Source organism: Zootoca vivipara, chromosome 2 (genome assembly GCF_963506605.1).
Source record: "Zootoca vivipara chromosome 2, rZooViv1.1, whole genome shotgun sequence".
Taxonomy (NCBI): Eukaryota; Metazoa; Chordata; class Lepidosauria; order Squamata; family Lacertidae; genus Zootoca; species Zootoca vivipara.
In genome coordinates, this window is record NC_083277.1 from 11,767,028 (window position 1) to 11,838,284 (window position 71,257).

Here is a 71,257-nt window from a genome sequence, read left to right on the forward strand (position 1 = left end):
CATAAATGAAATGAATGGATGGATAAAACGTATGTTGTTTTCTTTAAATCATTAATTGCTTCAGGATATTTCATGGGAAGCCACTCGTAACTGAAATAAATGCGTGTGTGCCTAGCATGGGCTTTGCCACTGAGCTGAAAGAGAACGAGAGGGCTAACGCCTGACAGACAGGCATTCCATTTGAGCACATAGCACAGAAGATAGATTTGCACTGCCAGGGATCTGGTTTGGCTTCAGTCACATGGTGGGAAGCGGAAAAGCAGGCACATAGGTCAAGACAGGCAGGCAGGAGAAGGAAAAGCGGTGCAACATCAAAAGGGGCACTTCCAAAACATCAGCCCGCATAATTTATATATATAAATTATATATATATATTAAAAAAAACCCTCCTGGGAGGCATAAAGCCGAGAAGGGCAGGAACTGCAGATGTAGGAAGGAGGAAGAAAGAGATCCAACAAGAAAAGGGGAGGGAGGGGAAAACGGAAAAGGGGGATCGGCTGGTCAGGGATGCAGCTGAGCAGGGAGTGTGATCCGCTGGTGAGAGAGGGGAAAAGGGGCGAAGTGTGTGGTGGACGGGAGGGGGAGGGGGAGAGGGAGAGATCTACATATCTAGACACCCCCAATATTGTAAATCTGTGCATTGGAAAAATAATTTCCTGAGGCTTCTGCCTCAAAGCTGATCTCAAAGGGGGAGAGGGTTTTTAATGTTGTCCTCTGCATTTATATTTTTTTCCACTTTGGACTAGACTAGAGGCACATGGTAAATGTGTGGTGTGGTGTGGTGTGTTTTGTGTGTGTGTGTGTGTGTGTGTGTGTGTGTGTGTGTGTGTGTGTGTGTGTGTATTATCCCTGAGCCCATGCTCTAAGGCAGGGGTTGCCAACCCTGAAGAAACCTTGACTGGTGTTCAGTTTTTTAAGTTGGTGCTAGACTGCTGAGCAACTAAAGAAAGAAAAGCGCTTTGCACATGCATAGAGGCCTATGTTTAGCTGCTCACAACGTATAGCCTTGGCCTGGAAACCCCCCACCCCCCAAATGTGGGAACGAAAGGCCTGTGAGCCCAGGCTCCAGGGAAGCCCTGCACTCTGCCTCCTTAACTGCTCGCAACTGCCATGGTTCAAAAACCCCAACATCCTTGGAATGGAACCCCTGACCTTAAGACCCTTGTTGTTTTTTATCCTTCCTCACGGACTCAAGCTTGACTCATCATCCGTTGCAAGATCCCTGTTACAATATAACCACCTCGCTTTTCTCACGATACATTTGGGTTGATACTTTTATATCTACGTAGGGCACAGCCCCATGTAACCTTGTCGCTTTCCCACGTCTCGCAGGAGCATCATCCCCACCTGGCCGCCCTCTGAGGGAAGCGGAAGCTGCGATGGACACAGAGATGCCTCAGGTGTGTGTGTGTCGGGGGGGGACTGGGCTGGGGGGGTGTACCTGGGAGAGGGGCAAGTCCAAGAGGAATCTGGACCCTGAGAAACAGAGCTCAGGGCCCAGATTCCTCTGTTCTGGCTGAGTTGAGCGGGGGTGCTGTCATTCAGTTTCAGCATCCAGAAAGCAAAATCCCTTGGCATCTTGTACAGTCAAAGGGATGCAGAAGTAGGACTGGCCCCAGGTGTGCCTAGGATGGGACAGCAATTGGTACCCGCTTCCTGCAACAATAAATAAATAAATAAAACTTCGAGCTGAAAATAAAATCTCAGGATAGGGCTGAGCTAAATGTGATTTGGGCAGTTCATAGACAGATTCCTGTACTGGATTTTTGGGTGGGGTGGGGGAATAGCAGCCAAAGCATATACCCCCCCCATGCCAAATAAAGGACTGTGGTGCAGAGGGAGGGGATTTCACTATGTTTGGTACGTTTCCGCCCTGAGGGTAACTTTGGGAGACAGGGTGATATTAGGACAATTGCATTAAGGCGTTAATCCCACCTTCCCCCAGCACTGCTACCCTGATCCAAATTGGCAGGTGCAGGCAATAACACTATTTTTTTTTAAAGTTGTAGGAGACCCGGTTGTAGGTCTGCCATGCTGATATCTACTTGAATGCTCAGTGGCCTCAAAAGCAACCCGTGGTCTGTCTTCTTCTTAAGCTTAGTTTACAGGGTTGTAAGGATTGCAGAGGAAATGGGTGAACCCCAGCTAAGTCAATTTTGAGGGTAAAAGTCAGTGAATTCATCCATCTATTCCTCCGAGTGTGACTAACAATGGATATCGGCCATTGGACATAGATTGCCTGGCTGTTTTTATTTAGGCAATTTATTTGCTGCCCTTCTGCAAAAGGACTTTCAGTGCGGTGTACAATTTAAAGCATAAGTGACAGAAGTCACAAAAACCAAACAAACCTTGTTGCTTCTAGACAACATATTTAGCAAGCATGTCTCCTGATTTGTTTGTGAGATTAGAGGACATGGGCTATTTAATGAGCAGTCGCACATTTATGGGGAGGTTCGATGACACTGCATCAAAGGAAGTGTTGTCCCACACTTTCCCGTATTTTCCCCATCCTTATTACAAAACATGATCTTTTTTTGGGGGGGGGGAGCCAGGTCTCTGTGCAGGACCTGCCAATCAACCATAATTGTGCAATCTGAATTTACCAGTACAGTCCTACCTTGGAAGTTGAACGGAATTCGTTCCGGAAGTCCGTTCGACTTCCAAAACGTTTGGAAACCAAAGTGTGGCTTCTGATAGGCTGCAGGAAGCTCCTGCAGCCAATTGGAAGCAGCTGAAGCTGGCAGGGCATTCGGCTTCTGAAAATCGTTTGAATACTGGAACACTCACTTCTGGGTTTCGATCGTTCAGGAGCCAAGGCATTCGAGATCCAGGGTATGACTTTATGTTATTGGATCCCATGCATAAATAGCAGCCGCCCAGAATAAGGTTACCAGATGTCCCCGTTTCCCGGCCTGGATTTACAAATCAGTTTTGAAATATACTCGGAGTCGAGAGTGAATTTCATGCTCTTTGGAGAAGAAGAGAAGAATGGCTCTTTCCCCAAAACCATCTGCTTATATACATTATTTACACAATGGGCCTAGCGTGATTGGCTACTTCAGGACTACACCTGTGGGCCAATCAGGTTGTGGATTGACTTCTGCCAGCAGCCTGATTGGCTGTTCCTGCAGTCCAATCAGGTTGCTGATTCACTTCCACCTGGAGTTGGATTGGGTGGCTCCTGCGGACTAATCAGACTGCTGATTCTGGATCCTATTGTTCTAGGATTCAGCTCAGTACATAACAAGTTTCCTGACAAAATCCATCTGTTTAGTAGGAAGTTGAAAAGTTTCCCCGGATTCATTGAAAAAAATCTGGTTACCTTAGCCTAGAAGCATCCCAAGTCATAGTTATCTGTAGCAACAGGCAACTTAGTATTTGCCTCACACTTTTCCTAAATGTTGCTACGGTATTTCCTTTCTTTCCAGGGCCGTGTGGCTTTTGAGGATGTGGCTGTGTATTTCACAGAAAGCGAGTGGACTTTATTAGATACACAAGAAAAGGCTTTGTACCGGAACGTCATGCAAGAAAATTATGGGCATGTGGCCTCTTTATGTAAGTGCCCTTTTTCTCAACTTTTGATAGGAAATGTAATACTCTTCCCTCCCCTCCACCCCTTTCATTCAGAAATTCGTTTCAACACACACTTCTGATGGTGTGGGACTTGTTCTAGGAGCGAGGTACTCGTATCTTGTAGCACAGAAAGCAAAGTATTATAATGTGCTATTAGTATACTGTTAGTTCCTAACATTGAAAAGATATCTTTTGGGGGTGGATGAGCTCTTAGTTGTTGTTTTTTACTTTTACTTTTCTTATTTGTATTTGTTAATGTTTTGAAATCCAATCAAAACAATTTGGGGGGAAAACACATAAAAGATAATCATTAAAATAATAAACTGTAATAGAAAAAAATCTATTAAGATACGGTTCATAAAAAACAATAGAAACTTTAAATACAGGCTCATTGAGTGAACTTGCCCTGTGCTTACTTCAAATCCTTAATTCCCCACAATTTCTTCTTCTTTATTTTTTTGTGTCAATTTTTATATGGAAGCATTTGGTAGCCAGTGCAGTCCTGCCAAAATTGGTATTACATGCTCTGACTATCATGCTCTGGGCAGAACCATCTTCGAAGGCAGCCCCACATATTACTTGAGTTTCTTCTGTTCCCTGGGCAGGTTTTCGAGTTGTCAAACCCAACTTGATCTCCCAGCTTGAGCAAGAGGAAGACCCATGGATCCCAGACCAACCAATTGTGGAGGAAAAGGAGATCATTTTGGAGCCTGACACAGGTGGGGAAGCTGAGACACCATTCCAATACATAGTGAATCCAGTACAGTGGTACCTCTGGTTATGAACTTAATTCGTTCCGGAGGTCCATTCTTAACCTGAAACCATTTTTAACCTGAGGTACCACTTTAGCTAATGGGGCCTCCTGCTGCCGCCGCGCCGCTAGCGAGCAATTTCTGTTCTCATCCTGAGGTAAAGATCTTAACCCGAGGTACTACTTCTGGGTTAGCGGAGTCTGTAACCTGAAGTGCTTGTAACCCGAGGTGTTTGTAACCCAAGTGTCAGAGAGAGGACTGGCAGGAAGCAGACCTCTCTCCCAACACGCACAAACTGGCAAGACGGGACAGAGTGCAGCAAGGCAGGAAGGAGGTTCCAGGGCTCTAGCAGCATCCTGGAGCCTCTGGAGATAGAGGAAAGGGGAAGGAGGTTCCAAGGCTCTAGCAGGATCCTGGGAAGCAGAGAAGAAGGGGCGGAGCCAGCTTCAACAGAGGGTGGAAAGGAGGGGGAAGAACCAACGGCACCTGAGGAGAAAGGTTTGACACAATGGGGATCCGTAGCGCCGGTAGGAGGGGTGTTTTGGGGGCCAGTCTTAAAGGCTGGGTCAGAGCCTGCCAGACGCCATTGCGGGCTTCTGCCCCACGCTGAGCAGACATGATTTGAGACATCTCGGCACTGTATATAGAAGGCACAATAAAACTCTGAAAATCCAGAAGGTGTGTGGAGTGCTTACTCGGGAGTAGCCAGCACCCATCCGTGACACCAAGGTACCACTGTAAACATTGGGCTAAACTCTGGAACACAATTTTGGGTTCTGCCCCTGTCTAGAGTGATGAAATGCCCCTCTTAACCATACTCTTTCTCACATATTTCCTGTCAACCAGAGATTCCTGATGTGATAATAAAGCAAGAAGAAGAAGAAGAAGAAGAAGAAGAAGAAGAAGAAGAAGAGGAAGAAGAAGAGCAGCTTTGGGTTCTGGACCACCAGTGGCAAAAGACCTTCCCAGGTACTGCCAGATCAGGTGAGGGGTGGAAATTAGGACCAAGAGGATGGCCGGACGGCATGTTGCTTTGACATGATACAAATAATAAAGAGGATGCAAGATGAACAAACACCAATGAAAGCCAGCAATAATAATAATAATAATAATAATAATAATAATAATAATAATAATAATGCTGCAACCACAATAAGAAACATCCTAAAAAATAAAAAATAGTGAGCGTTAAAAAACAAAACAAAATCCAGGAGGAGGAGGAGGACCACAAATAGTTACGGTAAGATAGCAATTGCATCCATCCTCCAAAGGCCAAATTGGAAAGTTTTGATGACCTTCTGCTACAGCGTTGAGAAGGGGGAAGATGAACTTCCCTAGGCAGGTTACAACCAGATTACAAATCAGGGGAGAGATCTGATAAGTCAAATGATAAGTAACTCTAGAACAAAACCCTTGCGTTGCAGGGGGCTAGAATAGATGACCCTCAGGGTCCCTTCCAACTTTACAGTTCTATTCTGATTCTCTAGTTGTGCTCTACATCTAAGGTAGGCTGTTGGAATATTGCACCTGAACACTTCGTTTTTACCTCTCCTTTCCCCTACCCCCTTTGATTCAGGATACCCCGACCTCGTAATAAAGCAAGAACGGGAAGAGGAGCCATGCGTCCCAGAACACCCAGGAGCTGACGAAAATGCAAATGCTGTCGCGGATCAGTCAGGTGTGGTTACAGTTCATCTGATTTGGGGTTCACCACCGAATCCTTAATTTTAAAGGGTTTACGTGGGCATTTCTCCCCAGGGCCCTCGCTCTTGTTCCAGGTGCACAAGGCGATCATGGGAACATAGCAAGTTTCTCCCTGATCCGATCCCAGACCATTCCCACGCTCCCTTTGCCCAGCTCAGTATTTTCTCCTCCGATCACCAGTAGTTCTCCAGGGGCACAGCCTGGGTTCTTTTTCAGACCTATTGGGAATGACTGGGACTTTTCTGCATAAAGACTGGGATGGTACAGTCCCTTTCAAACCAGGCCTCCTGGGTCCTTGCAACCCGGAACTGTCCAGATGTTTCAGCCCCTGCCAGCACAACTGTCCTGGCTGAAGCTTGGCCTGGGATCCAAACCTGATCTAAAAGTCTTATCAATCACGGCTGCCAGACTTTTATATGCACGAAAATGGAAGGGCACATCATTACTAACAGTGGAAGAATGGCTGTTAAAACTGACGGACTTAGCTGAGATGGTGAAGCTGATGTGTTTGATCAGAGAAAAGGCACTTTTGTTAAAGATTGGAAACTTCTCTTAGACTTTTTGTGTGAAAAAGAAAATGAGGATTGAAGATAATGTTTGTTTATAGAAAGTGGCTTTGTTGGGTGTTATATTGGATTGGACAAAGTGAATCTTGTTTTTACATAGCAGACAGAGGAAGAATAAGAAGTTCTTTGTTTTCTATCTTATCCTTCTATCTTTCTCTTTTAACCTCTTTTCTACTTTTAACATTTTCTTTCTTTTTCTTTCTCTATTTCTTTCTCCCATCCCACCCCTTTTGTGATTTTATTGTATCTAGAAGATAAAAGACTTGGTGGTTTTTTTAAGGGAGAAGATATTAGGTTTTGTATTTTCTCTGTAAGCCTTAATAAAATTTATTTTTTTTTAAAAATAGAAGTCTTAAAAATTTATAAAACCTTCTCTAATCTCCTTCCTCCTAAACAGGATTTCCTGGTATAATAATAAAGCTGGAACTGAAAGGAGAGACCTGGACCCAAGATTTCCAAGAAACTGAGGAAAGGGCAACTGTTTCAGGTGAGGCAAACCACAGTGCCACCAGCAGGATCGGGAAGAACCGTGACAGGAAGCTAGTCTCCCCTTGCCAAATAAAAAGCGGGTGCCTGGGAGACTAAGAAAAGGCTAAAGTGACATAGACATACCATCACCGTGCCTTTTCCCTTTTGGGTGCCAGGGCCCTGAGGCAGAGAGGGGAGAAGATCTGCTATGCCCTTTTATTGTTATTATTTCTTTGTTTATTAAATTTGCATGCCACCCTTCATCTGTAGATCTCAGGGCGATTCACAGCATAAAATTACAATATTAAAAACCACAGAATACATAAGAAAAATAAGAAAAACCAACCAATAATAATAAGGATAATAATTTTTATTTGTATCCTGCCCTCCCCAGCCAAAGCTGGGCTCAGAGCGGCTAACATCATATAAATAAGACAATATGCACAATACAATATGCAAATAAAATAACATTCAATGTTCATTAAAATAATATAGAATAATATTAAATATCAGCATTTCAAATTAAACAGAAATCCACCCTTAACAGTTACAATAAGTAATTTCTAAACTCCAATCAGTAAAACGCAGCAAACCAAGAGTGCACAATGTAATACAATACAAAATAATAATAATAATAATAATAATAATAATAATAATAATAAAATTTATTATTTATACCCCGCCCATCTGGCTGGGTTTCCCCAGCCACTCTGGGCGGCTTCCAACCGAATATTAAAACAGTACAGCATTAAACATTAAAAACTTCCCTAAACAGGGCCGCCTTCAGTTGTCTTCTAAAAGTAAAATAGTTACTTATTGCCTTGACATCTGCTGGGAGGGCGTTCCACAGGACGGGTGCCACTACCGAGAAGGCCCTCTGTCTGGTTCCCTGTAACCTCACTTCTCGCAATGAGGGAACCACCAGAAGGCCCTCGGTGCTGGACCTCAGTGTCCAGGCTGAATGGTGGGGGTGGAGACGCTCCTTCAGGTATACAGGACCGAGGCCGTTTAGGGCTTTAAAGGTCAGTACCAACACTTTGAATTGTGCTCGGAAACGTACTGCGAGCCAGTGTAGATTTCTCAGGACCGGTGGTGTTACGTGGTCCCGGCGGCCACTCCCAGTCACTAATCTAGCTGCCGCATTCTGGATTAATTGCAGTTTCCGGGTCACCTTCAAAGGTAGCCCCACGTAGAGCACATTGCAGTAGTCCAAGCGGGAGATAACCAGAGCATGCACCACTCTGGCGAGACAGTCTGCGGGCAGGTAGGGTCTCAGCCTGCGTACCAGATGGAGCTGGTAGACAGCCGCCCTGGACACAGAATTGACCTGCGCCTCCATGGACAGCTGTGAGTCCAAAATGACTCCCAGGCTGCACACCTGGTCCTTCAGGGGCACAGTTACCCCATTCAAGACCAGGGAGTCCTCCACACCTGCCCGCCTCCTGTCCCCCCAAAATAGTACTTCTGTCTTGTCAGGATTCAACCTCAATCTGTTAGCCGCCATCCATTCTCCAACCGCCTCCAGGCACTCACACAGGACCTTCAGAGTGCAGAGACTGGAGGGTGGGGCAAGGCAGGTGGAAGAAGGCCTTGCCTGATGGGAGTCTCTCCCCTCACTGTCTCCCCCCTCTTCCCACATTTAAAAGGGCTTTGGGCGCCAATCAGCCAAAGGCCTGGTTGAAGAGGAACATGTTTGCCTGGCACCCAAAGGTGTATAATGAAGGCGCCATGTGAGCTTCCCTGGGGAGAGAATTCCACCTCCTTTTTGTCCTGGAAGTTCCAGTCAAACGGCACTGGCAGCATCGATCCAAGTGAGGATCCCTTCTGGTTCTCTCTAAAGATCTGCACAGAAGGTGTAGAAAAGCTGTACAGAAAGGATATCCATAACCATCACTGCTTGGTCAGGTTCGGGGCTTTTTTCGAGCTGGAACTCGCCAGAACTCGGTTGCGGCTCCTCTCAGTTGGGCGCCATTGCCATTATAAGCAAACAAGAGAGGTGTTTGTGGTGAGTCTCGGTAGACCTCTTTTTCTATAAAAATAGCACTGGTCTGGTTGTCCCTTATGGAAGGCAAATTACATATCTTTATCAAGTAAACTAAACAGTGAATTGCCACACATTTCGGTTGATGACTTCTTTCCTCAGGAGACAAACTAAGGCAATACAGTGTTACCTCAGTTTACAAACACAATTGGTTCCGGAAGTGCGTACTTAACCTGAAGCAAACTTTCCCATTGAAAGTAATGGAAAGTGGATTAATCTGTTCCAGACGGGTCCGCGGAGTACCTAACCTGAAGCGTACTTAACCTGAAGCGAACTTTCCCATTGAAAGTAATGGAAAGTGGATTAATCCATTCCAGATGGGTCCGTGGAGTACTTAAACTGAAAATACTCAAACCGAGGTGTACTTAAACCGAAGTAAGACTGTATATCTCTTACTGCTATCACAATTCTCTGTTTATCCAAACAGGCAATAGGTACATGAAAGAGGAAGGCTACTTCCCACCGGAAAGTGCTCATCAAGTGGAAACGGATAAGACACTCTTGGGAACTGCCAAGGAGAGAATCTTCCAGTATCCAAAGAAGGCCGAGGTCTCTGTGAACGAAGGCCAAGTAGAGAGGCGCCAAGGAAATGCCTCTGGAAAGAGAACGGGAAAGACTTTATCTCGTGGGGGAAGTGGCATCAATGAAACCAAACTCCAGAAGAGAATCCATAAGTCTGGGAGAATGCTTAAAAAAGGAGAGGAACCATATAAATACCTAGATGACGAAAAGAGATCTGGTTGGAGATATTACCTGATGACCCATGGGAAAAGCCACGCAGGAGAGAAACTATATACATGCTTAGTCTGTGGGAAAAGATTCTTTCGGAGATCACACCTTATTAGACACAAGCTGAATCATACAGGGGAGAAACCATATACATGTTCAGTCTGTGGAAAAAGCTTCAATCAAAGATCCCATCTTATTAGCCATGAAAGGACCCATACAGGGGAAAAACCGTACCCATGCTCTGTCTGTGGTAAAAACCTGAGTCGTAAGGCACTCCTTATTAGACACGAGAGAATTCATACAGGAGAGAAGCCTTACAAGTGCTCTGAATGTGGTAAAAGCTTCTGTCAGAGCTCTGGCCTTGTTGCGCACAAGATCACCCACACAGGAGAGAAACCATATGTGTGTTCAGTCTGTGGGAAAAGCTTTAGTCGCAAAGCAAGCCTTATCAGACATGAGAGAATTCATATGGGTGAGAAACCATATACATGTCCAGTCTGTGGTAAAAACTTCAGCCAGTGCTCCGGCCTCCTTCAGCATGAAAGAATTCATACAGGAGAGATCCCGTATAAGTGTTCTATCTGCGGGAAAAGTTTCAGTCGTAAAGACTGCCTTCTGGGGCACAAGGGAACCCATACGGGAGAAAAACCATATTCATGCTCTATCTGTGGGAAAAGCTTCAATTGGAAAAGTTACCTGGCTGTCCATGAGAGAAGCCATAATGAAGAAAAGTCGTATATATGTGCAATCTGTGGGAAAAGCTTCAACCAAAGATCCAATCTTCTTAGCCATGAAAAAACTCATACACAAGAAAAAACGTACACGTGTTCTATCTGTGGTAAAAGCTTCATTCACAAAGTAAGCCTTATTAGACATGAACGAGTCCATACTGGGGAGACACCCTATAAATGTTCGGTATGTGGAAAAGGTTGCAGTGGGAGAACTAATCTTATTTCACACGAAAGAACTCACACGGAAGAAAGGCCTTATGCCTGCTCGTTCTGTGGGAAAAGTTTCAAGCAAAGATCCAACCTCACGAGCCACGAAAGAATTCACACTGGAGAAACTCCCTTTATGTGCTCAGTCTGTGGTAAAAGCTTCAGCTGTAAAGCAAATCTTCTTGGACACATGAGAACCCATACAGGGGAGAAACCGTATTCGTGCTCAGTTTGCGGGAAAAGCTTCGGTAATAAATCACAAGTGGCCATACACGAGAGGATTCATACAGGGGAAAAACCATACACCTGCTCAGTCTGTGGGAAAAGATTCAAACACAGAACGAGCTATACCGAACACCAAAAGATCCACACGCAGGAAAAACCATACACATGCTCAGTCTGTGGCAGAAGCTTCAGTCGTAAGGAGCACCTGATTATTCATGGGAGAATCCACACCGGAGAGAAGCCATATTCATGCTCAGTCTGTGAGAAGAGTTTCAAGCAAAAGTCAAGCCTTACTTCACATGAGAGAAGCCACACAGGAGAGAAACCACATACATGCTCAGTCTGCGGGAAAAGTTTCAATCGACGATCAAACCTTATTCACCATGAGAGAATTCACACAGGAGAAAAACCACACCAATGCACCATCTGTGACAAAAGTTTCCGGAGTAAAGCATATCTGAGGAGACATGAGAAAATCCATGTCAGATAAGGCAATCCATATGGGAGGTGGGGCAGCGATATGGGGAGAGAAAATTGAAGTTGGTAAAAGATGATTAAATAGAAAGAAATTATATATATATGTAACTCTAAACCACAGTATAGCACTATAGGAGTGAGTCTGTGTGGCCGGCAGAAAGGGTTTGGAAAATTACACTTCTAGTTTTGTTTGTTTTTTACTGTCCACAGTTACTTGATTTGTTCAAGGCAAGGCAAGAACTGTTAGCTCTTAACTATGTTCTTAGCATAATATTAACTATGGTTTTTAGGGAGATATGCCAAGATTGTAAACCACAGTTTGGTCAGCTTATTTCCCTGAACCAGTTAAGATTAACCACAGTTTACTTAGGTTCAAATTTAACCTCGGCTGAAAATGGAAGGAAAGCTTCCCAGATGCTCCTTGTGGCTGCTCCGGAGGAGAGGAGTGGGGGCCCCAAAGTTTGTGCACGTAACACTAAACTATAGTTTGGCATTATGTGTGACCCAGGCCAGTGAATATAAGAGCTCCAGCTGTGGCAAAAATATCAGTCGTATACTGCCTCTTTGGCAACACTTGGAGCATTAGTTCTAGAGCAAATTACAAAAAAATGTAAAGGTTTGCAACCAATCTCTACAAATCTCATAACCGTCTCTCATGTTCCATAAATAAGAAACAAATATTAGGGCAAAGTATTAAGAGGAAAAATCAGGATGCAGAAAAAGGCATATGCTGAAATGATATATACCATATTAAATAATGAAATTTCCCCCAAAGAGATCTGAAGTACTGTGCCTATAGTATAATTGTACATACATTTCAGGACTGATAATATTTGTGGTCCATGAACTGTTTCAGTTCCGTAACAGCAAAATTTCTATTTGATGTATGCACCCTTCTAATAACAAATCCTGCTTCTTGCCCTGTTTATTTACACTGAATTCTAGAAGCTTTTTCTTTTAGCTATAAAGTATTCTGATGTAGGGTTTATAAAACAACATTGTTTTGTTTCACTTTGACTAAATCTATCTTTGAGTCTCTTATGTAACTTATTAAATAAAGTGTTTGACAATTATGTATTTTGTGATCTAGCCACTGTGGAACCTGCATAGATTCACAGAATTGTAGAGTTGGAAGGGACCTCAAGGGTCATCTAGTCCAACCCCCTGCAATGCAAGAATCTTGGCTGAACAATCTATGACAGAGGGTCATCCAACCTCTGCTTAAAAACCTCCAAGGAAGGAGAGCCCACCACCTTCTGAGGGAGACAGTTCCACTGTTGAACAGCACTTACTGTCAGAAAGTTCTTCCTGGCGTTTAGTTGGAATCTCCTTTCTTGCACCTCGAATCCATTTGGTATGCAGGAGAAAATAAGCTGGGTCCATCTTCCACGTGACAGCCCGTTTAATCTTTAGGTCCTATCTCCTCTCAGTCTCCTCTTATCCAGGCTAAGCAGTCCCAACTCCCTTAACCGTTCCTCTTGACCTGATTATTTGTGGATCGCATACCCTCCAACATTTCTCTGATGAAAATAGGGACGTCCCATTCCATAATGATAATTCTACTTTTTATACCATACACATTTGACTGGGTTGCCCCAGCCATTTTGTGTGGCTTCCAATATATATAAAAACATAATAAAACATTTTTAAAAGCCTTCCCTAAACAGGACGGCTTGGGGGTAAGATAACTCCATACCCTCCAACATTTCTCCAATGAAAATAGGGACGTCCTAAGGAAAAGTGGAACATTCCAGGATCAAATCAGAAACCAGGCAGCTTCTCTAAATCTGGGACGTCCCTGGAAAATAGGGGCACTTGGAGGGTCTAGGATTCTCTCTCCCCTTCATCTATGATAATGAAAACACAGAACTAGATGGTATTTTTGGTTCAGCTACTAAGGGACCCAGGTGGCGCTGTGGGTTAAACCACAGATCCTAGGGCTTGCTGATCAGAAGATCAGCAGTTCGAATCCCCGACAGGGTGAGCTCCCGTTGTTTGGTCCCAGCTCCTGCCCACCTAGCAGTTCGAAAGCATGTCAAAGTGCAAGTAGATAAATAGGTACCGCTCTGGCGGGAAGGTAAACGGGAGCCAGTGTAGTGTAGTGGTTAAGAGCGGTAGACTCGTAATCTGGGGAACCGGGTTTGCGTCTCCGCTCCTCCACATGCAGCTGCTGGGTGACCTTGGGGTAGTCACACTTCTCTGAAGTCTCTCAGCCCTACTCACCTCACAGAGTGTTTGTTGTGGGGGAGGAAGGGAAAGGAGAATGTTAGCCGCTTTGAGACTCCTTAGGGTAGTGATAAAGCAGGATATCAAATCCAAACTCTTCTTCTTCTTCTTCTTCTTCTTCTTCTTCTTCTTCTTCTTCTTCTTCTTCTTCTTCTTCTTCTTCTTCTTCTTCTTCTTCTTCTTCCGTGCACTGCTCTGGTTCACCAAAAGCGGCTTAGTCATGCTGGCCACATGACCTGGAAGCTGTACGCTGGCTCCCTTGGCCAGTAAAGCAAGATGAGCGCCGCAACCCCAGAGTCATCCATGACTGGACCTAACGGTCAGGAGTCCCTTTACCTTACTAAGATAAAAAGGTGAATGAGCTCTGGATGGTTAAGTCCAGTCAAAGGCAACTATGGGGTATGACAATCCCACTAACCAAACAAATCGGAAGCCACCTAGAGTTGCTGGGGCAACCCAGCCAGATGGGCAGCATATCAGCAAATATTATTATTATTATTATTATTGGCCAACTTCCTTCTAAGGTGGAATATCCAAGTGTGCTCAATCTCAGGGGATGAGTTACAGGTAGGTAGCCGTGCTGGTCTGACGTAGTCGAAACAAACTAAGTATGTCATTGGTATGAGCTTTCGTGTGCATGCACACTTCTTCAGATACCGGTACTTCAGGGGATGAGATTGCTTCATTCTGGAAAGCAAGAAACGCAGAGGGAAGGAGAGGGAGGAAGATTGCAGACCCCTCCTCCACCCCTCCTCATCCATCCTCTCCCCTCCCTTCTTCCATGAGCTCAGGCAGGCAGCAAGACTGAGTACGGTGCCTCGTTTTGCCAGGAGTCTGGTCCCGACTTCAGTCACATGGCGCGGAAGTGGGGAAACAAGCCTCCACAGGGGGCTTCCAACACACACAAACCCCACCGTAAGAGAATAGCAGCTGTGCGGTGGGTGCAACGTCGACCCGGGTCTGTTGGCGAAGAAAACGAACCCCAAATCAAAAACGCCACTCGCGGGGGAGCCGGGGAGGCAAATGAGAATGGTTGGTGCAGGATCGAGCTGGAGAAGAAAGATCCAGGAACGAGAGGAAGGGTAGGGGGAGAAAGTGGAGTGAGCCCTGGGCAGGGAAGCAAGCGGGCTGGTTGAGAAGAGGAAGGGGAAGGGGAAGGAAGAAAGAAAGAAAGAAATAAAGAAAGAAAGAAAGGGGGACGACGGTGGCTGAGACTGGCTGGAGACAAACATCTGGGGCTCAGAAGTGGTTGGAGGGGGGTTTATTTCTTAGGTGACGCGTATTTGTTTTGTCCCACTGGCCGCTTCTAGGTAAACAGGCTTTGCAGGGATTTATTTATACAAAAGCCTGCAGGATCTAGCATTTGTAGAACCTGAGATGTTTCTCCCTCTTTCTTGGAAAATGCTTCTCTCTCTCTCCCCTCCCCCTAAATTCTGCAGACTACCATGTTATCAGAGGTGAAAAATATGGGAAGAATTGGGACGTCTTTACACACCAGGGACAGACCTTCTCTTACCTTTGTCTGTCATACCCCCCTAAAGGGCCAGACAATAAGGATTTTGGCACAGATGACATAGGTGTAATCTGAGCTAGCTTTGAAGGAAAGGGCTTGAGGCTCCCCTTTTCGTTTTTTTGTTTGTTTTTTGCGTTCTGCTCTCAGCTCCCTTGAAAAACAACAATTCCTCTCCATCTCTTCCGTTCTCACAATAGAGGGATTCTTCTCCCAGCGTTGGCAGTTTGCAAAATATAAATGGTAAGAGCAGAAGAGGATGAGAAACGGGATCAAAGTCTGTTTAGGGTCTCACTCAGGCCCTGGGGACGCCGCCAGGTTAGTAGAATAACAGTAAATGAAGAAGAAAAGAGAAGAATATAAAAATATCTTGGTGAATAATAACTATGCTCACCAAGATGGCCTGATTGAATTTCTAACAGCTGTAACTCAAATATGTATCTGGGGAAACATTTGTTCATTTCCTGACATACATACAGTATTTGCATGCTGCTGCTGTAACCCACTTTTGAATGAAGCTGCAACTCAACCCAGTAGTTGAAGATTAATGACTTGAAGTACAGAAAGGAACCCTTCTAAAGAGCTCCAGTTGCTTTGATGCTTAAAGGGGGAAAATTTATTAAGATCAAATAAAAAACTCTGATCCCAATAAATCTGTGACGAACACAAAGCAATAAATCATTAAAATCAGAGAGTTTCTATGGTTCACAGGTTATAAACTTGAGGCACACCTGGAATAACTTTATAAAGCTGTGCCCGTGATTTTACCAAAGGTGCATTGCTGCTTGTCTTAATTTATATTAAATATTATATTAAAGCAAGAGCTGTTTGATGGGAAAGCAGGACATAAAACTTTTTAATAAATATTTCCTAGGCCTCAGAGCTGATATTGATTTTTTAAAAAAGATGGTGAGCCTCAGATCCCAGAAAGTCCAGCGCCAAATTAAACCTCACATTCTTACTCAGCCGGCTGCATCGTTTAAGCGGTTGGATTCTGAACTGCTAGGCAATTTTGACATCTGAAGGGAGCCCTGTTCAGGGAAAGTTTAGTGTGTGATGTTGTATTGTGCTTTTACTATTTTGTGTTGCGAGCTGCCCAGAGTGGCTGGGCAACCCAGTCAGATGGGCGGCATATAAATACATAAATTCTTATTATATTTTAAAATGGTAGCTGTCTTGGAATAGAACTTCTAAAGTGGCTTGCATAGTTTCTCTTGCTTTCTCCTCGCAAGATTTTGTTGTCCCATAGGAGGACAAACCATATAATATTACCCGCAACCCTTCGTCTTGCTTTCTCATTGTTGCTCTCTGATTGCAAACGCCTCTCTCTCTCTCTCTCTCTCTCTCTCTCCCTTCTTTGCAAAGGACATAATCCTGACTTGAAGCCCTGAGTACTTTTGCCCCATACACTTTTCCCGTTTTCAGTGCAGCACAACATTCAAGATCCTTGCTAGATGTACAGATCCTTGGAAAATGGAAATGGCTGCAACAGGGTGGCCTCAGGTATGTTACCCAAGAAGACATTCTGCTGCCTTGAGGCAGAACTGTGAATGTGCAGCAATAAAACTGCTAGCGCATGTGCAAAGCTAAGCAGGGTCTGGTCTGGTTTCAAACTGGATGGGGAACCACGTTTTGGGATTCCTACATTGAAGACTAGATGACCCTCGAAGGTCCTATCTAACTCTACAGATCTATGATTCTGTGACAAATATCCACAGATAAACATGCTGAATTTCATCACTCTCTAGAGCAGGCATCCCCAAACTTCGGCCCTCCAGATGTTTTGGACTACAATTCCTATCTTCCCTGACTACTGGTCCTGTTAGCTAGGGATCAAGGGAGTTGTAGGCCAGAACATCTGGAGGGCCGCAGTTTGGGGATGCCTGCTCTAGAGCATCAGAATATCTTCCAATAGATACTATGCACAGTTCTTTGAGCTGCTGGAATTTCTTAGACTGCCAACGTTTTCTAGTACCTTGAATTTCCCTCCACCCTTAAAGAATATGAGGGAAGTACTTGACTAGGGAGTCAAGGCCAAGGAAGATAGGAGATGAAATTCAGCAAGATCTGGGGAGGCAGGCCAAATTTCCCCACACCTGTGCCATTGTCCTTAAATTTTAAATAAGTTTCCCAGCTGTCAGAGTGCAGCCCGCTTGACCCACTAATGGCACCACCGATAGAAGGAAGAAATAGATGCCTTTCACTCTTTCTTGCGCTACCTTCATCTCAAAAGTCGTCCTCCATCGTTGTCGGAAGCTGTCATGAAAGAGCAGCAAGTGGTTAATTATCTGATTTATTATTTTCTCTTCCAGGGGAAGGGAGACTTGTTCAAGGGAGTTTAGGAACAATTGGAAGTTGCATTATATCGAGTCAGACCATTGGTTTATCTAGCCATTATGTCTACACTGACTGGCAGAGGCTCTCCAGGGTTTTAGCCAGGGGACGTTCCCAGCCCTACCTTGAGATAACCAGGGATTGAACCTGACACCTTCTGCATACAAGGCACTTCCACTGAACTGCAGCCCTTCCTCAATCTTCAGCCTCAGGTGCCAAAACACCTTGACTGGTCTTTAAGTCCAGTATTGGCTACTCTGACTGGCAGCTCAAAAAGAAGACCTATCCGTTCCAACATCCAGTTTCACACAGTGGCCAACCAGGTTTCTGAGCACAATTCAAAATACATTAAAATATCACACGACTAAAAACTTCCCTAAGCAGGGCTGTCTTTAGGTATTTTCTAAATGTCAGATAGTTGTTTATCTCTCTGACCTCTGATGGGAGGGCGTTCCACAGGGCGGGCGCCACTACCGAGAAGGCCCTCTGCCTGGTTCCCTGTAGCTTTGCTTCTTGCAGTGAGTGAACCGCCAGAACGCCCTCGGCGCTGGATCTCAGTGTCCGGGCAGAACGATGGGGGTGGAGACGCTCCTTCAGGTATACAGGACCGAGGCTGTTTAGGGCTTTAAAGGTCAGCTCCAACACTTTGAATTGTGCTCGGAAACGTACTGGGAACCAATGTAGATCTCTCAGGACCGGTGTTATGTGGTCCCAGTGGCCATTCCCAGTCACCAGTCTGGCTGCCGCATTCTGGATTAATTGCAGTTTTCGGGTCACCTTCAAAGGTAACCCCACGTAGAGCGCATTGCGGTAGTCCAAGCGGGAGATAACCAGAGCATGCAGTACTCTGGTGAGACAGTCTGCTTACCTTCAAAGGGATGGTGTAAACATTGCAGACATGATGTGTGTGAAGCATCTGAGGCGCTTGGACACGGTTTGCTTATGTTTCCCCAGGAGCTGGTGACTTTTGAAGACGTGGCCTTGTATTTCACGCAAGGGCAGTGGGCTCTGCTGGATCTGAATCAAAGAGCTATGTACAGGGAAGTCATGCAAGAGAATTACAGTCATGTCGCTTCCTTAGGTAAGGACCCCTTTGTTAGGGATATCTGAACTTAGATTGCATCCATTAATCTTCTTCTTTGGCGATCACTCGTAGCCGAGTAAGATTGTCTTCCATAAATACAGTTTTAACAATAAGTCCGTACGTGACTGTGGAGGCCAATTCTGGATCCACACGTCCTTCCACAGTGGGGACATGGGTTTCCGGGCGGGAGTTGATTATGGAGAGGGTTTGCCAAGAGTGCCTTCCTTTTAGCATGTTTCTCCCTTGCATCCTGAGTTCATCTTCAAAGCCCATGACACCTTTGGTAAAGGCTGTTCTCCAACTGGAGCGCTCGCAGGCCAGTGTTTCCCAGTTTTTGGTGTTTATATTACATTTTTTTAGATTTGCCTTGAGAGAGTCTTTAAACCACTTTTGTTGACCACCGGCATTACGCTTTCCATTTTTAAGTTGGAACAGAGTAGTTGCTTTGGAAGACGATAATTAGGCATCCGCACAATATGACCAGTCCAATGAAGTTGATGTTGAAGAATCAATAGTGCAACATGAATCTATACTTAAAGCCTGAAATTCTACTCAATAACATCTTTTTTAAAACTCTGGGCAGGCTTTCCACTTGTCAAGCCTGGTTTGATCTCCTGGCTTGAGCAAGAGCCATGGTCTGCAGAACGGCTGGGTTTGGAGGAGATGGAGGCTCCCTCAGAACAAAGCTCAGGTGAGGGAATGAAAAACAGAACTCATAAAAAGTATATATTCCTGCGAAAACTCCAGAGATTTGTACCAAATCTAGTTCTTCTCTTACTGGGTCAGAAAGCCAACCTTTGCATGACCTTTACCTCTGAATCCCAATTTTCTTACACTTTTCTCTTGATCAGGGTTTCCTGATGTGATAATAAAGCTGGAGGAAGGAGGGGGTCTATGGAATCTGCATCAGCAGGAATCCAACACCCTTGCAGGTACCAATATCTACATTTCCTTACCTGTCTGGATTTTTTCCATGTTAAATGAACAGCTGTAAGTAATTTTGCCTCATTCTGCACATTTTGCCAACTCTCTTTGTTTTTTTGCAATATTGTTTCTGTTGAGACTAACTTTTCTGAAGCCTGTGCAATGTTGTTTGTTTGTTTGTTTGTTGTTGTTGTTGTTGCTATCAACATTATTCCAGTAACAGGACGTTTGTGTTGTCACACTACTTTGTAGCCATTTCTTAAACATTTTTATTTAATTTTATTTTGGAAAAAGTATCCACAGGTTGCCCTTCCATGGAAAAAAATCAGTGTACAACAAAATATACAATTTGAATAACATACAAAATTCAATAAGAACAGGACAAAATAGTCATAAAGATGATCGGCTCACCTTGAAAAGGTTTAAACCACTGAATAGGCCTGTTGGCATAAAAAGACTGAGTGTGCCTGCTGCATCTCTGCGGGAAAAGTTTTCCACAGTATGGGGCCAGCGATGCTAAATGTCCAAATTCTAGCTGAAGCCACTCAGGCTTCCGAAACATGGGGGACAATTAATAGTGCTCCATTGGATGGTGTCTGTGATTATAGGGGGAATCTATAGTTGTTGTTGTTGTTGTTGTTGTTGTTGTTTAGTCATTTAGTTGTGTCTGACTCTTCATGACCCCATGGATCAGAGCACGCCAGGCACTCCTGTCTTCCACTGCCTCCCGCAGTTTGGTCAAACTCATGTTGGTAGCTTCGAGAACACTGTCCAACCATCTCGTCCTCTGTCGTCCCCTTCTCCTAGTGCCCTCAATCTTTCCCAACACCAGGGTCTTTTCCAAGGATTCTTCTCTTCTCATGAGGTGGCCAAAGTATTGGAGCCTCAGCTTCATGATCTGTCCTTCCAGTGAGCACGGGGCTGATTTCCTTTGGAATGGATAGGTTTGATCTTCTTGCAGTCCATGGGACTCTCAAGAGTCTCCTCCAGCACCATAATTCAAAAGCATCAATTCTTCGGCGATCAGCCTTCTTTATGGTCCAGCTCTCACTTCCATACATCACTACTGGGAAAACCATAGCTTTAACTATACGGACCTTTGTCGGCAAGGTGATGTCTCTGCTTTTTAAGATGCTGTCTAGGTTTGTCATTGCTTTTCTCCCAAGAAGCAGGCGTCTTCTAATTTCGTGACTGCTGTCACCATCTGCAGTGATCATGGAACCCAAGAAAGTAAAATCTCTCACTGCCTCCATTTCTTCCCCTTCTATTTGCCAGGAGGTGATGGGACCAGTGGCCATGATCTTGTTTTTTTTTTTTGATGTTGAGCTTCAGACCATATTTTGCACTCTCCTCTTTCACCCTCATTAAAAGGTTATTTAATTCCTCCTCACTTTCTGCCATCAAGGTTGTGTCATCTGCATATCTGAGGTTGTTGATATTTCTTCCAGCAATCTTAATTCCTGTTTGGGATTCATCTAGTCCAGCCTTTCGCATGATGAATTCTGCATATAAGTTAAATAAGCAGGGAGACAATATACAGGCTTGTCGTACTCCTTTCCCAATTTTGAACCAATCTGTTATTCCATATCCAGTTCTACCTGTAGCTTCTTGTCCCATATAGAAATATTTACATATTTTTAATTTGGAATGCAATGATCACGGCTTGTTGTTTTTGCACCTCGTTTTCCTTTAACCTCACTGCCTGCATTTTTACTTCTTCTACACCCTTCCAACGTTCAGGTTCACAGGATGCATTGCCACGAGTTCTTGTGTTAAAAGAGAGGGAGGAAAACTCTTTACCTACTTCCTCTGTTCTACATGATGTCATCACCTGTTTGTCTCACCTCTTTTTTTCCTGACTCAGGACTTCCTGGCGTTCTAATAAAGCAAGAGCAAGAAGAGGAACCAGGGGTCTTGGATGATCAGAGAACTGAGGAACGGCCCAGTGCTGCTGGCGGCCAATCGGGTGAGGGAGCCATTCGTCTACAATTCCTGGAGTGGTTTAACAGTCAATCCCTCTTCCCAGGGAATTCTGGGAATTGCAGCTCTGTGAGGGGAACAGGGGCTTCCTAACAACTCTCAGCACCCTTAACCAACTACAGTTCCCAGGATTCCTTGGGAAAAGCCACGACTTTATAAATGATATGAGAAAAGAAAAGTTGGTGTCTTTTTATTTTTTAAAAAAAGCTAGATGGTCACACCTCACATTTTCCTCTTTCCTCTAACTCAGGGTTTCCTGGTGTGATAATAAAGGTGGAACCGAAAGAGGAATCCTGCGTCCCTGTGCTCCAAACACCTGTGGGAAGCACATCTGTTTTGGGTGTCCACCCAGGTAAGAGATGGGTTCAAGTAGCTCATGATCCACAGTCAATATGTTTTGAACTTAGTTTGGTTGTAATTTTCCAGGCCAATGATGTTGACACCAATTGTAATAAAAAAAGGAGACCCTCTTCTCTTTAAGCAACATAGGAAGTTGCCTTATAGCACCACAGACCATTAGTCTATCTTTTTTTTCCAAATAATTTTTATTCATTTTCCAATATTCACAAAAATAAAATCACAAGAAACATAAAACAAAAATAAAGCATGAAAAAGAAAAACTTAACAGTTCTTACATTTTTTTACTTAACATTGTTGACGTCCTCAATTCCCCCCACACTGGGTCCATTTTAAAATCTCAATTAAGCAATTTTCATTTTGCATCTTAAATCATTCTAACACATTTTATCATTATCTCTCAACTATTCTATTCTGAAAAACGTCCACTATCCTCCATCAATAATTAATCAGTTAATCCAAACCAGAAATTATTTTTGCATCCTCTATCTTTTATTTCTCCCCTTAGCCTAAAATTTATTACCAAAAACTTTCCATAATTTCGAATATTAATTTTTCTAACATAATAACATTTAATCACTTAAAACTAAATCAGTCCCCCTTCCCCCGGATTCAGGGTCTCCCAGATGATTCAGCGAGTTCCATAAGTCACTCCAGTTTCGGACGACCATTGGTCTATCTTGATCAGTATTCACTACACTGGCTGGCAGCAGCTCTTCATATTTTCAAGCAGGGATTCTCCCCCTCCTGCTGCAACCAGCTCCCCTGCCTCCTGGTCTCCTGGAACTGACAGAGAAATGAAATGAGCAGAGGCTGGTTGTGCGCAGACGCAGCCTGAAATTGCATGGGAGAGAGACCCAGGACAAAAGTACCAGGATTCATAAAATGTTTAGAGGTGTGCATACCCCTGCAACCCCCCCCCAGAAAAAGCATTGATGTTGATAATGATGGTGATGATTACTAGTACTGCTATCTTTCTCTTAATAGGCAGCAGGTGTGAGGGAAAAGGAGAAGAGGATCTTCCAGGAAGCGCTCACCTGGTGGGAGCAAACAAGATATCCTTAGGAATTACCGAAGGGAGCATTTTGCAGTACCAAGATATCGCCAAGAACCGAGGCAGAGAAGAGAGGCATCAGAGAAATGACCTGGGAGAGAGGTCAGGAAGGGCTTTACCTTGTCGGGGCGGTGAAAAAAGTGAAACGAAAATGCAAAAGAAAATTCACAAGTATGGGAGAACTCTTCAAAAAGGAGAGAAACAATATAAGCAATTAGGTTGTGAGAAGAGAATGAATGGGAGCTGCTGCCTGATTTCTCAGAGCAAAGGCCGCAAAGGAGAAAAAATTCATGCTTGTTCAGTCTGTGGCAAAAGCTTCAAGTGGAAAAGTAACCTGATTGTCCACGAAAGAATCCATACAGGAGAGAGGCCGTATGCATGCTCAATCTGTGGTAAAAGCTTCAGCAAAAGATCGTACCGCGCTGTTCATGAGCGAATGCACACGCAAGAAAAAACATACACTTGTTCAGTGTGTAATAAGAGCTTCATCCATAAAGTCAGCCTTAGGAGGCATGAACAAGTCCACACAGGAGAGACCCCGTATAAATGCTCAGACTGTGGGAAGGGCTTTAGTCAGAAATGTAACCTCCTTTCACATGAAAGAATCCACACAGAAGAAAGGCCTTACCTGTGTTCATTCTGCGGCAAAAGTTTTAAACGAATATCAAACCTCAACAGCCACAAACTCAGCCATACGGGAATAAAAACAAATATGTGCTCGATCTGTGGTAAAAGCTTCAGTCATAGATCAAACCTTGTTAGTCATGAAAGAACTCACACTGGAGAGAAACCGTTTTCGTGCACAATCTGTGGTAAAAGTTTCGCTGACAGAAGACACCTTATTAAACACGAAAGAACCCATACAGGTGAGAAACCATATATGTGCTCAATCTGTGGCAATAGCTTTAGCCACAAATCAAATCTGGTTTGCCACGAAAGAACCCACACAGGGGAAAAACCATACCCGTGCTCAGTTTGCGGCAAAAGTTTCACAGATAGAGCATATCTTCTTAAACACCAGAGAACTCATACAGGAGATAAACCATTCAAATGCTCTGTCTGTGGGAAGAGCTTCAGTCGTAAGGATTACCTTATTAGACACAAGATAATCCATACTGGAGAGAAACCATACATGTGCTCAGTTTGTGGGAAGAGTTTCATGTGGAAAAGTTACCTATCTATCCATGAAAGAATCCACACAGGAGAGAAACCGTATACATGCTCTTTCTGTGGTAAAAGCTTCAGTGAAAAATCATACTACATTGTACATCAACAAATGCATACAGCAGAAAAAATACATGCTTGTTCCGTCTGTAGTAAAAGCTTTGTTCATAAAGTAAGCCTTATCAGACATCAGCAAGTCCACTCGGGCGAGACACCACATAAATGTTTGGTTTGTGGGAAAGGCTTCAGTCAAAAATGTAGCCTTATTTCACACACAAAAATCCACACAGAGGAAAGACCTTTCACATGCTCCTTCTGCGGCAAGAGCTTCAAGCGAAGGTCAAATCTCACCAGTCACGAAAGAATCCATACAGGAGAGGCCCCCTATGTGTGCTTGGCCTGTGGCAAAAGCTTTAATTGTAAAGCACATCTTCTCGGACATGAGAGAACTCATACAGGGGAGAAACCATATTCATGCTCGGTTTGTGGGAAGAACTTCGGTAACAAGTCACAGGTGGTTATACACGGGAGAATACATACAGGGGAAAAACCATATACTTGTTCACACTGTGGGAAAAAGTTCAAGCACAGGACAAGCTATACCGAGCATCAAAAAATCCACACGGAAGAGAAACCGTTCGTATGCTCAGCCTGCGGCAGGAGCTTCAGTCGCAAGGAGCACCTGATTATCCACCAGAGAAGCCACACGGGAGAGAAGCCATATTCATGCTCGGCCTGTGGGAAAAACTTCAAGCAGAAGTCAAGCCTTACTTCACATGAGAGAAGCCACTCGGCCGAAAGGCCACACTCATGTTCCACCTGTGGCAAAACTTTCAAGAATCAAGTATACCTGAGGAGACATGAAAAGATTCATATGAGATAAAGGTCGAAATATGTTTGAAAAGCCTCAAAAGGAGCTTCTCAACCTCGTCAGACTTTATTTAAGCATCAGAAAGGTGAGGGGTGTGTGTGTCACAAGATACAGAAGACGTTAAGGCAGAGACGTGACCCAGAAACCCATACCAGAGACAGAAATAATACATGCAATATTTAATAAAGAAGCAGTAACGTGTTTTTTCTCTCTCCCAATCATCTATAGTATTGGAATCACAGTGCTGTTCTGAATACATTTCAATATTTCAAACTTTTCCTGGGCTTGAATTTCCTAGCTCCGCCTCATAGTCTTAACAACTAATTTCCACCCGCTTCAACTTCCAGATCTGCTTTTTCAAACATTTCCATCAATTCCAGAGCACGTTTGTTCTTGTAGCTGTGTGAAAGAACTCTTGGTTTAGCTGCAGATGTGTCATCATATATAATGTATTAAAGTATTAAAGAATTTTAGAAACTTGGCTTTTGTTTACCCATGGATGCAGAAGCTGCATGGTGTAGTTCAAATGTTCTGTCATCTGTGAACGATGAAAGTATGGGGCTAAGTTATATTTTCAGCCTGCTCTCTATAGCACAGTCAAACACAGAATGGGGCAGTGCCCCACAAAAGCCAGTTTCCCCTCAGCCAGCCCCCACCTGCCTGGCACAGACTGCCAGCTGCCTCTTCCTTAGTCTCAGTGTTGCCCTCGGAGAAAGCAGGGAAGACGATGGGGGCAAAAGCTAGAATTACTTGGCTCGGCTTTTGTCATTGGCTCTCTGGTTCCACCTACTGTTAGCCTCCGGCTTTTCACTCTACCAGTTCCAACAGGCACCAGCCCACCACTGGGTATCCATAACTAAGCTCTGTCTGTCTGTGCCTTGCATTTAAAACTGAACCATACAGTCATGGCTTTCCCCAAAATGTTGCCTTATCAGCTACTAAGGGTCCTTTAAGTTGCGCCCAGGCAGGGACAGAGACGGCCAATAATGACACTGGGGGTTGAATCCAGAGAAAGAGTTTAATTCTTAATTAATTAAGAGACTCTTGGTGGTCAAGCTTCACGACAAGAGCAAAGAAACACAAATTTGCAAAGCTTCTTATACACTTCTTGGGCTCCTTTCCCCCTCCTCTGTAAATGTGCGCACGCAAGGGGGTCACAGGTTACAAATCCATATTAGGAAAATCCGTATCCTGTCCTTCTCATAAACACAAAGGGGGTCACAAGTACATATAAGGAAGATCCTCTTGTTGTGTATTAAAGTAAATCTAGTTTGTGGCTTAGATCATCATCAGATGAATTTTGAACGCTGCTATGCAAAACCTGGCAACATTGTATGTTGCAGCAGGGTTGGTATCTGAAAGCAGCAGCAGAGGTATAGAATTGTCCTGTGCACCCTGGGTACTTTTGGAGTATAGAATCATAGAGTTGGAAGAGACCCCAAGGGTCATCCAGTCCAACCCTGCCGAGCAGGAAACACCATCAAAGCATTCTTGACATATGCCTGTCAAGCCTCTGCTTAAAGACCTCCAAAGAAGGAGACTCCACCACACTTCTTGGAAGCAAATTCCACTGCTGAACAGCTCTTACTGTCAGGAAGATTTTCCTAATGTTTAGGTGGAATCTTCTTTCTTGTAGTTTGAATCCATTGCTCCGTGTCTGCTTCCCTGGAGCAGCAGAAAACAACCTTTCTCCCTCCTCTATATGACATCCTTTTATATATTTGAACATGGCCATCATATCACCCCTTAACCTTTTCTTCTCCAGGCTAAACATACCCAGCTCCCTAAGCCGTTCCTCATAAGGCATCGTTTCCAGGCCTTTGACCATTTTGGTTGCCCTCCTCTGGACACGTTCCAGCTTGTCAGTATCTTTCTTAAACTGTGGTGCCCAGAACTGGACACAGTACTCCAGTTGAGGTCTGACCAGAGCGGAATACAGTGGTACTATTACTTCCCTTGATCTAGATGCTAGTGAGAGGAATATTTAGCCCTCCTGATGCTGAGAGCCAGTGTGGTGTCCTAGTTAGAGTATCGGAGAAGGAGACCAGGGTTCAAAATTGCACTGAGCCTTGAAGCTCACGGGGTGACCTTAGGCCACTCACTGCCTCTCAGCCTAATCTACCTCGCAGGGTTTTTGTTGGAGAAAAGGGTGGGATAATGAATGAATTAATGAATGCATAGGACTACGATTCCCATAATTCCCAGCAAGCATTGGCTATGGGAGTTTGGTTCATTGGCCCCTGAAGGGAGTGAACTGCCCTTTTGTTGAAGGGTGGTATATAAATCTAATTAATAAATAAGGGTCGATGGTTCCCCAGACCTGCTCTATATGACTGTTGTGGTGAATTTGAAACTGTTATGTTATGTTTTTGTTTCGCAACCAACCTATCGAAGGGTTAACCCAGACTCCTGGTTAACTGGCAGCAACATTCCATGGGAGGCGTGGCCTGCATGGGGTTTAAATGGAAAGGGGAACCCTTATGTCAGTTGGCGGTTGAGGGTTTTTTGTGTGGGAGCTTGGGTGGTTGTGGAGAAGGTAGACTTAAGAGTAGATGAAGTAGTTGATAGGTATTCTGTTATTTGATTACCAAGAACGTTACCTGTGAAATTAAGTTTGTACCAATGTTACCAGAAAGCAACCATTAAGATTCAAGCCAATAAATATCCATCTGTAAAGTGTCATACCAGTAATCGTCTATTTCATTTTCCAGCTAAGGTACCCAGGAACCCAGGTGGTGGGGAACTCTTTTAAACTGTCAAAACTGCCTCTTAGAGGAGAAAGGTTAGTTTGTGGCTGAGAGTGCACCAAGAAAAGGAGGGGGGCTAAAGGAGGAGACAGGTTCTGAATGATAAGAAAGTTACCTCAGGAAGGAGGCTAGCTTTACAGTGAGGGAGTTTCTAGTGAAGTGAAACCCTTATCTGAGTACACATAGGAACAGTCTTACTTATAGCCCTGAGTCTATATAGGTACCTGGCCACATTTAGGCTGGAAGAGGACTCTCTTTTATTTTTGAAAACCCACAAGTGCTAGAGGGTTTAAAGAAAGGCTAGAGGGATAAGGGGGAGGTTTGATTTACCTCAGAAATCCCTGTTAGTGCTTTTAATAATTGAGAGGTCAAAGTTATAAGATGGAAAGTAAAGGACTTTCGTTGCAACTGTTTTGATGGACAGATCAGCAGATGATTGGAGATTTTGAAGGAGAGGGAAACACTTCGGGTCTATAAAGCAGAATTAGAAATTGAAAGGACCTGGGAAATGAATGAGTCCTAGAAGCATGGGTGTAGCCAAGGGGGCAAAGCTCTTCATCCACCCCTACTTTAATCTATTTTAATGAATGGGATTTAGGGGGGGGCTTTCTGTATTTTGAGAGGGGGTGGCCAGGGTCTTTTTTTGGGGGGGGGTCTCTTTAAAAATAAGAACATTCTAGGCATTTCCCCTCTTGCTGAGGGTTTGTGCGATCATCTCGTTTGCAGTGTTCGAAATCCCCCAGGCACGTTTTGCGATGGGTGTGGGTCCAATTGCGACCACATGACTTCTGGGTGGCCTCTCTAGCTAGCTTTCTTCTTTTTAAAAAGTGTTTTTATTTGATTTTACAAGTTAAAGGGGGGAAAAGATTATCACATTACTAAATGGAGAGATTTCTCTGAATCCCACGACTTCCCACCTTCCCCTCCATGGGTCCTATTGTCAACATGTTTGACTACATACAGGTAATCTTATTAAAATCCTGCTAGTGTTTTCATCTGCTTACAGTGCCCCCCTAAATCAATTATAAACTTTCCCCATTCTTTCTTGAAATTATTGTCTTCTTGGTCCCTGAGCTTTCCAGTCAGTTTATCCATTTCGGCATATTATAACAGCTTGATTTGCCATTCCTCTCTGGCCACTCTAGCTTTCTTAAGGAGGTATGAAAATAGTATCTCAGGTTAAGAACTTTGCTTCAGGATGAGAACAGAAATCGTGCTCCAGTGATGCGGCGGCAGCAGGAGGCCCCATTAGCTAAAGTGGTGCTTCAGGTTAAGAACAGTTTCAGGTTAAGAATGGACCTCCGGAACAAATTAAGTTCTTAACCAGAGGTACCACTCACTGTAATAATAAATGGCATTGCCTTTCCCAAAATAGGCCCATACATTCCATTGTGGTGATTGTGACATAGGTTACATTTGGCGATTCGCTTATATATCTAAACTGCATGTTTCTGTTTTGTGAAATTGGTAATTTGTGCTCCCTGCCACGATTTCCTGGATTGCCAAAGGTGCCCCTAGACCAAAGGTCGTGGGGGATGCCTGATTTAGCCACTGTGGTGTAGTGGCTAAGAGCGGTGGACTTGTAATCTGGTGAACCGGGTTCGCATCCCCGCTCCTCCACATGCAGCTGCTGGATGACCTTGGGCTACTCACACTTCTCTGCAGTCTCTCAGCCTCACTCACCTCACAGAGTGTTTGTTGTGGGGGAGGAAGGGAAAAGAGAATGTTAGCTGCTTTGAGACTCCTTAGGGTAGGGATAAAGTAGGATATCAAATCCAAACTCTTCAAGCACCCAGATCATGAGGCAAGCCAAGCCAAGCAGATATACAACGGAAAAAGAAAAATCTGACACATTCTAGTGCTTGTTGTCATATCCTTAATATCTTTAATGGCATCTATACAAAGAAACGCACACAATCCGTTGATTTAAAAAAATCAAGAAATGATCTGGAAGTTACTTTTCCACACATTTCTCTTCTTTTTCGGGAGGGGTGCCCAGGCTAGTGTGTTACCGGATGGAGCTCAAGGCAGGTTTTTGGCCCCACACAGAAGATGGGCAGAAGGGGCTCCCCAGAGAATTCAGCCTTTGCAAAGGAGATGAGTAAATCTCCTGTATCAGCCTCAAAAAACAGAATTTGGCGCCCGGCATAGTTAACAGTCACCCGGATCCTCTTCAGCTTCGCAGCAGGAAGCGGCAGGAAGCGGCGGGAAGACCTGGGCTTGCTCTCCAGCTGACCAATTCCCCAGATGCCTTCCTCAGGGCTAAAGCAGACCAAGCCCTTTCTGCTCACAGACTTCCTGGCAACCCCCACAGCCCAGATGTCCTCAGTTCCCATGGTGACTTCCCAGCAGTGCCTCCCTGCTGTAAACTCCTGATGCCCCAGCACGAAGGCATGTCTGTCAAATCTCTCGGGACCGTTGGGCAGCTCTTGATGTGCCTCTCCCCACCTCGCGCTTCGACGATCCTCGGACAGGGTCAGGTGGGGAGGAGTGGAGTCTGGGTCCAGAGTTACACTTGCTATTGGCAACGCGAGGAGAGAAAGGAAGAGAAAAGAAAAGAGGAATCAACTGGGAGGATAGACATGGTGAGCTTAGATCCACTCCAGGGACCAGTGAGGAAGGGGGTTCCTTTCCTGCCTGGACTGTGGGCCTCCCAGGGGCATCACTGCTGGGGTAGCCCAGCTTTGGCCCTCTGTCCAATTTCAAAAGCTCTTTGAAGCCACCATTCTCTCTCCCAATAGCCAACTGGCCAAGGATGAAGAAAGGGAGCAATAAAAAGGCTCGGATCTCAGAAAAAGGAGTGACTTTGGACTCTGGTTGTGTCCACTGTGGCCCCACCAGCTATCGGCACATGGGCCCCAACAGCTCCCCTTGATGAGAGGGGGATTGATTGATTGATTGATTGATTGAGGCACCTCAGCTTACCTTTCTTCAGAGAGAGTCCTGATGTTAGAGTGCCTGTGAAAGGGAACGCAAGAGAGATTAAGCATCACACCATCATGGTGTTAATGAATGTTATAGCACAGAAAAAGAGTCAGTCGATATCATTGTTTAGTCATAATGCCCTTTCTTATAAATTGAAGCCATTGGTTCGAGTCCTACCCTCCAGAGCAGCAGAGGACAAGCTTACTCCATCTTACATGCCTTTTAGATATTTGAAGATATCATATTGTCCTCTCAGTCTGCTTTTTTCCAGGCTAAACATACCTAACTCCCTCAACCATTCCTCAGTTTCAGAACCTCGATTGTCTTTTCACTTGTTTCACTTGTCTCTCTCAGCATCCGCAAGGATAACTACTGTCTGCTTCTGAAAATCTTAGCAAGCTGCCTCTTAAGGTTATTGCCTTAAGGCAGGCATCCCCAAACTTTGGCCCTCCAGATGTTTTCGACTACAATTCCCATCCTCCCTGACCAACCACTGGTCCTGTTAGCTAGGGATCATGGGAGTTGTAGGCCACAACATCTGGAGGGCCGCAGTTTGGGGGTGCCTGCCTTAAGGTGTTGGAGCCTAAGGCCTGGCTAAACTTGAGTTAGGACATAGCGTCACTGAAACCACCAAATTGATCATTTAGCTCTTGAAATCCAAAACGTGGGAAGTCCCATTGAAATTAATTAATTTAGACTCGATAATTGGCTGTATTATTATAATTATTTATTTAGAATGTGGTAAGATTTGGCTTGATTTGTTATTAATATGAATTCCCCCCCTTTATTGGAAAAGGAATAAAAATTATTTACAAAAAATAGAAACTACCAAAATGATCATTATTTTCACCACAGTATTTTTGCACACACACACCCTGTTTTAGTGGGCCTTAAGTCATTCAAAGCTTCAGCCAAAGAAGTGTGTGGGTTTTTTCTAGTGTCCTTGCATAAATCTGCATGTGGGTGAGACACCATTGCTGAAGAAATAAACATGTTTCCTTCATTTGTAGGCCAGAGAGGAGGAGGTTGTGGTCTTCACAATGCTGTTGGACTCCGATTATCAGCTGGTCTGATGGGAGTTGGAGTCCAAAACAAATGGAAAGCACCAGGCTGAGAGAGGCAGTCTTAGCGAATGACGTTTTGAGCTGTGATGGCAGGACCTCCTTCCCCCCCTCAGTGAAATTTAAAGTAAATTCCCCACTGACCCTCAAGTTCATTTTTTTTTCTGGCTCTCCTAGCATTACAAAAGACACATTGAGCTTTTCCTCAACCTCCATTCAATATCCAGCATGAAATTCTTGCAGCCATTACCTTTGAACTTTTTTATGATAGCTTCCAGAAATGGATTCATATCACGGAAGTCCCAAACTTTCCACAGAAATTCAGGAGGGAAAAGGTTTGGAGCCTCAAATGTCTGTCTCCCTTCATGCCTGTGGAGAAATAAAAGGTTTTAAAATGCCAGCTTGCTCTCCCTCCAAACTAGAATTCCCAAAGGAACCAAGAGGAGGAGAAGGGAGAGGTCTCAAGAAACTGGTTGGTCAGATTCAAGGTGAAAAATAAGAGGAAAGGAATATTGAAAATAAGCAGTGCAGGGAATAAAAGTGTGAACAATGGTTTGTTGCTTTCTTAGATACATCCCTGTTTCAGAAGAGAGTTGAGACTACCAGGTGGAAACAGAAAGGAAAGAGAATCAGAATTAAACAAAAGATAGAAACTGAGAGAGAAGATAAGACTCCCTGGAAAAGACCCTGATGTTGGGAAAGATGGAGGGCACAAGGAGAAGGGGACAACAGAGGATGAGATGGCTGGACAGTGTTCTTGAAGCTACGAACATGAGTTTGACCAAACTCAGGGAGGCAGTGGAAGACAGGAGTGCCTGGCGTGCTCTGGTCCATGGGGTCACGAAGAGTCGGACACGACTAAACAACAACAACCAGGAAAAGCTATCAGATAAGGCATTATCTCCATTCTGAAGGAAATCAGCCCTGAGTGCTCACTGGAAGGACAGATTGTGAAGCTGAGGCTCCAATACTTTGGCCAACTCATGAGAAGAGAAGACTCCCTGGAAAAGACCCTGATGTTGGGAAAGATTGAGGGCACTAGGAGAAGGGGATGACAGAGGACGAGATGGTTGGACAGTGTTCTTGAAGCTACGAACATGAGTTTGACCAAACTGTAGGAGGCAGTGGAAGACAGGAGTGCATGGCGTGCTCTGGTCCATGGGGTCACAAGGAGTCGGGCACAACTAAACGACTAAACAACAACAGAAGCTGAGAGAAGGAAGTTTTGAAGTGAAAACAGGAACTTTAGAAAAAGTGGGCCCCTATTGATTTGTTAAAAGTTGGAGGTCACAAAGACCTTCACTCTCCCCTTGGAAACAACCAGTGTATTTCCTGCTGTCGTTACAGGTAGGTAGCCATGTTGGTCTGAGTCGAAGCAAAATAAGAAAATTCCTTCAGTAGCACCTTAAAGACCAACTAAGTTAGCACCTTAAAGACCAACTTTCCTGCTGTCGACATCCTTGACAGAACCACAAAGCGCAAAGGAAAAGAAGAGGGATCCACATACCTCTGCAAAGTGCGTCTAATATCCTGCAGGGGAAAGGGAAAAAGAAGAGAACTCAGCATCCATAAATGGCCATACATCGAAGCCCACGCCCCATGCCTTAGTCCAACCAGGGTAATGACATAAAATCAGAGCACAGCCTCTTAAATGAAGCCCTGAGCAGGTAATATAACCACAGAAGAGAAAACTTCTTAAAGAAGCCCTGAAATGACAAACTGTCCCACACCTTAAAAGGCCCACAAAATAGGACCCTGTTCATTGCAGGGATCAGGCCAAGGGATCCACCCAGTCCTGTCCCCTCTTGGCAATAACGGCTTCTGGAAAGCGTACAAGCAGCCCAGAAGGCAACATCACTCAATTGGGAGCCAGCAGCAGACCCACCACCAGCCAAGAGCAGAAAACATCTGATTCCATCATCGTTAAGTAACAAATTAAGGTGAGCATTCTCTGCTTGTTCTCTTAGGTGCTCCTGCCCCTAACACAGGCATCCCCAAACTCTGGCCCTCCAGATGTTTTGGACTACAATTCCCATCTTCCACGACAACTGGTCCTGTTAGCTAGGGATCATGGGAGTTGTAGGCCAAAACATCTGGAGGGCCGCAGTTTGGGGATACCTGACCTAACATAAGAGAACCGGCTACCAGCTCCACAAAACCAATCAACGTCATTTTTGTACAATGACAGAGGCAGAGACTAGTCTGGTAGTGGCCTTGACCTTGAGAAAAGCTTGGTCTGCTTATGCCACTGTCCTACCTGCAGGAGTTCACTGGGGGGCTGCTGAAGCTTTTCCTCCAGCTCCCGGATGATATTTGGAAGAGGGTCGAGTTCCCTGGAGAGCTTGGCCAGCTGCTCATCCCTTTTCCTCACAATCTCAGTCTCCACCTCTTCCATCTGCTTCAGCAGCTCTTTTTCCCATTTTTCAAGAAACAAACGTAGTTGCTTAAACTCACCCTTCATCTTCTGCCTATCTGATGTAATTTTTCTCTGCAAGAAACATGTGAGAAGAAAAACAGGCTGTTAGCAACATTGCCACTCCTTCTGCAGTGTAAAGAGGGTGTGAGGATTCGTGCAAGGGAACGGGTGGGTGCTTCTGAATTTTTGTATTTTTGTATTTTCACAGATGACGCATCAGTTTTCAAGCAAATGAAATTTTTCCTTCCAGTCAGAACAGGCTTCCCCAAATATATCAGCATGCAGAGGCAGAGCTAGCTGCTCTGGCACCCAGAGGGTGGTACATGCTGTGCACCTGGGGGAGGGGCTAGCCGCACATGGGGCGGGGTGAGCGTCCCAGTGGGGCACCCCCCTTCCTCTGCCAGTGTCAGCATGTAAAAGATTAGACCTGCCCAATGGCTTCAGTATGTAATTCTAATTCTCTCCCAAGCATTAATTCTCTTTCTTATTTGCTTACTTCCCAGTAAGAGTGACACTTACAAGCAAGGCTTCACTTTCTTTTCTTGTGATTGCTTCATTCGCCCGAATTTTTGCCTTCTCCTCCTTCAGAGTCTCCAGACACCTGTAGAGCTGATCCTGAAAAGAAAAGCCAAAATTCCCATTTGGGTCCTGGTGAGAGGTTTCTTGGAGATAGTCATCAAAATCGCCATTTAGACAGAGAGAAGAAAAGGAAAGCAAGAGGACAGTTGAATTATGCTTTTGTTCCCTGGGTTTTGAGGTTGCAGAGCCTGCTTCTGCCATCCAGAGCATTGAGCCTAACAGAGATGCAACTGATGAGTGTTATGGAGAAATGCTGAGAAAAGGCCCAGGAAGCCCCTTCACTAGAAAATCTCATTCTCTTTCTCTCACAGGTTTATTTCCTTCTTTTTTAATTATCATTCAAACAAATTGCCCACTAATGCAAATAAAAGATACCATATGGCAGGATGGGCATTGTTGATATCCTAACATGCAGAGTGCACATAGCTGCCATGTACCCCGTTTTCCCCGGGAAACCTCCGTTTTTTCATACCGTTTCCCGGCGGTCCCCCATATCTCTTCATATCCCGTTATTCTCCCTTATATTCTCCTGCAGGCGGCCTTTTTTTCCTCTTGATTTGCCCATCTATGGGCACCGAAAATGGCTGGCGCCGGCTTCGAAAGTCGCGTCTACGCATGCCTGGAAGTGCGTAGACGCGACTTCCGCTGTTGGCGGCAGCCATTTTTGGTGCCCATAGATAGGCGGAGCGACACTGGAAGTTGCGTCTATGCACTTCCAGACATGCGTAGACACGACTTTCGAATCCGGCGCCGGTCATTTTCCGTGCGGTCCCGGATTCTGCAGTCCGGGACTTGGCAGGTATGAGAGAGCAGAAGAGTTTACGTCAACCCTTCAGTCTAGGATTGCTAAGAAGTGTTAGTCCCTGAGGGTTGTGTTTTTTTAGGGAATGGAATTGTGGAGGTTGTAACCGATGCTTTAACCAATGGGGCCTCCAAAAAAAGGGTTGTAATCCAAAAAGAGAGAGAGTTATAATCCAAAAAAAAAAGGGACACACAAAAAAGGGTTTGACGTGGTTGTAATCCAAAACAGTTGTAATCCAAAACGGTTGCAAACCATTTTGCAACCATATTGATATACCACTGCATATAAATAGAATTGCTAACATGGAAATACAACCAAGGCAGGAAATTAGATGAGAGTTCATTCTGACAGGGGGTAGAGCTAAGAACTGACAGTATACCTATGTTCTCAGGTTCTGAATCTCAGAACACTGTTAAGATAGAAAAAACACAGTCCCACACGGTGTTCACAGGGAAAAGGGTCCTCATAGGGAATACTCTTGACAGGAAAGGGCAGTAGGGATTCTGAGGCAAAGGAGGATTTTTTGGGGGGGGGGTCTGTAAGGAAACAGTCCAGTTCAAATCCTCAATTCCTGAAGTGTTTGTGGAGAGGTCTGATCTATGGAAGATGTGTAAAAGAAAGTATAGTGGTACATCGGGTTAAGAACATAATTCGTTCTGGAGGTCCGTTCTTAACCTGAAACTGTTCTTAACCTGCGGTACCACTTTAGCTAATGGGGCCTCCTGCTGCCGCCACCACGCAATTTGTTCTCATCCTGAAGCAAAGTTCTTAACCCGAGGTACTATTTCTGGGTTAGCAGAGACTGTAACCTGAAGCACCTGTAACCCGAGGTACCACTGTAACCGTAAGCCTGAACAGCATACAGCCTATAACTTGAAACCGTTATATATATATATATATATATATATATATATATATATATAATGTAAAAATCTTGAAATTGTCGGTCGCACTTTTCTCCATAACCGCTTGAAATTTTGACACAACCGCTTGAAATTTTGACACAACGATCCAGGCCACTTCCCGAGCATTGTTGGGAACAAAAAACCCTCAAATCTCGCATCTGGGCAGGTAGAAACCTGGTTTTCCACCAAGTCAAACAGCGCCCTCAAGTGGCATTATACCCTCCTCCACCCCCTCCCTTCCTGTGAAATCTAAGCCACACCCACAAACCAAATGACATCATCAACCAAGCAACTGAAACCACCAAGGCGGCCATTATCAGACCCCTAGGCCCTTGTTTTATGTAGGCCCCTGCTGCCAGGCCCCCACTAGGCCCGGGGGGGGATAACCCACAGCAACACACTTGGGGGCACGGCAAGGGGTTTTTAATTTACAATTTAGCACCACTACCCCCCCAAATCCCCCACCAAATAACCACAAGACAAAAATAAATACCATCCTTCAAAACATCATGAGATACGCCGTTCACGGAGAGGGGTGATGACAAACAGAATAGATCATGGCTCGGGACACGTGGGGGCAGTGACAGGAATAGCCACAACAACGTGCCACACCCACAAACCCCGCCTCTGCCACGAGATCCTGAAGGGGGCCTGTTACCCACAGAGTCAGGCCAGGGTCACATTTAAATACTAGCCCAAGCCAAGGCCTCGCCTCTACTTTACAGCCTAAAGACTAGGCCTTGGCTCCATTTTACAGACCAGGCCTCAGTGGGGATCACAGGAAAGAACCACAGCAACGCGTGGCCGGGTCAGCCAGTCATTTTAATAAAAAGCAACAGCACTGCTTATTACATTTTGGTGGAAGAAGAACCGAAACTCCTTGTTTACACCTGTTATAATAAAGTTTGTTTGCAACCTGTTTTCCCAAAGAAAGCCCACTGTCGCTCGTGATTCATTATCCATTGGGGATTTCACCTGAGGGAAAAGGAAGCAGAGGGCTGGCCTAGGGAGAGAAAGTGCCTTTGCTCCATTGCTGCTTCCTATATTTTGAGAGGGGGTTGCCAGGTGTTGTTTTGTCTCTTTAAAAAAGAGAGAATGTTCTAGGCATTTTCCCTCTTTTTGGGGGTGTGTGCGATTATCCCGTTTGCAATGTTAAAAATTCCACAGGCAGGTTTTGCGACTGGCACAGGTCCAATTGTGAACCTTGTGAATGTTGGGTGGCCCCTCTGGCTATATTAATAATAATTTATTAATTCTACCCCACACATTTGGCTGGGTTTTCCCAGCCACTCTTAAGCTTCCTTAAGGAGGTATGCAAAAGAGGTGATTTATCAATGTTTTAATGTGTTGTAAAACCTCTTTGAGATTTTTTTCTTTAAAAAGTGAAACGAAATGAATGGGAATAATAACGATATTGAACGGCATTGCCTCCCCCAAAATGGCGCCCGTACATCCCATTGCGGTGACTGTGACATAGGTAACATTTGGCGAGTCGCTTATATACCTAAACTGCATGTTTCTGTTTTGCGAAATTGGTAATTTGTGCTCCCTGCCGCGGTTTCCTGGATTGCAAAAAGGTGCCCTTAGGCCAGAAGTCTTGGGGGATGCCTGATTTAGCCTTGAGCACCCAGATCATGAGGCAAGCCAAGCAAATATACAATGGAAAAAGAAAAATCTGACACATTCTAGTGCTTGTTGTCATATCTTTAATGGCATCTATACACACACAATCCTTTGATTTTAAAAAAATCAAAAAACGGCCTGGAAGTTACTTTTCCACACATCTCTCCTCTTTTTCGGGAGGGGTGGCCAGGCTACTGTGTCACTGGGTGGAGCTCAAGGCAGGTGTTTGGCCCCACACAGAAGATGGGCAGAAGGGGCTCCCCAGAGAATTCAGCCTTTCTAAAGGCGGTGAGTAAATCTCCTGTATCAGCATCAAAAAAGAGAATCTGGCGCCCTGCATAGTTAACAGTCACCCGGAACCTCCTCAGCTTCGCAGTAGGAAGCGGCACAGATCGGCGGGCAGACCTGGGCTTGCTATCCAGCTGCCCCATCCCCCAGATGCCTTCCTTAGCGCTAAAGCAGACCATGCCCTTTCTCCTCACCGACTTCCTGGCAACCCCCACAGCCCAGATCTCCTCCGTTCCCACGGTGACTTCCCAGCAGTGCCTCCCTGCTGTAAACTCCTCACACCCCAGCACATAGGCATGTCCATTAAATCTTTCGGGATTGTCGGGCAACTCTCGATGTGCCTCTCCCCAACTTGCGCTTCGACGATCCTCGGACAGGGTCAGGTGGGGATGAGCAGTGTCTGGGTCCAGAGTTACACTTGCTACTGGCGTCACGAGGAGAGAAAGGAAGAGAAAAGAGGAATCAGCTGGGAGGAAAGACATCTTTTTAAAAAATAAAAATAAAAATAAAAATAGATTTTATTTCAAAAATCAAAACATCAAACAGTGCAAACTGACATCACATATAAAAGCTTTTACACATACACAAAGAAAACCTCCAATTCTCCCCCTACACCCTTCACCCCCCCACCCGTGTTGACTTCCCGCCTTTTCTACATTGTGCTTTATATTTCCTAAATCTCATGTATACGTCTTTCTATTTTTTTCAAAGAATCATAGAGTTGGAAGAGACCACAAGGGCCATCCAGTCCAACCCTCTGCCAAGCAGGAAACACCATCAAAGCATTCCTGACATATGCCTGTCAAGCCTCTGCTTAAAGACCTCCAAAGAAGGAGACTCCACCACACTCCTTGGTAGCAAATTCCACTGCCGAACAGCTCTTACTGTCAGGAAGTTCTTCCTAATGTTTAGGTGGAATCTTCTTTCTTGAAGTTTGAATCCATTGCTTTTTGATCACTTTACATCTCTGCTATAAGGTCGATTTTCTCCACGGTATGGCTTAACTACTCCTTAAACATTTTACAATCTTTATCTATTTTCTGATCTGATATCCCTTTAGCTTTCCCCGTGGTTTTTTTTTGTTTTTTGTTTGCCAAATTTTGATACATCGACAATTTTATTTGCCATTCTTCCTTACTCGGTACTCTAACACTCTTGCAATTTTTTTGCGATTAGAAGTCTGGTGGTCGCAGTAGTGTACATTAATATACATCTCTTTCTTTAATTTCATCACTTAATATTCCTAATAAAAATAATTCCGGTTCTTTCTTGAATGAATATTTAACTATCCTGTTCAATTCTCTGTATATTTCTTCAGCTGAGAGGATAGACATCTTGAGCTTAGATCCACTCCAGGGATCAGTGAGGAAGGGGGTTTCTTTCCTGCCTGGACTGTGGGCCTCCCAGGGGCATCACTGCTAGGGTAGCCCAGCTTTGGCCCTCTGTCCAATTTCAAAAGCTCTTTGAAGCCACCATTCTCTCTCCCAATAGCCAACTGGCCAAGGACAAAGAAGGGGAGCAATAAAAAGGCTGGGATCTCATAAAAGGAGTGACTTTGGACTCTGGCTGTGTCCACTGTGGCCCCACCAGCTCCCCCTGATGGATAACTATGATTGATTGATTGATTGATTGATTGAGGCACCTCAGCTTACCTTTCCGCAGAGAGAGTTCTGATGTTAGACCGCCTGTGAAAGGGAAAGCAAAAGAACTAAAGCATCACACCGTCCTGCTATTAATGAATGTTATAGCACAGAAAAAGAGTCAGTTGATATCATTGTTTAGTCATAATGTCCTTTCTTATAAATTGAAGCCATTGTTGGTGCTGACCTTTAAAGCCCTAAAGAGCCTTGGCCCAGTATACCTGAAGGAGCGTCTCCACCTCCATCATTCTGCCCAGACACTGAAGTCCAGCGCCGAGGGCCTTTTGGTGGTTCCCTCACTGTGAGAAGTAAAGCTACAGGGAACCAGGCAGAGGGCCTCCTTGGTAGTGGCACCCGCCCTGTGGAACGCCCTCCCACTAGATGTCAAAAAGAAAAACAACCACATAACATTTAGAAAACATTTGAAGACAGCCCTGTTTAGGGAAGTTGTTAATGTGTGACATTTTAATGTATTTTAATCTTTGTTGGAAGCCGCCCAGAGTGGCTGGAGAAACCCAGCCGGATGTGCAGGGTACAAATAAATTATTTATTATTATTATTATTATTATTATTATTATTATTATTATTATTATTATTATCACCATCACAGTATTCTTGCACGCACACAAACACACACACCCCGATTTCAGTGAGTCTTAAGTCATACAAAGCTTCAGCCACAGAAGTGTATGGGGTTTTTTCGTGTCCTTGCATAAATTTGCATGTGAGTGAGAACTATTGCTGAAGGAATAAACATGTTTCCTTCATGCTTAGGTGATGTAGGCCAGAGAGGAGGAGGTTGTGGTCTTCACAATGCTGTTGGACTCCGATTATCAGCTGGGCTGATGGGAGTTGGAGTCCAAAACAAATGGAAAGCACCAGGCTGAGAGAGGCAGTCTTAGCAAATGACGTTTTGAGCTGTGATTGCAGGAACTCCTTCCCCCCCTCAGTGAAATTTAAAGTAAATCCCCCACCATAGCTGCCAAGTTATCCTTTATTTTAAGGGATTTTCCCTTATGCTGAATAGGCTTCCTCACGAGAAAAGGGAAAACTTGGCAGCTATGTTCCCCACTGATGCTCAAGTTCAATTTTTTCTGGCTCTCCTAGCATTACAAAGGACATCTTGAGCTTTTCCTCAACCTCCATCTGCACCAATTCAATATCCAGCTTGAAATTCTTGCAGCCATTACCTTTGAACTGCTCTATGACAGCTTCCAGAATTGGATTTATATCACGGACATCCCAAACTTCCCACATCAATTCAGGAGGGAAAATGTTTGTAGCCTCAAATGTCTGTCTCCCTTCGTGCCTGTGGAGAAATAAAAGGTTTTAAAATGCCAGCCTGCTCCTCATCCAAACTAGAATTCCCAAAGGAACCAAAAGGAGGAGAGGGGAGAGGATCACAGAGGTCTCAAGAAACTGGTTGGTCAGATTCAAGGTGAAAAATAAGGGGGCAGCTGAAAAGTATATTGAAATAAGCAGTGCAGGGAATAAAAGTGTGAACAATGGTTTGTTGCTTTCTTAGAAACATCCCTGTTTCAGAAGAGAGTTGAGACTACCAGGTGGAAACAGAAAGAAAGGAAAGAGAATCAGAATTAAACAAAAGATAGAAGCTGAAAGAAGGAAGTTTTGAAGTGAAAATAGGAGCTTTAGAAAAAGTGGGTCCCTATTGATTTGTTAAAAGTTGGAGGTCACAAAGACCTTCACTCTCCCCTTGGAAACAACCATTGTCTTTCCTGCTGTCCACATCCTTGACAGAACCACAAAGCGCAAAGGAAAAGAAGAGGGATCCACATACCTCTGCAAAGTGCTTCTAATACCCTGCAGGGGAAAGGGAAAAAGAAGAGAGAACTCAGAATCCATAAATGGCCATACATCGAAGCCCACGCCCCATGCCTCAGTCCAACCAGGGTAATGACATAAAATCAGAACACAGCCTCTTAAATGTCCCACACCTTAAAATAGGACCCTGTTCATTGCAGGGATCAGGCCAAGGGATCCACCCAGTCCTGTCCCCTCTTGGCAATCACAGCTTCTGGAAAGCGCACAAGCAGCCCAGAAGGCAACATCACTAAATTGGGAGCCAGCAGCAGACCCAACATCAGCCAAGAAAACATCTGATTCCGTCATGGTTAAGTAACTCCTTGCTACAAGGAGTGTGGTGGAGTCTCCTTCTTTGGAGGTCTTTAAGCAGAGGCTTGACAGGCATATGTCAAGAATGCTTTGATAGTGTTTCCTTCTTGGCAGGGGGTTGGACTGGATGGCCCTTGTGGTCTCTTCCAACTCTGTGATTCTATGATTCTATGAAATGAAGGTGAGCATTCTCTCCTTGTTCTCTTAGATGCTCCTGCACCTAACATAAGAGAACCGGCTACCAGCTCCACAAAACCAAGCAACGTCATTTTTCTATAATGACAGAGGCAGAGACTGGTCTGGTAGTGGCCTTGACCTTGAGAAAAGCTTGGGCTGCTTATGCCACTGCCCTACCTGCAGGAGTTCACTGGGGGGCTGCTGAAGCTTTTCCTCCAGCTCCCGGATGATATTTGGAAGAGGGTCGAGTTCCCTGGAGAGCTTGGCCAGCTGCTCATCCCTTTTCCTCACAATCTCAGTCTCCACCAATTCCATCTGCTTCAGCAGCTCTTTTTCCAATTTTTCAAGAAACGAACGTAGTTGCTTAAACTCACCCTTCATCTTCTGCCTATCTGATATAATTTTTCTCTGCAAGAAACATGTGAGAAGAAAAACAGGCTGTTAGCAACATTGCCACTCCTTCTGCAGTGTAAAGAGGGTTTAAGGGGTACCTGGGGCAGCAAACATGGGGGCACCCCTGGGACGGGACGCACGCTCTCCCTGAGTGGAGTTGAGGGGCGGGCCAACAAGGTGACGCTCTCGCTGGCCCGCCCCTCAACTCCACCTGTCGCTGTCCCTGGATGGAGTTGAGGGGCGCTGTCCCTGGGTGGAGAGTGGCCGCAGTCAGTCCGGCCGATTGGACTGACTGCGCATGCACTGGATGCGGCACATGCGCAGTGAGTCCGATGGGATGCCGCTGGTGTGTGGTGGCTCCACGGAGAACCTCTCATGCTTGGCAGCCCATTAAGGGGTGCCGCTCCGTAAGGGCCGCCGAGCGCATGCGGAACACCATGGAGCCACCATACGCCAGCGGCACCCCACCGGACTACACATGTGCGGGTGCCGGGGGAGGCGAGGGGCGGAGCTGTGAGGAGTAACAAGTAACCAAGGGGTCAACTGTGTACTGTGCACCTGACCACTGAGGAAGATATGTTACAGATTGTACTGGAAGCATTTCTTTGTGTAACAGTTGGTTTCTATTCTGCCTGGGAGACGGTCGCAAAATGTCTGCGAGCTCACCAGGTCGTTTGTTGTTTTCTCTGTAAAATAAACTTCAGTAGTTATTAGAACACCTTGGACTCTGTGTGTTCTTAAGAGGCTTTTTATCCAAAGGCTATACAAGCTACCACTGTGCGTGAGAAAGGAAAGGAGAACTCTGCTATATTTTACTGCCAGCCCGGGTCTATGGAACAGAGGCGCTAGAGAAAGCGTGCCGGGCGGCATTAGTGGCTCCTAATTGAGTCATAAATAACTCAAAGGAGTCCTATACTCGTCACAGGTTATGGTGAAACAGGTCATAACAGGTCCTGAACCTAATCAATCACCAAAGCAATAAAAGGTGATTGCAGCTGTAAAAGCCTTGGAGAAAGCCGGAGTAAAAAGCCAGCTCGAGAAACCTGTTTTTTGCAGTCGGCAATTAATAGATGTACTCGCTGGAAGAATGTCGCTGGACTGGAGGCTGGGATTCGCAGTCTACCCGGAGGAGCAACGTCAGCTATTCTAAGTGAGTACATTGCTGGACACGGAGCCCGGGGGTAGGCAAGATGGCGGAGCAGCTCCAGGAGACGTTTGTCGTGCCGTTCCAGAGGCTGAATGGCGACAACTATGCAGAGTGGAGAGAAAGGGCCAGAATGTGGTTGCTGGGAAAGGATTTGTGGACTTGTGTGTCAAATCCCCCAACCCCTGCCGCTGATAACTCAGCAGCTGAAGCGCAGAGATTTGCGGCAGAAACCAGGAAAGACAATAAATCTCTGTGTGCCATTGCCATGAGCTGTGATACTACGCAACTGCCCTATGTGCAGAATGCTGCAAATGCTAAGGAAGCCTGGGACAGTTTGGAAAGGGTTCATCAGAGAAAAACAGCTGGAGCTAAGCTGCATGCTATGAGGCATCTTTTTGAGTTGCGACTGAGGCCAGGACAACCCATAAAGGAGCACATTGCCAATGTGATTGATGCATTCCATAGGCTGCAGCGGCATGAGCTTGTGTTCAAGGAGAAGGAAAAAGTTTATATCTTGCTGTCTAGTCTGGGAAACGTCTATGAGCATTGGTGCCTAACGTTTGAGGCAATGCCTGATGATGAGCTCACGCTAGCTTACGTTTCTGGTCGTTTGGCGGATGAGGAACAGCGACGCCAGAGAGAATCGGCTGAGAAGGGGGGCCGTGGGCGCAGAGAAACCAGTGGAGGTGCAGGAAAAAGCACTGAGGAATCCACTGTGAGTGCGTACACAACAAGGCTTTGCTTTCGGTGCCAGCAACCAGGGCACGTAGCGAGATTCTGCCCAGCTCTGGAAGCAGTCAAGGTCACTCAGCCAGGTGCCAGGCAACCCAGCGGACGTGGTCGTGGGACCAGCCAGCATCGCCGAAGCAGAGGGCGTGAGAAGACTACAGATAAGCCTGTCAGTCAACATCTTTCTGCTGCCTTAGCAACGGTTAGAAGCAAAGGACAGGACAGTTTTACTTTCATTGTCGACTCAGGCAGTTCGCATCATCTTATGCCGCCTTCAGGACGGATCCGGAACTGCAGGCCACTTGAAGAAGAAAAAAGCCTGCAACTTGCTGATGGTTCTTATGGAACAATTAAAAACAAGGGTGTTTTTTATATGCAATGCTTAGACACTAACCTTGATGTTCATGTTGTACCAGGCATGAAGAATTGTCTCTTAAGTGTGTCTTGCTTATTACGTGAGGGCTTTGAAATAAGTTTTGCCAATGGTGTTTGCAAAATTGCCAGAGATGGGGGTGAGCTGGTAAGTGTTACTGTTGGGTCTGATGGTCTGTTTGTCCTAGATGGGAGGGGGCAAGCAGGTGGAAGTAACACTGGTGATGCTCAGGCTAAAAGTGCTAATACCCCTAAGGGCACAGAGGGCGCTATCCATAAGGATTGTATTCATGCTTGGCACAGGAAATATGGCCACATGTCTTTTCCTTATGTGAAAAAAGCCCCTGACTTTGTCAAAGGTTGCAGGTTCAAGCCATGCGATAAACACCTGCAGTGCCGCGCATGTGCGAAAGCGAAGACGAAGAGATGCTCTTATCCTAGGTCTGAGAGGAAGAGCACAAAACCATTTCAGCTAGTGCACTTGGATATTTCTGGGCCTATGTCTACGTCAAGTTTAGGTGGTTCAAAATATGTTTTGTGTCTTCTGGATGATTTCAGTCATTTCTCTTGGGTCATAACACTGAAAGAGAAGGGGGAGGCTGCCAGAGTGATACAAGAGTGGGTAGCCGAAGTAGAACTACAGTTCTCCCTCACTGTCCAGTGTTTCCAGAGTGACAGGGCGGGGGAGTTTTTGAGTGCAGAACTACAAGGGTTCTTCCGCAGCAAGGGAATCAGACACAGGAAGACCGCCCCCTTTAGTCCACAAGAGAATGGTTTAGCTGAAAGGAAATTTAGAACACTGTCTGAACTGGTAGAGGCAACGTTGTTTGATGCAGGCCTACACCAGAAGTTTTGGGCTGAATGTTTTAAATTTGTGAATTTCTGTTCGAACCGCGCTTTTAATTCAGTTGTGGAAAACACACCCTACTACATGTTGTATGGCAAAGTTCCGAAGGTGCACTATTTCAGAACTTTTTGGGTGTGAGGCGTGGGTTCTAATTCCAAAGCAGAAGCACAGAAAGGGAGGATCAAGATCCAGGAAAATGATCTTCTGTGGTTACGAACCAAACTCAAAGGCTTGGAAGTTTGTGCCAGCAGAGGGGGACCAAACCCGCATTCACATTAGCAGGAGTGCTACGTTCTGTGAACAGGAGGGCTGGAGACGCATTCATGCTAACCCCGAAGTTCTTCTTGACTGGTCTTCAGGTGTTGACCAGGAAGAGGAAACTCAGGTAGCTGATGCTGGAGTTCCAGGTGCTGCAGGACCAGATCCAGGTCAGGCAGCTGGTCCAAGTGGTGTAGCTCCTAAGGAAGTGAAGCAAGTAGTCAGAAGCGCACCGACTTCTCCTCAGGTCAAGCCTGGGAAGTATAGCAAACGTGGTAGGTCACCCACTTCACCCAAAGCAAGCCCAGAGGGGGCTGCAAAGCGTAGTAAATCTCTTGACAGTGCTGCTAGTCCAAGAGAGCTACAGAGACAAGCAGTTCAGATTTAGAGGGGGAGGATGTGGGACCAAGGCGTTCAAAACGCACCACGAAAGGTAAACCACCTGAAAGGTTTTCAGCTGTCAGTGTATGGGCGAACCTAGCAGTGTGTGAGCCTGAAAGCTTTGAAGAGGTGCAACAGTTGTCAGTGGAGGAAGCTAGAAAGTGGAAAGTTGCAATGGAGAAAGAGTTGAACTCCATGCAATCTCTTGGTGTGTATAGTCTCACACAGTTGCCAGAAGGTAAGAAAGCAGTCAGTTGTCGGTGGGTCTACAGGTTGAAACCCACAGTGACTGGAGAGCCTCAGTACAAGGCTAGATTAGTGGCTAGAGGTTTTACTCAGAAGAAAGGAATCCACTACACAGATGTCTTTAGTCCTACTTCGAGGTGTGAATCTTTCAGGATGCTTTTAGCGACTGCAGCGCAGAGAGGCCTAGTGGTCAACCACTTTGATGTGGACACCGCTTATTTGAACTCTGACCTCCAGGAGGAGTTGTACATGTTGCCTCCTCCAGGGTTTGAGAGTAAAGTGCCAGGTCAGGTGTGGAAGCTGCATAAGTCGATCTACGGTCTGAAGCAATCCGCTAGAAACTGGAATTCGTGTCTTCATTCTGTTTTGGAGAGCCTAGGTTTCAGGAAGAGTCTAGCTGACAGTTGTCTGTATCTCAGAGGTGAAGGAGAACAGCAAGAACTGTTACTGGTCTATGTAGATGACCTGATCTGCTTAGCAAAAAGCCAGATGCAAGTGCAGAAGTTTGCAAAAGAGCTAGGCAAGAGGTTCAAACTCAAGAACCTAGGTGCAGTGAAAGTTTATCTAGGTGTGCAGATAGACAGAACTGAGGATGGAAGTTTTTTGCTCAGTCAGAACGGAAAGATTGAACATTTGCTTGAGAAGTTCAGAATGTCTGACTGTAAAGGAGTCAGAACACCCATGGAGACAAACTTTGTGAAAGAGTCACAAGTGAAGGACAAAGTAGCATTTGAGAGTCCTGAAGTGTTTCAGTCAGCGCTAGGAAGTCTGTTGTATTTGTCACAATGGAGCAGACCAGATATTGCTTTTGCAGTCAATTTGCTCAGTAGAGAAGCATCGAAACCTAGCGTGCATGCTTGGAACGGTATTAAGAGAGTGCTTAGGTATTTGCAGGAAACCAAAGAGTATTGTTTGGAGATGTCAGCGCAAGGTGAGCCACAACTCACTTGTTTTGCAGATGCGGATTGGGCCAATCAGGAGGACAGGAAGTCAGTGACTGGTTTGGTAGTGAAGTTTGGAAATGCCCTGATTGGTTGGCGGTCGTGCAGGCAAAGCCTAATAGCTATGTCTTCCACGGAAGCTGAATTCTGTGCGTTGTCTGCGACATGCACTGAGTTGGAGTACTACAGATGTTTGGTCCAGGAAATCTGGGGTGATTGTAGCCAGCCCATCACTGTTTGGGGCGACAATCAACCATCTTTGAGACTGGCAGAGTCTGGACAGTTCAAGGCCAGAACCAAACACTTAGACATCCGCTTCCGAAACGTATGTCAGAGCATACAGGCAGGCATGGTGAAGTTGAGATATTGTCCAAGCCAGGAGAACATAGCAGATGGGTTCACAAAACCCTTGAGTTTCCAACGACATGGGGAATTCTGTGAAGGGTTGGTTTTGGGGTAAGTTTGGATACCCGCTGTCCCCAGTGTTCAGGTGAGAGGGGGTGTGAGGAGTAACAAGTAACCAAGGGGTTAACTGTGTACTGTGCACCTGACCACTGAGGAAGATATCATGTTACAGATTGTACTGGAAGCATTTCTTTGTGTAACAGTTGGTTTCTATTCTGCCTGGGAGACGGTCGCAAAATGTCTGCGAGCTCACCAGGTTGTTTGTTGTTTTCTCTGTAAAATAAACTTCAGTAGTTATTAGAACACCTTGGACTCTGTGTGTTCTTAAGAGGCTTTTTATCCAAAGGCTATACAAGCTACCGCTGTGCGTGAGAAAGGAAAGGAGAACTCTGCTATATTTTACTGCCAGCCCGGGTCTATGGAACAGAGGCACTAGAGAAAGCATGCCGGGCGGCATTAGTGGCTCCTAATTGAGTCATAAATAACTCAAAGGAGTCCTATACTCGTCACAGGAGCAGGGGTGCGGGCACCATGACACCCCCAGGCTGTCACCCGGGGCTTAACCCCCCCCCCCGCCCACGCTTGCTCTGCCCTGCATGCAAAGGGACAGGTGGGTGCTTCTGAATTTTTGTATTTTCACAGATGATGCATCAGTTTTCAAGCAAAGGAAATGTTTCCTTCCAGTCAGAACAGGTTCCCCAAATATATCGGCATGCAGAGGCAGAGCTAGCTGCTCTGGCACCCAGAGGGTGGTACGTGCTGTGCACCTGGGGGAGGGGCTAGCCACAAACGGGGGGGGGGGAGGTTGAGTGTCCCAGTGGGGCACCCCTCCTTCCTCTGCCAGTGTCAGCATGTAAAAGATTAGACCTGCCCAATGGCTTCAGTATGTAATTCTAATTCTCTCCCAAGCATTAATTCTCTTTCTTATTTGCTTACTTCCCAGTAAGAGCGACACTTACAAGCATGGCTTCACTTTCTTTTCTTGTGATTGCTTCATTCGCCTGAATTTTTGCCTTCTCCTCCTTCAGAGTCTCCAGGCACCTGCAGAGCTGATCCTGAAAAGAAAAGCCAAAATTCCCATTTGGGTCCTGGTGAGAGGTTTCTAGGAGAGTCATCAAAATCGTCATTGAGACAGAGAGAAGAAAAGGAAAGCAAGAGGACAGTTGAATTATGCTTTTGTTCCCTTGGTTTTGAGGTTGCTGAGCCTGCTTCTGCCATCCAGAGCATTGAGCCTAACAGACATGCAACCGATGAGTGTTATGGAGAAATGCTGAGAAAAGACCCAGGAAGCCCCTTCACTAGAAAATCTCATTCTCTTTCTCTCACAGGTTGATTTCCTTCTTTTTTAATTATCATTCAAACAAATTGCCCACTAATGCACATAAAAGCTACCATATGGCAGGATGGGTATTGTGGCTGAGAAAGTTTTAACTCATGTTTGTCCTGGAAAGCATTGTTGATATTCTAACTAACATGCAGAGAGCAGAAGAGTTTATGTCAACACTTCAGTCTAGGATTGCTAAGAAGTGTTAGTCCCTGAGAGTTGTGTTTTTTTGGGGGGGGGAATGGAATTGTGGGGGTTAGTTTATTGTTGCAGCATCGTGGCTGGTAGGCGTTGGTTAAAGCTGTTGCAATACACTGCTTGCTTTGTAAAAACCTGATCTTGCATTTATCTGGTTGTAAACCAAAACAGGTTGTAACCCATGCTTTAACCAATGGGGCCTCCCAAAAAAGGGTTGTAATCCAAAAAAGAGAGAGAGTTATAATCCAAAAAAGGGGGGACACACACTTCAGGGTTTGACGTGGTTGTAATCCAAAACGGTTGCAAACCAAGGTACCACTGTATATACATAGAATTGCTAACTTGGAAATACAACCAGGGGGGGGATTAGATGAGAGGCCTCCTGAGCATGTGCAGAGTCAGTTGACAGCAGACTGCATCCCTGACACCTAGGATTATAGGGATAAATGCTCACTCAGAGGAGACAGTGGTTTGCGGACAGTCTTGAAAACTGATAGCTAACTGGCTCAGTTTGTTAGAGCATGGGGCATATACTGTCAAGGTTGCAGATTCAATAACCTTATGGGACAACTGCATGTTCCTACACTGTAGGGGGTTGGACTAGATGATCCTCAGGATCCCTTCCAAGTCTACAATTCTATGATTTAAATTCCCATAATATATACTAGCCATTCCTATTAAGGGTTCGTTCTTACCTCGTAGTCTTGGATGGCTTCTGCCACAGGAACCACCCTGTGGCCGCTGTGCCCTTGGGATGTGTCGCACTCCCCACAGAAGGGGGCTTCATCGTCCCGGCAAAAGAGGTCCAGGGTCTTCTGGTGCCTCTGACATTCTGAGCGCCTCCTTTGAGCCTCTCTCTCCACACAATGATCCCACGCACTGATGATTTCGACCATATTTGTGAGAAGCCTGTTTCGCCCGTATTCTGTTTCTACAGACGTTCTGCACACGGGGCACCTGCTTTTCTCACCAGACTCCTCCCAGTATCTCATGATGCAAATTTCACAGAAGTTGTGCTTGCAGCCCAGTTCCACTGGACGGGAAAAGTAACTGAGGCAGATGGAGCAGGTGACTTCCTTCCGCATCCTCTTCCTGTACCTCTCTTCAGCCATAGCTTCACTCCTGTTGTGAGGAGAAGCAGAAGCAGCTGCACCTGGAAGAGAGATGGAGCAGAGTTAGGATCCCTGTGAACTTTAATCTGAAATGGGAAAGGTAACCCCTGCCCCATCCGCATGGACCTTCTCAGCAGTGGCACCCACCCTGTGCAACACCTTCCCATCAGGTGTCAAGGAGATAAAAGAACTACACAACTTCTAGAAGACATTGTAAGGCAGCTCTATATGGGGAACTTTTTAATGTTTGACGTTTCATTATTTTTTATATGTGGGATCAAAGAAATGCGTTTCCAACACCCTGGAAAGAAAGATTATCACCCTCCTGCATTTGGGAAAGGCAAATCTCATCTCAAGAACTACAAACGGGGACAGATTCCTCCTCGCCATAACAGCCATGGGGTGTGTTGCTCAATGGGAAGAGCAACTTCTTTGTAGACAAAAGGTCCTAGCTCATTTCCTAAAATCTCCAAGAGGAATTGTGAAAGATCCATGTCTGCATCCTTAACAGAAACTGCCAAATGTTTTCTTCCTCCATGGACAGGTTGAAAATTGCTGGTGGTCTCGGCAGACCACTTAATGATTTGCTTTGGTTTGATTCCTGCATTGTAGGAGTTGGACTAGATGACCCTTGGGGACCCTTCCAACTCTGCAGTTCTACAATTCTATTATTATTTTCTTGCCTGTTTTAGCAATTGCAATGCACTGTGTTCAATGGGTCTGAACTGCATTTTGTTCCTTCATTATTTTTCTTGAATGGTATTTTAATGTTTGCGTTTGTATTCCAAATAATTCAACATTTAATGCAATAAAAATATAAGAAATGCAGCAATAAAAAATACAATCGAAAATCAGCATGGATACTGTATTTAATTTACCACCTCTGTTAAGCTTCCCATTGAGGTTTTTCGCGGTGTGGAAAAACCCTGGTCCAGAAACAGCTTCGTTTGTATTTTATTTTATTTTATTTTATTTAACTCACACACCACTTTTTGTAATAGAACCTCTAGGCAGTTTACAATAAAGGTTTATGTTTAAAGGACATTGGAGAGGAGGTAAACCGGGGGCTGGATGTGAGAGAGGCACTTTTAACTTCATTTTTAAAAAATCATCATGAGGTTGGTTCCCATGATGCAGATCAAAAGAGGACGCCGAATTATTTGCCGCGTTTGTTAGCTGCTTTGTACAAAAACGTGGCTCTTATCGAATTAGCAAGGTAAAAGATGGAAAGGTTAAATCGGCTAAAATCCAGATGTAAACAAGAGAGCAAAACCGCGTGTGATAGGAAATCCTATCGCAAATAAGAGCAGTTCGTGGCCAATCGTGGGAAGTGCTAAAAAGGGCGTGGATGGCGCTGGATTTTTTTGGGAGCTAAACTCGCACACGCACAAAAAATCCGCACCTGGACTCTGGAGATGGCAGGATTTGAACCTGCGACCTACTGCACGCAAGGCAGATGAGAGAAGACGGACACACATTTAAGTTACGACCTCTTGAGAAATTCATTTGCCTCTCCCCCCACCCCGCCCCGTTTTTCTTTCTAATTTAACAGCAATTTCTAAGAAATCCGAACCCTTTATTTCATATACAGTACAGGTTTTCTAGAGCTCACTCATCTCGCGGAAACAGACCTGCAGTCCCGATTCTTTTAAAGAGTCGCCTGTGATGTCAGGGAAGGACAAAACCGAGGCCGGGGGGGGGAAGAACCACCATCACTCATCTTCCCATCCCTAAATAAAACGCACCCACACGTATCGTGTACCCGTGACTACATCCCCGCGCAAAGAGCACGGAAAGGACCCCGCAGCCTTACACGCGAATTTGTTGAGCAGTAGATCTCGCTCAGTTCCTTGATCGGGGGCTGCACATGGGGTCGGAGAAAAGGATTGCCTTTATTTTTCCGAGTCCGGATAGAGCAATGATGGGGAGCAAAGGAAAGAGAGGGGGTATCGCAAAATAAAAGCCATTCACACGACCGTATACAGGTATCTCCTGCGCTACATGCTAGGAAAGGGTCCAGTCGGGTGAGGGGCGCCTATTGAGCAATGGATCTCTCTCACCTTAGAGATCTTGAGGGACGAGATCGGTGAGCAAAGCGGGTCCAAACCGGAGTGTCCTTCTGTCTCCACGTCCGGCACAAACCAGCAATTCGTAGCGCTCCTAATCCGGCAGAGACAGGAGCAAGGTGACCCCTTTTTGCCTGATCCGGAGCAGCTCTGATGGCCAGCAAGAGGAGGAGCCGAAGCAGCAGGCAACGAAATCAAAATCGCCGCCACGAGAAAAGTAGCCAGAGACTGCAACTCTGTTGATGAATGGATAATGGTTGAGAATGGATAAGCGGGGGCAGGCCAACGCCGCTTCACTTGGCAGCCAATCGGCTCTTGAGAGGCTCCAAAGTGCAGATCTGCGATTCTTATCTCTCTATATGGAGAATTGAGGCAATCGTAATCAGGGAGCCAAATCAATTCAGGCAAGGTCGCATCTCCGCTCCTATTCTGCATTTTTTGGGCGGGGCGTTTCTGGATTCCAGAAAAGCATTTTATTGCATGTTCACATATAACAGATATAATTTAATATGCAACCAGCGACAACTATAGCTTCTGGTCTATCATTTTTGCGGGAGCGGAACAGCAGCTTGTTAGAACCAATAGTTCAGAGCATGTTTATGGGGTTTGCAGCCCAGAATTTCGGAGCACGTTGTCAACAATATGCTGATGACACCCAGCTCTACATCTCCTTTACAGCACTACAGGTGAGCCAGCGGATGTCCTGGACTTAGAAATGGACAGGATTGGGCAAACCCTGACCCACATAATCTCTATCACATGAAACAGCACACGCATACACCATTTGAAGGGCAACGTCCACCAACTTTGGGTAGGTGGCTGGCCGCCTGAAATATTTTATATTTCATAGGAGTTGGCTCCTATGCCGGAGACACTCTTTGCAGATTTTGATACATAGAATCATAGAATCATAGAGTTGGAAGAGACCACAAGGGCCATCCAGTCTAACCCCCTGCCAAGCAGGAAACACCATCAAAGCATTCTTGACATGTGCCTGTCAAGCCTCTGCTTAAAGACCTCCAAAGAAGGAGACTCCACCACACTCCTTGGCAGCAAATTCCACTGCCGAACAGCTCTTACTGTCAGGAAGTTCTTCCTAATGTTTAGGTGGAATCTTCTTTCTTGAAGTTTGAATCCATTGCTCCGTGTCCGCTTCTCTGGAGCAGCAGAAAACTATCTTTCTCCCTCCCTGATACCATCAGGCTAGGATTCCCAAAGGCATTGGGAGAGGCTAAGCACCTGCAGCCCTGAAGGTACCCCCCCCCCCTTTTTGGCAAAAGCATTACCTGCGCGACGTGGGACTTTGATTGGATCTTCTACTGGTGAACAAAGGCACTTGCAATTGAATGAGATACGCTTATCTCTTGCATGAAGCGACTGCCTTTCTGCCTTTCCTTGCAAGAAAGGCTGCCCTGCCCTGCTCCATAGGGTGTGTCTAAAATGGGGGGCTAGGGTTATTGTTGTAATGACCCATCCTTCTTTCCTTTGGAGCAGGGCAGGGCAGCCATTCTTGCAAGGCATGACAGAAAGGCAGTTGCTTTATGCAAGAGATAAGCGTATCTCATTCAATTGCAAATGTTGTTCAAGAGTAGAAGATCCAATCAAAGTCACACTCCTGCTGGTAACGCTATTGCAAAAAAAGGGGGGAATGAGTCGGCATGGGAGCCAACTCCTATAAAATATAATAAAATATAATATATTTGAGGGGGCCAGCCCCCCCACCCAAAGTTGGTGCACCTTCAAACGGTGTGTGTGTGCTGTGTCATGTGATCAGTTATGTGGGTCGGGGTCATCCACTGCCTCACCTGCAGATGCTGAAACAAAATAAATAATAATAATAATAATAATAATAATAATAATAATAATCCTTCCAGGAGCACCTTAGAGACCAACTACTGTAAGTTTGTCATTGGTATGAGCTTCCGTGTGCATGCTGTGTGTCATTAGCATATTGCTAACAAGGCGCTGCAAAACTCTGGGCTCCAAACCCCATAAACTTGCTCTTGGTTACAGGTAGGTAGCCGTGTTGGTCTGAGTTGAAACAAAATAAAAAAATCCTTCAGTAGCACCTTAAAGAGCAACTAAGTTTTTATTTTGGTATGAGCTTTCGTGTGCATGCACACTTCATCAGATACATCAGATACATAAGGGTCTGGTGACTTCTGTTTCTGTGTATCTGATGAAGTGTGCATGCACAGGAAAGCTCATACCAAAATAAAAACTTAGTTGGTCTTTAAGGTGCTACTGAAGGAATTTTTTTATTTTGCTCTTGGTTCTAGCTTTAAGCTGGTGTTCCGTCCGCTCCCGCTTCCCCCAAAGAAAGGACAGACTAGCACAGGCATCCCCAAACTTCGGCCCTCCAGATGTTTTGGACTACAATTCCCATCTTCCCCGACCACTGGTCCTGTTAGCTAGGGATCATGGGAGTTGTAGGCCAAAACATCTGGAGGGCCGCAGTTTGGGGATGCCTGCACTAGCAGCTATTGTTGTCGCTGATTGTAAATGATGTTTTTTATATGCAGTGCTTTTTTTCTGGGGGGGATGCAGGGGTACGCATACCCCTTAACATTTTATGAATCTAAGTTTGGCCTCATTGAGGGGCAGTATTTTAATACGAGTAGGAAAATGAGAGTACCCCTAAACATTTTTTTTATAGAAAAAATCACTGGTTATATAAATTATACCTATTATATGTGAACATGCAATAAAATGCTTTTCTGGAATGCAGACACGCCCCCCCCCCCATGCAGAATAAGAGCGGAGATGCAACGCTGCCTGAATTGATTTGGTTACAGGTAGGTAGCCGTGTTGGTCTGGGTCGAAGTAAAATAAAAAAAATTCCTTCAGTAGCACCTTAAAGACCAACTAAGTTTTTATTTTGGTATGAGCTTTCGTGTGCATGCACACTTCATCAGATACATCAGATACATAAGGGTCTGGTGACTTCTGTTTCTGTGTATCTGATGAAGTGTGCATGCACACGAAAGCTCATACCAAAATAAAAACTTAGTTGGTCTTTAAGGTGCTACTGAAGGAATTTTTTTTATTGAATTGATTTGGCTCCCTGATTACGATTGCCTCAATTAAGAGGCACTTTAGAGCCTCTCAAGAGCTGATTGGCTGCCAAGTGAAGCGGCGTTGGTCCGCCCCCGCTTATCTATTCACAACCATTATCCATTCATCAACAGAGTTGCAGCCTCTGGCTACTTTTCTCGTGGCGGCGATTTTGATTTCGTTGCCTGCTGCTTCGGCTCCTCCTCTTGCTGGCCATCAGAGCTGCTCCGGATCGGGCAAAAAGGGGTGACCTTGCTCCTGTCTCTGCCGGATTAGGAGCGCTACGAATTGCAGGTTTGTGCCGGACGTGAAGACAGAAGGACACTCCGGTTTGGACCCGCTTTGCTCACCGATTTCGTCCCGCATTATCACTAAGGTGAGAGAGATCCATTGCTCAATAGGCCCGCATCACCCGGCAGGACCGTTTCCTAGCATGTCGCGCGGGAGATACTTGTACACGGTCGTGTGAATGGCTTTTATTTTGCGATACCCCCCTCTCTTTCCTTTGCTCCCTATTTCCGTTCCGTCCGGACTCGGAACAATAAAGGTTTTTCCGAGTCCGGCTCAACAAGTTTGCGCGTAAGGCTGCGGGGTCCTTTCCGTGCCCTTTGCGCGGGGATGTCACGTGTGTGTGGGTGCGTTTTATTTAGCGATGCGAACATGAATGATGGTGGTTCTTTCTCCCATGGCCTCGGTTTTGTCCTTCCTTGACATCACAAGCGATTCTTTAAAAGAATCAGGACTGCGGGTCTCCTTCCGCGAGATGAGTGAGCTCTAGAAAACCTATACTGTATATGATGATTTAACCTCATGATGATTTTTTTTTAAAAAAAATGAAGTTAAAAGTTCCTCTCTCACATCCAGCCCCCGGTTTACCTCCTCTCCAATGTCCTTTAAACATAAACCTTTGTTGTAAACTGGCTAGAGGTTCCATTACAAAAAAGTGGTGTGTTTGTGTGTGGGTGTTAAATAAAATAAAATACAAACGAAGCTGTTTCTGGATCAGGGTTTTTCCACACCGCGAAAAACCTCAATGGGAATAATAATAGTAATAGTAATTTATTATTTATACCCCACCCATCTGGCTGGGTTTCCCCAGCTACTCTGGGCGGCTTCCAACATAAATATTAAAATACAATAATTTATTAAACATTAAAAGCTTCCCTAAACAGGGGTGCCTTCAGATGTCCTCTAAAAGTCTGGTAGTTGTTGTTCTGTTTGACCTCTGGTGGAAGGCATTCCACAGGGCAGGTGCCACTACCAAGAAGGCCCTCTGCCTGGTTCCCTGTAACTTGGTTTCTCGCAGCGAGGGAACCGCCAGAAGGCCCTCAGCACTGAACCTCAGTGTCGGGGCAGAATGATGGAGGTAGAGATGCTCCTTCAGGGAAGCTTAACTGAGGTGGCAAATTAAATATCCATGTTGATTTTCGATTGTATTTTTTATTTCTGCGTTTCTTATATTTTTATTGCATTAAATTTTGAATACTTGGAATGCAAATGGCAAATGTATTAAATCACCATGCAAATATATATGAAGGATCAGAATGTAATTCAAAACCATTGAACACAGTGCATTGCAATTGCTAAAACAGGCAAGAAAATAATAGGATCGTAGAATTGCAGAGTTGGCAGGGACCCCAAGGGTCATCTAGTCCAACCCCTTACAATGCAGGAATCAAACCAAAGCAAATCATTAAGTGGTCTGACAAGACCACCAGCAATTTCACAGCTGTCCATGGGGGGAAACATTTGGCAGTTGCAGTTCAGGTTGCAGACATAGGTCTCTCCCAATCCTTCCTGGAGATTTTAGGAAATGAGCTAGGATCTTTTGCTTACAAAGAAGTTGCTCTTCCCATTGAGCAACACACCCCATGGCTGTTATGGCGAGGAGGAATCTGTCCCCCTTTGTAGTTCTTGTGATGAGATTTGCCTTTCCCAAATGCAGGAGGGTGATAATCTTTTCTTTCCAGGGTGTAGGACGCGCATTTCTTTGATCCCACATATAAAACACAATAAAACGTCAAACATTTAAAAGTTCCCCATATAGAGCTGCCTTACAATGTCTTCTAGAAGTTGTGTACTTCTTTTATCTCCTTGACACCTGATGGGAAGGTGTTGCACAGGGTGGGTGCCACTGCTGAGAAGGTCCATGCGGATGGGGCAGGGTTTACATTTCCCATTTCAGATTAAAGTTCACAGGGATCCTAACTCTGCTCCATCTCTCTTCCAGGTGCAGCTGCTTCTGCTTCTCCTCACAACAGGAGTGAAGCTATGGCTGAAGAGAGGTACAGGAAGAGGATGCGGAAGGAAGTCACCTGCTCCATCTGCCTCAGTTACTTTTCCTGTCCAGTGGAACTGGGCTGCAAGCACAACTTCTGTGAAACCTGCATCATGAGATACTGGGAGGAGTCTGGTGAGAAAAGCAGGTGCCCCGAGTGCAGAACGTCTGTAGGAACAGACTACAAGCGAAACAGGCTTCTCACAAATTTGGTCGAAATCATCCGTGAGTGGGATCATTGTGCGGAGAGAGAAGCTCAAAGGAGGCGCTCAGAATATCAGAGGCGCCAGAAGACCCTGGACCTCTTTTGCCGGGACGATGAAGCCCCCTTCTGTGGGGAGTGTGACACATCCCAAGGGCACAGCGGCCACAGGGTGGTTCCTGTGGCAGAAGCCGTCCAAGACTACGAGGTAAGAACGAACCCTTAATAGGAATGGCTAGTATACTGTATATTATGGGAATTTAAATCATAGAATTGTAGACATGGAAGGGATCCTGAGGATCATCTAGTCCAACCCCCTACAGTGTAGGAACATGCAGTTGTCCCATAAGGTTATCAAATCTGCAACCTTGACAGTATATGCACCATGCTCTGAGAAACTGAGCCATTCAGCGATATACTGGTTTTTCTTTTCAGGATCAGCCCTGCAGGTGCCTGGAGACTCTGAAGGAGGAGAAGGCAGAAAACCTGGCGTATAATAGAAGAACAGAACAGGACAGTCAACGCCAGCTTGTAAGTGTCGCTCTTACTGGGGAGTAAGCAAATAATCAAAAGAACTAATGCTTGGGGGTGGATATAAAATTACACACTGAAGCCATCAGGCAGCTCTACTCTTTTAGATGTCTTTTTATTTGGGGACGCATGTTCTGATGGGAATGAAAATATTTCCTTGCTTGAAAACTGATGCATCATCTGTGAAAAATCCAAAAAATCAGAAGCACCCACCCTGTTCCCTTGCACGAATCCTCAAACCCTCTTCTGCAGAAGGAGTGGCAATGTTGCTAACAGCTTGTGTTTCTTTCCATGTATTTCTTGCAGAAGAAACTAATGTCAGAGAGGCAGAAGATGAAGGGTGAGTTTAGGCAGCTACATTTGTTTCTGGACCAACAGGAATGGCAACTGCTGAAGCAGCTGGAAGAGGTGGAGAAGGAGATTGTGAGTAAAATACAATACAATATTATCAATTATATGACAAACCTAACTCTGGTAATAAAATAGGTTTCCAAAAACAAGTAGTATACTGTGTGTATTATTATGTAAAGATTTCATACGGGCATGGCAACTTTAACAATAATAAAAAAGAGATTGTGGAGCTGGTAAAGTTAGGTGCAGGGAGCATCTAAGAGAACAAGCAGAGAATGCTCACCTTACAGTGATTTGTTAGTTAACGATGATTGAATCATATGTTTTCTGCTCTTGGCTGATGTTGGGTCTGCTGCCGGCTCCCAAATTAGTGATGTTGCTTTCCTGGCCTCCTTGTGAGCTTCCCAGTGTGGGAATGTTTAGGGATGCAGGAGAGGCGATATTGTTTAATATTTCCTATCCTAACTTGTGTTAACCAGTTTATAAATCAGCAGAGTTATATTCCCCTTTAAAGCACACAGCGGATGTGGCGTTTAGGCTCACTAGAACCTCTGTATATACGACCTGTTATATTTCCCCTTCAATCCCTCTCAAAAGATAAGACACAACACAGTCTTATATGAAAGCATAAGAGGAGTTTACTCACACGATCATTCATTTCTGTTCACAAACTGGATCCCAGAAAGGCAGACTAGCTTATAAAGCTACATACATGTGGAGTCTGTCTCACAGGGAGACAGATCCATTGTCCTCTCTCTGGCTGGAGGCCAAGAGAGGATTTCTGCATAAGAGACATGATCGTCCCTTCGAAAGCGTGCTGAAAAAGAGGAGCAAGAGAGTGAAATGGCGGCTGCCCAGTCCTTATATTTACCTGGACACAGGTGAAGCCACGCCCATCTCATTACCTGCAGGGGGGGTCTTATTTCAGCCGAGAAGCAAATAGGAAGTTCCAACCAGCTGACCAGACATCCTCTTTCTATGTCTACTCTAGCAATGTTGTGCTTGACTGCTCTTGTGTTTTACATCCCACACCCAGAAGCTGCTCTTGCCAAGAGGGGACTGGATTGGGTGGATCCCTTGGTCTGATCCCTTACTGGTCTTCTGTTGTACCTGCTCAGGGCTTCATTTAAGAGGATGTATTCTGTCCTGGTTGGTTGGACTGAGGCATGGGGTGTGGACTTTGATGTATGGCAAGTCGTGGGTGCTGAGTTCTCTCTTCTTTTTCTCTTTCCCCTGCAGGATCATACAGGGCACACTTTGCAGAGGTAAGCAGATCTCTCTTCTTTTCCTTTGCACTTTGTGGTTCTGTGAAGGATGTGGGCAGCAGGATAAACACTCCTTGTTCCCAAGGGGACAGTGTGGGACTTTGTGACCTCCAACTTTTAACGAATCATTAGGGGCCCATTTTTCTCTGAAGCTCCTTTTTTCACTTCAAAACTTCCCTCACCTCAGTTTCTATCTTTTGTTTACTCCTGTTGTAATTCTGATTCTCTTTCCTTTTCCAAAACAGGGATGTATCTATGGCAGCATTTCAAGTTGCTGTCTAAAATCTAAACAGTTTATTCCCTAGTGGAGTAATGTTTTATGTCTCTGTCCTCTGTCCATAGTCTTGGGCTTCTTTGCTATTCATCTTAATGTGGGGTTTCCTGCTCGTATTAATTTTAGGTTTTGTTTTTCTTCCAACAAACCATTGTTCACACTTTTATTCCCCGCACTGCTTATTTCAGTATTCCTTTCCTCTTCTTTTTCACCTTGAATCTGACCAACCAGTTTCTTGAGACCTTTGTGATCCTCTCCCCTTTCCTCCTTTTGCTTCCTTTGGGAATTCTAGGTTGGATGGAGAGCAACCTGGTGATTTTAAACCTTTTATTTCTCTATAGGCACAAGGAGAGATCAACATTTGGGGGTCCCAACTATATCCCTTTTGAATTGATGTGCAAAGTCTGGAACTTCGGTCATATAAATAACTTTCTGGCAGCTTTCTTTCGGCAGTTCAAAGGTAATAGCTGCAAGAATTTCAAGCTGGATATTGAATTGGTCCATATGGGGTTGAGGAAAAGCTCAAGGTGTCCTCTGTAATGCTAGGAGCATAGCTGGCAAGGCTTCCGTTTTCCCAGCTGTTCCTAGCTGAAAAAACTGATTTTTTGTTTTTCCCTGGTTTATTCTGGCGTGGTGGCCATTTTGGAACTGGGCGGAGCATGCTCAGAAGTGACTTTTGATGCTGCTCCGCCCAGTTCCAAAATGGCGACAGCACTACTTCCGGTCTGCTATTTCCGGCCCGGTCCCTTATTTCTCTGACAGCAACTTGGCAGGTATGGCTAGGAGAGCCAGAAAAAATTGAACTTGAGGGTCAGTGGGGAATTTACTTTAAATTTCACTGAGGGGGGGGAGGAGTTCCTGCAACCACAGCTCAAAATACCATTCCATAACACTGCTTCTCCCAGCCTGGTGCTTTCCATTTGTTTTAGACTCCAACTCCCATCTGCCCCAGAGTCCAACAACATTGTGAAGGCCACAACTTTCCCCTCTCTGGAAACATGTTTATTCCTTCAGGAACAGTGTCTCACATGCAAATTTATGTAAGGACACTAGAAAAAAACTCACACAGTTCTGTGGCTGAAGCTTTGTATGACTTAAGGCCCGCTGAAATCAGGTTGTTGTTGTTGGTTTTTTTGCAAGAATATTGTGGTGAATTTAATAACCAGTTTGGTAGTTTTAATGACACTGTGTCTTAACTCATGTTTAGCCAGGCCTTAGGCCCCAACACTTTAAGGCAATAACCTTAAGAGACAGCTTGCTATGAGAGAGACAAAAGGTCTCATAAATCAGAAGTCAAATGTGATTATTTGGAAACAAGTGAAAAGACAATCAAGGTTCTGGAAACTGAGGAATGGTTGAGGGAGTTAGGTATGTTTAGCCTGGAAAAGAGCAGACTGAGAGGACGACATGATAGCCATCTTCAAATATCTAAACGTGTCATGTGAGATGGAGCAAGGTTGTCTTCTGCTCTGGACGGTAGGACTCGAACCAATGGCTTCAATTTATAAGAAAGGGCATTATGACTAAACAATGATATCAACTGACTCTTTTTCTGTGCTATAACATTCATTAACAAACAGGACGGTGTGATGCTTTAGCTCTTTTGCTTTCCCTTTCACAGGCGGTCTAACATCAGAACTCTCTCTGCGGAAAGGTAAACTGAGGCGCCTCAATCAATCTATCTATCATAGTTATCCATCAGGGGGAGCTGGTGAGGCCACAGTGGACACCACCAGAGTCCAAAGTCATTCCTTTTCTGAGACCCCACCCTTTTTTATTGCTCCCCTTCTTCGTCCTTGGCCAGTTGGCTATTGGGGGAGAGAATGGTGGCTTCAAAGAGCTTTTGAAATTGGACAGAGTGCTAAAGCTGGGCTAACCTAGCAGTGATGCCCCTGGGAGGCCCACAGTGCAGGCAGGAAAGGAACCCCCTTCCTCACTGATCCCTGGGGTGGATCCAAGCCAATGGTGTCCAAACTTTTTTCAAAGAGGGCCAGATTTGATGAAGTGAAGGATTGAAGTTGCTGAGCTTTTATAGGGTTGGAGATGTTGAGCTGCTTTTGGGATTGAAGTTGTTGGTTTTTTTTAGGATGTTCTCTCAGGAAATAAACTGCCGACCAGCGGGACGGATTCCTGGCTGATTCCTCTCTGCGTGGCACCAATACCAAGGGTAACTCCAGACGGTCCAGTCCAAAGAACATCGGAGCATGAGTCTTTTTTTGATGCTGATACAGGAAAGTTACTTCCCTCCTCCTGCCTATCTTTTGTGTGGGGCCAAAAACCTGCCTTGAGCTGCCTCTGGTGAAAAAGAAGAGAAATGTGTAGAAATGTAACTTCCACTGTATTTCTTAATTTTTTAAATCAAAGGATCGTGTGTGTGTGTCTGTGTATTGATGCCATTAAAGAGATGACAACAAACTCTAGAATGTGTTGTATTTTTCTTTGGTGTGGTGCCTGAGGGTGAATCTGGCATCCCCCTACAGTTCTGGACCCAGGGGTACATTTAGCAATCTAGGAAAACCGCTGCAGGGACTACAAATCGCCAATTTCACAAAACAGAAGCAATCAGTGTTAGAAAGTTTGGATACATAAGTTAATCGCCAAGTGACACCTTAAACCTGTGTCACAGTGGCCACAATGGAATGTCTGGGCACCATTTTGGGGGGGGGGCAATGCCATTTTTATACTGTTTTATATTTTAAACAAAAAATAAATCTTAAAGTGGTTTACAGCACACTGAAACATCAAGGGTTAACAATTCAGAATAAATCAAATTCAGGCTTCAAGGGAAATATTTCCAGGGCAGTCTCAAGCAGGTCAGGTGCCCTAGTGCTGAGGGGCGGAGATTGCTCCGGCGCCCCTGCCCTCGCAGCCACCGGGGCTCTACCTAGAGCTGGCCCTGAATATTTCCGATCCTTCCCCATATTTATTTACCTAAACTTTATAGAGCTGCCCCATAGTAGAAGGACTCTAGGAAGCCAGTGTAGCCTAGTGGTTAGAGTGTCGGACTAGGACCTGGGAGATCAGGGTTCAAATCCCCACTCAGTCTTGAAGCTCACCAGGTGACCTTGGGGTCAGTCACAACCTCTTAACCTACCTCGCAGGGTCGTTGTGGGGATTAACTGGGGGTGTACTTTTGGAGAAAATGGTGGTATATAAATGCAATAAGTAAGTTCTCCTGAATATCTAACTAAGAAAGCCGGAGGGTCCAGCCAGGTGGAGACGTCAGTTGCAAACATGGCATCCAAAAATCTCATCATGGTTGCAGTTGGACCTGCGCCAGTTGCAAAACACGCCTGGGGGATTTTTAACTCTGGAAGTGGGGTGATCACACAAACCCCCAGCCACAGGCAAAATGCCTAGAACACCCTTTAATAAATAAAAATAAAATAAAACCTGGCAGACCCTTCTCAAAATACAGGAAGGTCCGCCCCCACCCCCACATTTTATTATGGAATGGCAAATTTCTGGACAACATCCATCCATATATGTACTGTACACTAGTGGCCAAAATTGTGGAAACCTTTTGGAACATAGGTAAAGCTAAAGGACCCCTGGACGGTTAAGTCCAGTCAAAGGCGACTATGGGATTGCAGCGCTCATCTCGCTTTCAGGCCAAGGGAGCCAGAATATGTCCACAGTCAGCTTTCCGGGTCATGTGGCCAGCATGACTAAACTGCTTCTGGTGCAATGGGACACTGTGACAGAAACCAGAGCACATGGAAACACCATTTACCTTCCTGCCACAGTGGTACCTATTTATCTACTTGCACAGGGTGCTTTCGAACTGCTAGGTTGGCAGGAGCTGGGACAGAGCAACAGGAGCTCACTCCATCGCAGGGATTCAAACCTCCGATCGGACCTTCCGATCGGGAAGCCCAAGTGGCTCACTGGTTTAGACCACAGCGCCACCTGTGTCCCTACTAGAACACAGAGGACAGTGGAGAATGGTATTACCCTGTTGTAAACAAAATTCTGCCCTTTTTCCCTTATGGGGTATCCAAGAGCCTGTATAGAGTCCTTAATGGGTTCCCTCTCGGTAGGAGAAAATAACAGAGGCCAACCAGAGAATTTTGAGAAGCAAAGCAGCTATTAAGCCTGGTTTTTATTAAACTGTTGCAACAGGGTCCTCACTCACCACAAGCAGGAAAGAGAACTGTCTTCCTGTACTGTTTCAAACATGTGGTGTAAACAACTCCCAAAAAAGTGGGGGGGAAGTGGTGTTATGAGCCATCAAACCTTGGAAACACACTCTTTCCAAAAGGTTTCCTGTCCTTTTTCAAAATGGGCATTTGTCATGATTAAACATGTTAAATGACAAGTTCACAAGATAAGCGCCTTGGAGCATTGCTTGCTCATAATATGCGCCATTCCCCCCTCCCCCCAGTGTGTTTGGACATCGCTGCATGCAATCAAAACAGAATCCTCTTGTGTATTAAAGTAATAGCACAGCCAAGTACGTACTGTAATCTAGAGTTTATTGTAGTGTATTACAGAGTTTATTTGAATGTACAAGTTCCAGCGGGAATGTCTATCATTTGCAGGTTCAGAGTGCAGGATTTGGATCCACTGCCGGATTGGTTTCCGCTGGAGGGAATCCTTGCCATTGGTTCCCGCCAAAATGTATCTTTTCCCTGCTAGTTCTCTCTATAAAGGTAAAGGTAAAGGGGCCCCTGACCATTAGGTCCAGTCGTGACCGACTCTGGGGTTGCACGCTCATCTCGCATTATTGGCCGAGGGAGCCGGCGTATAGCTTACAGGTCATGTGGCCAGCATGACAAAGCCACTTCTGGCGAACCAGAGCAGCACATGGAAGTGCCGTTTACCTTCCCACTGTAGCGGTTCCTGTTTATCTACTTGCATTTTGACATGCTTTTGAACTGCTAGGTTGGCAGGAGCTGGGACCAAGCAACGGGAGCTCACCCCGTCACAGGGATTCGAACCGCCGACCTTCTGATCAGCAAGCCCTAGGCTCAGTGGTTTAACCCACAGCGCCACCTGGGTCCCAGTTCTCTCTATATAAGCCCCAGTTTCCCCCATTCCCTGTGTTCTGGCTCTTGCCTCTTGCCTGTTCTTTGAAGTAAAGAGATGTTGTACCAGATCCTCGCCTCCTGTTTCTTATTTGCACTGAGCTGAAATCACTGAAGACCCACTACACTACACCTCTTTTAAATCTTTTATTGCAGTGGTTTATAAAAACAAAACATCAAAGTGTTTCTCTTAAAAACAGATCCTTTAAAAAAATCATTTAAATCAGCAATAGTCAAAAGGAAATAGGAGACCGCTGCAAGCAGATGAAAACGTTAGCAGGATTTTAATCTCATTTGTAATGTAACAAATGGTATGGATAATATGGATTGATATAAAATGTAGATTAAGGAACAATATGCAGTTTTAAATGTTAACAATAGGACCCGTGAAAGGGATGCGGGGAAGTCCTGAGATTCACAGTAATCTCTATATATGTAAATGTATTTGGACTGTTACAAAATTATATTTGTAAAATCAAATAAAAATGATTTAAGAAGGAAATAGGACACATGTAACGGTAACTTGTGCATGTCTGGATAGGCTTGTCTACACACAAATGTTTTAAGCAGGCAGCAAAAAGAGCACTGTGAAGGCGCCTGTCCAATGTCAATATGAAGGGAGTTCCGAAGAGGAGATGCAGCCACGCTAAAGTATCAATTTCTTACAAAATAAAAAAAAATTCCTTCCAGTAGCTCCTTAGAGACCAACTAAGTTTGTCATTGGTATGAGCTTCCGTGTGCATTTCTTAGAAGCACAGAAAAGCATGTGCCACCTGTCGGAGCAACAGTTCTGCGGATCAAAGGGGTTGATATGGTGCAGCTGCAGAAGCAGCAAACCACTAACTTGCTCTGAAGAGAGCGAACGCTCATTAACTTGCAGCCTGAAAACTCTGCAGACAACGATTTTGCAAATCGCGCTGCGAGTAAACTGCTCCATTTTCGGCTTTTAACTTTACCGGCGGAACTCCTCCCGCAGGATCAAGTAGTGGGGGCGTGTCCGTGTTAGAGCATTCTAAGAGCCGCTGATTGGCTGCAGCGTGGAACGCGGTTGCCCCGCCCCGCAGTTTATCCATTCAAAAAGCGTCCCGCTTGTTAGCAGGATGGCCGCCTGTGAGTTTCGAAGCTGCCCGATTTCTTGGCGCAGATTTTGATTTCGGGTCTTTCAGCGCCTCCCTTTTACTGCCGGTGGAGAAGCTCTGGCGTCTCCGGTGGCTTAGATCCAGGCGGCCTCACCTTGCTCACTTCCGCCAGGTGAGCGGCTTTGTAATTGGCTGCTTTGAGTGGACTTCGGGGAGGGAAACCCCTCCTTTTGGGGAAAGGGGGTGAATCAGAAATCTAATAAGCAAACCTACAAATATTTGAAGCGCTCCAGATTGAATGATCTAAGCTGGTTTGCATCTCAGCTTTATTCGGTGCAGAGAGATTCATTATTCAAATAAGGCAAACGCTGCGTTGAACTCAGTAAAGCTTGCTTCTGAGTAGACATATGTTGGATTGCATTATAAGTGTGCCCAATAGCAACTGTATAGGCCTATTTGCCAGCACGTTGCAGTTCTTTATTATATTATGGTAGTTCTTTATTATTACTATTATTTATACTTTTCAGATTTATTCATTTCACTAATTTTAAAATCATTTTGACATTTCAAAACTTGACTTCCCCCTCTTTCTGAGGTTCCTTAAATTTATTTATAATATCTTATGCATATCCAAATTCATTTAATTTGCTCATTTATTCATCTTCTTTAAAGATATGCTCTTATGAAACTGCAGGCTATTACTATAATCCTGCCAATGTTCTTATCTGTTCACAATTTATCTGTAAATATTCAATAAACCGTTTCCATTCTTTTATAAAAAGTTTGTTATCTTGATTTCTTATTCTTCTGGTAAGTTTCTGTGTTTTTGTATCTGTTCTTCCTTAGCTGGCACTACTTCTTTCCATTTTTGGGCAAGTAACGTTCTTGCCACTGAATAAGTTTATATACAGCTTCTGTACCTATAATTCCCAAGATAAAAGCTTCTGCTTTTTTTATGAACGTTATTTTCAGACATTATGGTAGTTCTTACTTAGGATCATAGAATTGTAGAGTTGGAAGGGACCACGAAGGACATCTAGTCCAACCCCCGGCAATGCAGGAATCTCCGTGGGCTGCTGTTTATGTTAGAGCCTGTGATTGCACCTCTTGTCTGGGATATTCATACCGATTCTAAAGATTTTATCAGAATTTATATATGGCTTGCTTGGCAAAAGAAAACAACAACACCTTAAAGCCATTTATTGTAACATGTTCCCTAATTTAATATCTAGGCCAGGAGGTATGTTCCCTTTACAATGCCCTGTTTCAAAGTAAAGTTTGCGGTGACCATAAACTTGCACCTCTGCTCAAGCTGCGGCTCTTTCTGAAGGAGGAAACTTCTCTCTCTTGACAGGAGCGAAGCCATGGCGGATGAGAAACGCAGGAAGTCATTTCAGCAAGAGGTCACCTGCCCCGTCTGCCTCTGCTATTATGCCAGCCCGGTGGTGCTAGACTGCGGGCATTGCTTCTGCCGTATGTGCATCCTGAGATGCTGGGAGGAGCCGAGCGCAGATTCCAGGTGCCCTGAGTGCAGAAGCACCGTTACGAGGAACTTGAAGGCAAGCAGAAATATCTCTAACTTTGTAAAGATGCTCAAGGACTGGGATGTTTCCGCAGAGAGAGAGGCTAGAAAAAGGAGGTCGGAATGCCAGAAGCATCGGCAGCCCTTGGATTTGTTCTGCGAGGACGAACACGTCCCCTTCTGCGGAGATTGTGCCGGAACCCAAGAGCACAGGGGCCACAGAGTGGTCTCCGCAGAAGAAGCCGTCCAAATATACAAGGTAAGAATAAGTGAGGGATGGGAGTGGCCCCTTCAGGGTTCAATGCTGCTCGTAAATCTGTTCAGTGGCACAAAGATTCAGACTTGGGAGAATGCAAATATCAATTTGGGAGCAAGCATCCAATTCTCTCTATCAGGTGAGGGGAATCTTTAGCCCTCCTGATGCTGAGAGCCAGTGTGGTGTAGTGGTTAGAGTATCAGAGTAGGAGGTAAAGGTGAACCCCTGACCGTTAGGTCCAGTCGCGGACAACTCTGAGGTTGCGGTGCTCATCTCGCTTTACTGGCTGAGGGAGCTGGCGTACAGCTTCCGGGTCATGTGGCCAGCATGACTAAGCCACTTCTGGCGAAACCAGAGCAGCGCACGGAAACGCCGTTTACCTTCCCGCTGGAGCGGTACCTATTTATCTACTTGCACTTTGACGTGCTTTCGAACTGCTAGGTTGGCAGGAGCTGGGACCGAGCAACGGGAGCTCACCCCGTCACAGGGATTCGAACCTAGGCTCTGTGGTTTAGACCACAGCGCCATCCATGTTCCATATCAGAGTAGGAGACCTGGTCTCAGAGTAGGAGACCAGGGTTCAAATTAGTACTGAGCCTTGAAGCTCACTGGGTGACCTTGGGCTACTCACTGCCTCTCAGCCTAACCTACCTCGCAGGGCTGTTGGGAGGATTGCATAAGGAGGAGGAAACCGTGGACGCCACCTTAAACTCCCTGGGGTAAAGGGTGGGATAATGAATAAGCAGATACATAAAACGACAACTCCCATCAGCCCCAGCAAGCATGGGGAATGGGAGTTTGGTTCATTGGCCCCTGAAGGTTGTGAACTGCCCTGAGATCTCCTGTTGAAGGACTGTATCTAAATCTAATTATTATTATTAATAATGATGAAAACTAAGAGTGAATGGTTCCCCACACCTGCTCTACGTGACTGTTTTGATGGGCCTGTGCAATGGAAAACTCAAGGAAGACCTTTTCCTTCCCTTCCAGGGACAGATCAGCAGCTGTTTGGTGACTTTGAAGGAGGAGAGAGAAACACTTCTGGTCTATAAAAGAGAAACAGAAACAGAAAGGCAGGACCTGCTCGTCAGTATCTCTAGGACTGGGAAATGAATGAGTTCTAGAAGCAATATTTTTTGGGTGGGTGGGTGGAGTTGAATATTAAATACAGAAGGATCTGGAGCCATTTTCCCTGGAACAGATTATACACCGTTTGATGATCCAGCAAAATCCTTAATCTAGTTGCAGAAATAACTGGATACACATGACCCCAAGACACTACAGCGAGTTATTTGGACAACTTGGAGGCGACACACGCCCCTGGTCTCCTGGCGCCACCATTTCTTAAGCCAGGCTGTCTCAGTGACTCTGACTCATTAGTCAGAAAGAGACAGAGGGCAGGACTTCCAATGGCAGAGACCAGGAAGCTGTTGAAAACTGAGCTTCCCTTGCAGTTTTGTTCCCCACTTCACCCCCAGGGATCCAGGTCTTCCAAACCATCACCAGGGAGCTGAATTCTCTTCAAGGCCAGTCTATTCAGCCTAGCTGTAAACAGGCTAGGAATGTTATATTGAAGTGGATAGGCCAGGATTTGTTTAAATTTTATTTTTATTTTTTAATAATAATTTTTATTGGTTTTAAAAATTAGTTTTTCATTCACAAAAAAGAAAAAATACAACCCAAAAATATAGAATTCTCGATACAATGAAACACAGTTAGGTGGGACACGAGGAAGTCAACAATGTCAGGATATATGAATGATAGATTTTTGTGCTCTATGTGTTTTTCAGTTTTACAAAATCAATAAATATATTTTTTTAAAAAAACAAAACAAAAATATAGAATTCTCCAAATTCTCTGACTTCCATCCTCCCTTTTGTGGGGTCCATTAATGATCATTTTCACTGCATATTATTTAATCTTCCATATATCCATAAATCTCTATTTTGGATATATCTCCTATAGATCTTCTATAGTTCTTTTCACATTGCAAGCGTTATTTCAATCCTACTAATGCTTTTAACTGTTGACAATGTTCTGCCAAATAGATTATAAATTTTCCCCAATCTTCATTGAAGTTTTTATCATCCTGATAGGATAAGTCTAAATTTTAGAGCCACTGGTTTCCTTGGAAATGTCATAACAAGTGTTAATTCAGAGACAATTTTAAAGGATGGACCCAGTTACCCTTCAGGAAACTCCTTCCCTGCAAAAAGCTGATGTGATATTTGGGGCAATTCAGAAGGGACCTTCCTAGGGAAGTATCTCTTGATGCTGTAAAGACCAGCTATATTCCTGAAAATGGCCTTCTTGCCTCCTCTCATTCCCCAACCTCACTCACCCATCTTATCTGTGGCAGAGGCAAATCGAGAAAGAGAAAGAAAGGATGCTGGCCGAATTCAGACGTCTGCACCAGTTCTTGGAGGAGCAAGAGGACCTTCTGCTGGAGAAAATGCAAGAGGTGGAGGAGGAGATTGCAACGAAAAGAGAGGAGCACCTGGCCAGTCTCTACAGGGGTCTCATACCCCTTGAAGCTCTCATCCTGGGGATGGAAAAGAGTGTCCAGCAGCCAACCAGTGAATTCCTGCCGGTGAGACTGTGAAACAAGCAGGCCAGACCCCTTTGCGGTGCAAGGCTGGCTCCAAATTATTGTGTGCCTCTGGCTATGTAGGCTGGTAGCCAAGGCTGTAGTAGACCGGAGCAAGAAATACATGAGGGATAATTTA

At 45.1% G+C, this 71,257-nt stretch overlaps 2 protein-coding genes across 2 annotated transcripts; one reads left to right on the forward strand and one right to left on the reverse strand.

Annotated features, from left to right (window-relative positions):
* Positions 1 to 294: 294 nt before the first annotated feature.
* Positions 295 to 27,657, forward strand: LOC118080974 (zinc finger protein 91). Its single transcript, XM_060270945.1, has 14 exons — positions 295 to 537; positions 1,333 to 1,400; positions 3,429 to 3,555; positions 4,179 to 4,292; positions 5,172 to 5,294; positions 5,902 to 6,003; positions 6,993 to 7,082; positions 9,532 to 11,483; positions 18,339 to 18,624; positions 19,211 to 19,318; positions 19,479 to 19,559; positions 21,416 to 21,517; positions 21,782 to 21,883; positions 22,876 to 27,657. The coding sequence occupies exons 2-14, from the start codon at positions 1,380 to 1,382 to the stop codon at positions 24,987 to 24,989; spliced, it is 5,322 nt and encodes a 1,773-aa protein (XP_060126928.1). The 5' UTR covers positions 295 to 537; positions 1,333 to 1,379; the 3' UTR covers positions 24,990 to 27,657.
* Positions 27,658 to 38,226: 10,569 nt separating this feature from the next.
* LOC118080114 (E3 ubiquitin-protein ligase TRIM7-like) lies at positions 38,227 to 49,119 on the reverse strand. The gene is made up of 6 exons (XM_035105044.2): positions 48,952 to 49,119; positions 42,451 to 42,681; positions 41,762 to 41,784; positions 41,154 to 41,272; positions 39,976 to 40,008; positions 38,227 to 38,747 (listed from the first exon to the last, which is right to left on the reverse strand). The coding sequence occupies exons 1-6, from the start codon at positions 49,117 to 49,119 to the stop codon at positions 38,227 to 38,229; spliced, it is 1,095 nt and encodes a 364-aa protein (XP_034960935.2).
* Between the last annotated feature and the right edge of the window lie 22,138 nt (positions 49,120 to 71,257).

Bases quoted from the DNA above. Each gene is read 5' to 3' on its own strand.
- LOC118080114 (XM_035105044.2), bottom strand. From the start codon at position 49,119: ATGACGATTTTGATGACTCTCCTAGAAACCTCTCACCAGGACCCAAAT. The intron at 41,785-42,450 runs GTAGGGCAGTGG...TTTCCCCTGCAG, and splicing joins CCCCCAGTGAACTCCTGCAG to GGTATTAGAAGCACTTTGCA. The intron at 40,009-41,153 runs GTAATGGCTGCA...TCCCTTTCACAG, and splicing joins TGTCATAGAGCAGTTCAAAG to GCGGTCTAACATCAGAACTC.
- LOC118080974 (XM_060270945.1), top strand. From the start codon at position 1,380: ATGGACACAGAGATGCCTCAG. The intron at 5,295-5,901 runs GTACTGCCAGAT...CCTTTGATTCAG, and splicing joins GTGGCAAAAGACCTTCCCAG to GATACCCCGACCTCGTAATA. The intron at 18,625-19,210 runs GTAAGGACCCCT...AACTCTGGGCAG, and splicing joins CAGTCATGTCGCTTCCTTAG to GCTTTCCACTTGTCAAGCCT.